General features: G+C 55.8%; 4 protein-coding genes across 4 annotated transcripts in view; 1 reads left to right on the top strand and 3 right to left on the bottom strand.

Moving 5' to 3' along the window:
- The window catches only part of LOC148772998 (ADP/ATP translocase 3), a 4,452-nt gene extending 2,407 nt beyond the window's left edge, over window positions 1-2,045 (top strand). The window contains exons 3-4 of the mRNA XM_088834426.1: window positions 883-1,023; window positions 1,498-2,045. Of these exons, the coding sequence (XP_088690552.1) occupies window positions 883-1,023; window positions 1,498-1,655 (299 nt within the window). The 3' untranslated portion in view covers window positions 1,656-2,045. The remainder of the gene's footprint in view (window positions 1-882; window positions 1,024-1,497) is intronic.
- A 2,195-nt stretch (window positions 2,046-4,240) lies between these two features.
- LOC148772997 (interleukin-3 receptor subunit alpha-like) lies at window positions 4,241-13,496 on the bottom strand. Its single transcript, XM_088834371.1, has 9 exons — window positions 13,474-13,496; window positions 12,106-12,234; window positions 11,309-11,487; window positions 10,389-10,507; window positions 8,216-8,242; window positions 7,509-7,629; window positions 5,985-6,075; window positions 4,728-4,809; window positions 4,241-4,440 (listed from the first exon to the last, which is right to left on the bottom strand). Exons 1-9 carry the CDS (start codon window positions 13,494-13,496, stop codon window positions 4,366-4,368), a joined length of 846 nt encoding a protein of 281 aa, XP_088690497.1. The 3' UTR covers window positions 4,241-4,365.
- A 15,910-nt stretch (window positions 13,497-29,406) lies between these two features.
- On the bottom strand, window positions 29,407-55,938 carry LOC148772996 (granulocyte-macrophage colony-stimulating factor receptor subunit alpha-like). The gene is made up of 12 exons (XM_088834366.1): window positions 54,616-55,938; window positions 51,080-51,173; window positions 46,638-46,780; window positions 44,227-44,353; window positions 43,981-44,110; window positions 40,971-41,155; window positions 38,737-38,870; window positions 37,386-37,409; window positions 35,214-35,349; window positions 34,251-34,344; window positions 32,405-32,486; window positions 29,407-29,686 (listed from the first exon to the last, which is right to left on the bottom strand). The coding sequence occupies exons 2-12, from the start codon at window positions 51,144-51,146 to the stop codon at window positions 29,504-29,506; spliced, it is 1,305 nt and encodes a 434-aa protein (XP_088690492.1). The 5' UTR covers window positions 51,147-51,173; window positions 54,616-55,938; the 3' UTR covers window positions 29,407-29,503.
- A 6,903-nt stretch (window positions 55,939-62,841) lies between these two features.
- Window positions 62,842-68,860, bottom strand: part of LOC148772995 (granulocyte-macrophage colony-stimulating factor receptor subunit alpha-like) — a 55,683-nt gene continuing 49,664 nt past the window's right edge. The window contains 3 exon segments of the mRNA XM_088834353.1: window positions 62,842-63,586; window positions 64,644-64,725; window positions 68,420-68,516. Coding sequence (XP_088690479.1) covers window positions 63,491-63,586; window positions 64,644-64,725; window positions 68,420-68,516 — 275 coding nt within the window. The 3' untranslated portion in view covers window positions 62,842-63,490.

The following is a 68,860-nucleotide window of genomic DNA, read 5'->3' as shown; positions in this document are numbered from 1 at the left end:
TGAGCTCCCTGCTGGAGGCGGGGGTGGGGGCGGCCCCGGGAGGGCCGGGGCCCTGTGCTCCCTGGGGGCACTTCAGCTGCAGTTGGCTGTGGGCTCCGGGCCCTGGCGCTGGCAGGCTGAGACCCAGGTGTGGGCGGGGACTCCCTGAGTCCTCCCGAGCTCCTCCCTCTGTCTCAGCGCTGTGGGCTGAGGACCCGCCCGGTTTTCTCATCTCACCTACATTCTCTCTTCAAAGACCTTCATCTGCAAAGACTGTGTTCTAGGCTCCTGAGGGTTAGGAGTACAACATGTAAATTCATCAACGCTGATAGCCTGGGGAGATAGCACAGGGAGGGCAGCTTAAGCAGCACTGCTTTATTGCTCCCAGTCCTGGAGGCTGGAGTCACACCCAGGTGTGGGCAGGGTTGGTTCCTCCTGAGACTTCTCCTCACGTGCCCGTCCCTGTGTGTCTGTCTGCCCTGACCTGTTCTTAAAAGGACCCCCATTGTAGTGAGTTAGAAGTTTTCTCTACGATCTTGGTTTTGTCTATGAAATGTTTGATTTGATTTCTCGTGCATGCCTACAGTTACACAGGGTAGCGCTCCTGTACGTGCAGTTCCGTCCTCTGGTCCTGGGGTTTGGGGCTCCACCACCATCTGCGGGGTGGCACAGCTCAGTCCCTGTAGGTGAGCCTCCCCAGAGGCGGGGCCGTGCCGGCTGGCACCCTCTGCCGAGGAGCGGGTGTCAGAGCATCCCCTCCTTGCCAGCTGGGCCCATCCCACCGGCTGGCAGGGCGTGTGCTAACCCTAGTCCGACCCGGCTAGTGTCCCTCGTGGAGCTGGGAACTCCATGGGGAGGTGTGGGCGGCCCTGGGGCCTCACCCGTGTCCCCCCGCCCCCGCAGGCATGCTCCCTGACCCCAAGAACACGCACATCGTGGTGAGCTGGATGATCGCTCAGACCGTGACGGCCGTGGCGGGCGTGGTCTCCTACCCCTTCGACACCGTGCGGCGGCGGATGATGATGCAGTCTGGGCGCAAAGGAGGTACCAGCTCCGCTCGGCTTGGAGTGGGGGGTGGCGCACGAAGGACGTGCCGGCCCTGCTCAGGGTCGCACTGGCGGGCTTGGGGAGGTGCTGGGGCCCCGTGAGCGGCCGTGTGTCTTCCAGCAGAGGCGGGGGCCAGCGTCTGGTCCCAGAGAGAAGCAGCCGGGCCTCATGGGGGCGGATGGGGCAGGGCAGGCACAGGGCCCTTCCGGTACCCTGTGATCTGAAATGGGGGTTCCCCATGGGCGCTCGTCCATGCCCGCGGCTCCCTCGGTCTTGGCCCTAGCGTCCCTGGGCCTCCTGGGGGCTGGCGTCCTGGGCTTGATCCCCTCCCGAGAGCGCGTGCCCAGGACCGCCTCCTCTCCGCTCGGAGCTCCTCCTGGCGCGCCGTCAGTGGCCCGGGGCCCAGTAGCTCTGTCGGGCCCCCCGGGGGGCCTCGTCCGAGCGCGCCATGACTCCAGCGTCTCCCCACAGCCGACATCATGTACAAGGGAACCGTGGACTGCTGGCGGAAGATCCTCAAGGACGAGGGCGGCAAGGCCTTCTTCAAGGGCGCCTGGTCCAACGTGCTGCGTGGCATGGGTGGCGCCTTCGTGCTGGTTCTCTACGACGAGCTCAAGAAGGTCATCTAGGCGCCCGGCTGCCCGCCGCGACCACCTAGCACCATCCCTCACTGTGATGGACCACCGACTTCGAGAAATTCCAGTGTCCCCGCCGGGGCCGGGCCGCCCCGCGCCGGGGGCTCCTCGCCGGCGGACCATCGGCCCTGGGTCCACGCGTTGATTGGGGTGGGGGGAGAGGGCAATCGGGGGGTCTCCGTGGGTCCACAGTCGAGGCAGCTCCGCACACCAGACCTAGACTCCAGGTGCTTGTAGGACCGACCCGTGTTTAAGTATTTATTTAAGAAAATCATGTCTCCATTTGTACTTAAGCACTAGCCTCTCTTTGCACAGCCGAATACTCGCGATTATGTTTCTCCGTCGGGCATTTCCGCTGCGGAACAATAAAATCAGGACACAGAGGTTCTGGTCTCCTTTCTCAGCAGAGGCCTTGAGGGGCAGTCAGCCAGCGGACCATGGGGTCTCCAGGTGGAGACCAGGCCCCCCTGTCTGTCACCAACTCCGGGAGTTTGGTCAAACTCAGGTCCATCACGTTGGTGATGCCACCCAACCATCTCATCCTCTGTCATCCCCTTCTCCTCCCGCCTTCAATCTTCCCCAGCATCAGGGGCTTTTCCAGTGAGTCAGCTCTTCACATCAGGTGGCCAAAGGATTGGAGCTTCAGCTTTAGCACCAGTTCTTACAATGAACACCCAGGACTGATTTCCTTTAGGGATGGACTGGTTGGATCTCCTTGGAGTCCAAAGGACTCTTCAAGAGGCTTCTCCAGCACCACAGTTCAGAAGCATCAGTCCTTGGGCGCTCAGCCTTCTCAACTGAAGCTAGGGTTTAATCACACAGGATCCCCAAGGTGGTGGCAGCAATGTGGCCCACCTGAGCCCAGGGCTCACTCGGGAGTCTCCTCTAAGGTGGGCACCCTGGGGCTTCCCTGGTGGTGGTGGTGTAGTTGCTAAGTCGTGTGACCACATGGGTTGAAGCCCAACAAGCTCCTCTGTGCATGAGATTCTCCAGGCAAGAACACGAGTGGGTTGCCAATTCCTTCTCCGAGGGATCTCCCCAACACAGGTTTGAGGCTTTTAGGCTCTCAGCTGTCGCCCTTGCAATGTCAGAGAACCGGGTCCCAACCCTGGGTCAGGAAGATCCTCTGGAGATGGAAATGGCAACGCACTCCAGTATTCCTGCCTGGAGAGTCCCATGGGACAGAGGAGCATGGTGGGCCACAGTCCACCGGGTGTCAGACAGGACTGATGCTCTTAACACCCCACTCACGTAAGCATTTCTGCAGAAACCTGAGCCCTAATACTGTGGGGAAAAAACTTGCTGTGAGAGTCCAGCAGGCCAATGTCAGGGTCGTGGGGGACACGGGATGGAATCTGGGGCCTCCTTGGAGTGTCTTTAAGGTCAGGGAGAGTGTGGGGTCATCACCCGCCTGAGCCCTCAGGAGGGTGCACACACAGGTGTCCCCTGGCTCCACTTGCAGCTGCTCGCACCCAGTGACGTTGGAGAGGTTGGGTGGGGGTGGTCTGCAGGTCACAGCTGAACCACACCTCCCCACCCCCAGGCCGGCTTACTTCTGACAGGGCTTTGATAATCTGCAGATGAAGGTGAGGTCACTCGGATCAGGAAGTTGGAGTCAGCTGTCCCCAAGGTCACCCGGCCCACGCTGGCTGACCGGGAACCGGGACCAGAATGAGACCAGCCTGCACTCACCGAGGGGGGTTGAGCCTGGCACCCGCGGGACAGAGGTGTCCTGACTTCCTTACCCAGCTGCTGTGAGGAACCTGTTAGCCCAGACCTCCACTGACGGCGGGGGTCAGGCCAGGACGTGCAGCTCCTCCACTGGAATAAGCACGGGTGCACGTTCAGCTGGCTTACCTCCCTCAGGCTTGGCAACCCTGCCTCTGCTGTTTGGGGTCAATTCTTTGTTGAAGCGTGTAGACAAGAAGTTTGAGGTCCCCCCTGAGAAGCCCTGAGTTCCTGTGGGGGATGGGCTGAGTCCTTTCCCCTGGGTTTTCGGGGTGGTGGGGGTGGGGTGGGGGGTGTGTGTGTGTGTGTGTCACTTCAGTCATGTCTCTGCGACCCCATGGACTGTAGCCCCACCAGCTTCTCTGTCCATGGGATTCTCCAGGCAAGAACACGAGTGGGTTGCCATGGCCTCCTCCAGGGGACCTTCCGGACCCTGCGATCAAACGTGGTCTCCCGCTTTGCAGGCGGAGTCTTTACCTTCTCAGCCCACCAGGGCTTTCAAGGGGGTGGGCGTTTTCCCACGGGGCCACCACCCGCCGTCTGGAGGCAGGTCTGCACCCCTAGTCTACCTGCCCCCTGTCCTACAGATTCCACCTTGTCGCTGGGGGTGGGGGGAGGTGTGTGTACACATCTCAAGTGATTTAAGGGGCTTGAAAGGGGAAATGAACGACTAACACACACACACAGACAATGGGAAATGCAACCATTTAAACATAGAAACCGGGCCAGCCAACACTGGACATTTGGGGGTGCGCAGGGGACTGTGCGGCATTGCGGGGTGACCCCCCCCACCTCCAGGGGTCCGTCACAGGTCAGAAAGTACTAGATTTGAGAAATAAGCACAACAAAGGCAAACCCCAGTTAGGTGCACCATGCTTTCCTGTTCTCAACCGTGCAGCGAACGTCCGCGTGCAACCACGCCCGGCTCTGCGCGCTCCTCCCGGGCGGAGAAACGAGGCCCCCGGTTGCCTCAGATTCATGTTTCCCCCAACACCTGCACCTGGACCACCGGACATTCTTCCTGGCTCTCCTGCTCGGGGTCCCAGGCCATCTGCAGGGCGCAGGGGGTGGGGGTGAGTGGGGGCGCAGGGGGCGGGGGAGCGGCAAGTGCGCCCCGGAAAGCCTCGGATAGCGCAGGGGCCCGGAAAGGGCACCCCCGCCTCTGGAGGGGGCTCCCTGGGGCTCCCAGACCCGCGCCTCGGGGGCGAGCTCCGCTGCCCGTCACGCTGCTCGGCCACCGCCGGCGGCCAGCGGGAAGTGCGCCTCCCCCCACCGTCCCCGGGCGGGACGCGCGGCCCCAGACCCCGCCACGCGCGGCAGCCCCCGAGCGGCGCGTACCATCCTCTCGTTCTGAAAGCTGTCGCCGACGGGGTCTTTCACGTGAGGGACACGCGGGAACAGCTTCTGCATCACCAGCCACCTCGGAGGAGAAGAGCAACGCGGCGGGTGTGAAACGCGCGCGGCATGTCCGTGCCCCCCAGAGGCCTCCAGCGAGGCCTGCAAGCACTCGGGCTCCGCCCTTCGTTGGGAGGCCGTCTTCGTTCCCAACCCCCCTCCACCCACCATCCGGAGACAGAAGTCAGAGCCTTAGCAGAGCAGCGGCGGCGGCGCAGTCAGCTCCCCCTGGGCACCGCCCCCGAGATCCTGTAAGGATGGAGGCGCGCCGCATCCCATCACCATGGCAACCTCCCCGCTCCCAGTGGCGTCTACGGAGAGCGGGTGGTCCCCTTCCTTTGGGGCTGCGGCCTATCCACTCCCAGCTCTAGCCTGGGCGCTGTGTGTGTGCGTGCGCGTCTGTCTGTCTGTCTGTCTATATATGGGGTCATGTGTGTCTGTGTGTCTGTTTCTGGGTATGCCTGTGTGTATGTCTGTCTGTGTGTGTCTATGTTTGTGTGTGCGCGCACCCAGAAGCTTCACGAGGCAGGAGCCGCACCCGAGCCCCAGGGGTGGGCCGAGGGCGGCGCACGGATGAGGCTGAGGGCACAGGCGTTCCGAAGGTGCCGCGGGGACGCGGTCAGGGGTTTGAAAGGGCAGCACGCCGCCGCGGCCCCGTGCTGCCTGTCTGCTGCTCTCGGGAGGTTTCCCTGAGGCCAGTGCGGAGGTTGCTGGGGGCGGTGGGGTGGGGGCCAACAGCGAGGGGGTGCGTGCGGGGACCAGCCGCAGAGCCTGGCCGCAGACAGCGCGCCCCACGCGCACTGGGGGCCCGCGGGGGCAGGGACCCCGCGCCCCCGGGATGGTGTACTGTGGACTTCCGGCTCCTTGGCTTCTGCAAGAGGCAGAGAACAGACGCGGGAAACCAGGGTCCTGTTGATAAAAGACCGCTGGGGAGACTGGAAGCGTCGGCCGGAGACCACGGGGGCGCGCGTCCGGCGGCCAAGACGCAGGGCGCGCGGGTCCCGGCGGGAGCGCCCGCCGCCTGTCCTGCGGGTCGCGCTCCACAAAGTGTCAGCCGCTCAGGGGGGCTCCTCTGTCCGTGGGGCTCCTCTGTCCGTGGGGATTCTCCAGACAGCGGAGACTGGAGTGGGTTGCCCGTGCTCCCCTCCAGGAAAAAACCTCCGGAGCGCAAACCGGGGAGGGCGGGCGCGCGGGGCTCACCTGCGACAGAGCCCCACCAGCAGCAGCGCCCCGAGCGGGGCCAGCAGGTACACCAGCCAGAACGGGAAGGACGCGTCCTCGCGGCCACAGTCTAGGGAAGAAGGGGCGGGCCGGAAACGTCGGGCGGGGCCCAGGACGCCACCTCCCTGCGGATCGGGGGACTCAGGGACTCACCCAGGAGCGCGATGCTCCCCACGGACATCAGCCACGTGTGCCCGCTGCCCCGGGCCGCGCGGGAATCCTTCCCAAGTCGCCAGAATACCGCTACCCGCCCCCTGCCCCCGCCACTGACCACTAGATGGAGTCTGGCGCACAGAATGTGCCTGCCATGCGGGAGACCCGGGTTGGGTCCCTGGGTTTGGAAGATTCCCCTGGAGAAAGGAATGGCAACCCACTCTAGTATTCTGGCCTGGAGAATCCCATAGACAGAGGAGCCTGGCGGGCTACGGCCCACAGGGTCACAGAGAGTCGGACACGACTGAGGGACTAACGCTTTCACAGCACACGCCAGTGGGATCCCTTGGGCTGGTCTGTTTCCCAGGTGAAACATCACCATCTCCTTCCCTGTGGCATCCTGGGTGCGCCCCTGCGTCAGCCTTGGAATTTAATATATGGTCATCACGGATTTTTTTCACATCCCTTTGGATTTTTTTTTAATGTATTAAAAAGTTTATCTTCTGAGAGTTTCAGCTATGGCCATCTCCACGCGCACCTTGCGTAGGATGGGAGGGAGGCGGCCGCCAGCCCAGGGATGGACGCCCGGAGCCCCCAGAAGCTGGAAGAGGCGGGAAGGACCCTCCCCTGGAGCCTCTGGACGGAGCTCAGCCCTGGGACCCCTTGACCTCAGACATAGGGTCTCCAGGGTTCGGGGAGGTGGCTGTCTGTGGCTTAAGCACCGGTCTGTGGTCATTTGTTACAGCTGCCCACCCACCTCCCGGACACTCAGCCCCATGGACTCAGCCTGGTGCCCCAAGTTTCCTGTTGGGTCAAGTCAGGAATAAGATGTGGCCTGGGGCCTGAGACGAAGTGCGGTTTTGCAGCAGAGCTCAGGGACACCCAGCAGCTCTTACCTGGGGAACGCCTTCTAACGGGAGGAAAACCCGTCCCCAGCGCGACTTTGGGTGGGAAACACAGACCCCATCACCAGCCCATCCCCAGGGGGACATTGGGTGGGAGACACAGACCCCTATACCAGCCCACACCTCCCGTATGATGGGCTGGGCTGGGGTACGGGGCTGAGTGGTATGGTGGGGGTAGGGGTGCTTCCCCGGGACCATCTGCTGTGTCCCACCCTCCGTGGTTCGGCCTTGGTCCCCGGAGCCCTCTCTGGGAGACCGGGTCGAGGCGGGTGTATAGTCCCCTCTCCCTGGAGCAGGCGCATGAAGGAAGGGGCAGCGATGGTCAGCGTGTCCGGCAGGCTGCTGCCCGCCAGGGATCCGTGCCTCCATGAACCCCGCCCCCAACACACACTGACCCCCAGCTCCCGCCCACCCCCCCGAGAGACGTGAGGGGCCTCCCCCTCACCAAGGCGCTGCGGGGCGCTCCACTGGCCTGGCGGTCTGCTCCTGAAGAACAGGGAGTCCATGGCCTTGACCTTCACCGTGTAGGGTCCCGGGTTCCTCAGCCTCAAGACCTTGAGCTCCGTCTGCAGTTGAAAATCAAGCTGACGGAGGGTAGAGACCCCTGCAGGTCTGGGGCTGCAGAACGGGGGCTTGGCAAGGGGCGTAGTGGGGCCTCTCCAGATTCACATGTTGGGGGTCCTAACGCTCGGAGTCTCACAAGACGCCTTTATTACGGAACAGGGTCTCTGCAGAGCTGATGGGGTGGAGGGTCTGAGATTAGGTCCTCCTGGATGGGGGTGGCCCTAAGCTCCACGACAGGACCCTTATAAGACACACAAGAGGAGAGACACGGACTCAGAGGAGAGGCCACGTGGAGACGGAGGCGGAGACGGGAGGGAGGCTCAGAGAGACAAGGGGGATGGGTTCTCGTCTGTCAATCATGACTGCCGGTGGGAACAGCCGCCTCTGTGGGTTAGATGCGGTTAGTTGGGCGTGACGATGCTGTCACCGAGTCCCGAGGGATGTAGTCGCGAAGCGGGGGTACGTAGGTGGTTAACGCCCGGACCATGCACCGGGGAGCTTCGCCTCAGAGGGTCTGGACACTGACTGAAATGCGCAGCCTGTGCTTGGGACGGCAGATTGCGGGGGTCATGCGGAGTGGATACCCACCTCCTCTTTGTAGGCGAGGTCCGTGCCCTGTAACAGAACAGGAGGGCATGGGAGCCCGATCCACACCCAAGAAAGGCTCTCATTGGTCCGAGCGGTTTCACGGTCACAGAGACATTGACACTAATCACTCACTGAACAGAAATCACAGATGTCACGCGTATGGGACGCTCCAGGCAACAACACTGGAGGGGGCTGCCAGGCCCTCCTCCAGGGCATCTTCCCGACCCAGGGATCAAACCTGGGTCTCCTGCATTGCCAGGTGGGTGCTTTACCGTCTGAGCCACCAGGGAAGCCCACGAACATAATAAATAGAGGTAACTGCGTATAATGGATCAATGAATGAAAAAGTCTCTGGGGGAAGGACAAATCAGGAGTTTGGGATTTACAGACACGCACTGCGCCTATGTGTGTGTGCTCGGTCATGTCCGAGTCTCTGCGACCGCCTGGACTGTAGCCCACCAGGCTCCTCTGTCCGTGGGATTCTGCAGGCAAGGATACTGGAGTGGGTTGCCATTTCCTCCTCCACGAGATCTTCCCCACCCAGGGATCCAACCCAGGTCTCCTGCATTGCAGGCTGATTCTGTACCATCTGAGACAAACTCCTCCCCTATACAGGCGTCAATATACGATATTTGCTGTTCTCTTTCTGACTGACTTTGCTCTATATGAGAGGCTCTAGGTTCGCACACCTCATTAGAACTGACTCAGATGAATTCCTTTTCATGACTGAGTAATATTCCGTTGTCTGATGTGTATGCATTCGTCTGTCAGTGGACATCTAGGTGGCTTCCGTGTCCAGGCTATTGTAAAATAGGAGCCTCCAGTTCTTGGTCAATAGGATTTCACTCTGTGGCCATATTTTAGTCATCCCGTCCCTCAAGCAGTGTCGAACTTGGGGACCATTATACACGTAGGTTCTACGAACACCCGCATACCATCTTTGGTGGGGAGGAAGGATTTCATTTCTCACATGGAAATTGCAGGCTCTGTGACACACGACCAGGTGGGTAAAGAAGCTGCCTGCCAGTGCAGGGGACATAAGACACTCGGGTTCGATTCCTGGGTCAGAAAGATCCCCTACAGGAGGACAAGGCAACCCACTCCAGTATTCTTGCCTGGAGCATCCCATGGACAGAGGAGCCTGGCGGGCTGCAGTCCGTGGGGTCACAGAGTGTCGACAGGACTGAAGGGAGTTAGCACAGTGCCATGCGATCAGATGGCTTCCCCAGTGTTGCAGCCTTGTCTTTTTCTATCACGTCATTTGTCTCCTGTACAGCGACAGCTGAACATGTCTCCTCCACCCCAAACATGACAGAAAACTTTCTTGCACGTTCTGACTTCTTTTCCAAGGTCAGTGTTGTCTTTCAAACACCCAAATGCTTTTTTTTTGTTGTTGCTGTCTCAATTTTTTTTTTTTCTGCACCATTCTTAAAGTCTTGATTGAATCTGTTTCAATATTGCTTCTCTCTTTCAGTTCAGTTCAGTAGCTCAGTCGTGTCCGACTCTTTGCGACCCCATGAATCACAGCATGCCAGGCCTCCCTGTCCATCACCAACTCCCGGAGTTCACGCAAACTCATGTCCACAGAGTCGGTGATGCCATCCAGCCATCTCGTTCTCAGTCGTCCCCTTCTCCTCCTGCCCCCAATCCCTCCCAGCATCAGACTCTTTTCCAGTGAGTCAACTCGTCGCATGAGGTGGCCAAAGCATTGGAGTTTCAGCTTTAGCGTCAGTCCTTCCAATGAACACCCAGGACTGATCTCCTTTAGAATGGACTGGTTGGATCTCCTTGCAGTCCAAGGGACTCTCAAGAGTCTTCTCCAACACCACAGTTCAAAAGCATCAATTCTTCAGCGATCAGCTTTCTTCACAGTCCAACTCTCACATCCATACATGACCAGTGGAAAAACCATAGCCTTGACTAGACGGACGTGGCCACATGGGATCTTAGGTTCCCCCAACAAGGCATTGAACTCACACCCCTTGCACTGGAAGGGGATGTCTTAACCGACAGACGGCCAGAGGAGTCCCAAACAACCAATCGCTTCGGGTTGCACCGCCGCTCGGTTATCTTATGGTTCCTCTTTTCTTCAGACGCTTTGACTTCCCCCAAAACTCCAGAGTCCGGGGCATCACACCACAAGAGATGCCCACCCGGGAGGCGGCATGCTTACCTTCTGTATCTCAAGTTCATACTTGATGTCTTCAGTAAAGAGACTCCTCACTTCCCATTCCATGAACGGGTAGCTTTGGTTACACCCCTTTTTTGTGATGTTTGGGGCAGCTAATATTTCTAGGGGAGGAAAAAAAATAAAAACAACACACGTCTATGAGTAAAGCACAGGAAAAGTAAATGAACAAAAAAAAATTGTTTCCCAAATATACTTTTAAAACAGGCCTCCTTCTTTCCGTGAGGATCCATCCAGTGGATACGAATCCATCTGCCAGTGCAGAGGACAGGAGTTCAATCCCTGGTCTGGGAAGATCCCACATGCCCTGGAGCAGCTACGCCCATGGGCCACAACTGTTGACACTGTGCTCTGCAGCCCGCAAGCCACAGCCAGCGAGCCCATGAGCTGCAACAACTGAAATCCGAGCGCCCTAGAGCCCGTGGAAATCAGTCTTGAGTATTCATCGGAGGGACCGATGCAGAAGCTGAAACTCCAATCCTCTGGCCACCTGATGTGAAGAGCTGACTCATTGGAAAAGACCCTGATGCTGGGAAAGATTGAAGGCGGGAGAAGGGGACGACAGAGGATGAGATGGTTGGAGGGCATCACCGACTCAATGGAGATGAGTTTGGGTAAACTCTGGGAGTTGGTGATGGACAGGGAGGCCTGCCGTGCTGCAGTCCATGGGGTGGCAGAGTCGGACACGGCTAAGCAAGTAACACACAGACCGCAGCTTGCGGCACTTGGTTACAAGGGTCTTGTAACCAAAGACCCTTGGTGTTACCCTTAGGTTACCCTTTGGTTCCAAGGGTGGGGTACCCTGCTCCACTCTCTGCCACAAGATGCCAGCATCGCAAAGCCAAGGAAGTGCGGGCTGGGGTTGGGGGGGTGGGCACGTGAAGGAGGTTTCCACGTTTTCTCACCAATTTCTTGTAATCTACGGATCATTTCACGGCAGGGGATTTTGGAGCCATCGCTGGTACCATTCACCAGGAAACGGAAGTAAGGTTGGCGTTGAGGTTGAAGGGAGATGCTGTCAAAATGGCACTGGACGTTGACGCCCTGCTGGTTCTGCATGTACTTGGGACAAGGCCACGTGCTCCTAGAGGGGCAGCGGGCGCGTGGGGCCGGGTGAGGGAGAGACCCTGAAGCCCCGCCCCGCCCATGAGGCCCCGCCCCTAAAACCCCGCCCTGCCCCGGAAGCTCCGCCCAGAAACCCACCCCTGCAGGCCCGCCCCAGAAGCCCCCACCCTTAAAGCCTCGCCCTGTCCTGAAGCCCCGCCCAGAAACGCACCCCTGAAGCCACATCCCTAAAGCTCCGCCCTGAAGCCCCGCCCTGCCCCTGAGGCCCCACCCCAGAAGCCCCGCCCAGAAACCCACCCCTAAAGACCTGCCCATGAAGACCCGCCCCTAAAACCTGTCCCTGAAGCCCCGCCCCGCCCCTGAGGCCCCACCCCCCGAAGCCCCGCCCCGCCCCGCCCATAAACCCACCCTGAAGCCACGCCCCTGAAGCCACGCCCCTAAAACCTGTCCCTGAAGCCCCGCCCCGCCCTGAGGTCCCACCCCCGAAGCCCCGCCCCGCCCCACCCCTGAAGCCCCGCCCAGAAACCCACCCCTGAAGCCCTCCTGAAGCCCCGCCCCGCCCCTGAAGCCCCGCCCCTGGGGCTTGGCGGGGCGGGGTTTGGGGCCGGAGCCCCGCGGAGCGCCAGGTCACACCTACGGGGCCTGCTTCAGGTAGAAGTGGTACTGCACGTTTGCGGGGGCCTCCTCGCCCACCGCCCAGCTGCAGCTGAGCCGATCCACGTCGTGCACCCGGCAGGTCAGGTTGTCCGCGGCCGCCGGGGGTTGCCTTGGGGTTCGCAAACAAGAGGGAAAGTGAGCTCCTCGATAAACACCAGGGTCCGGCTCTGTAGACCGCGGGGCACTATACCCTCCCTTCCGGGAAAAACCGTCATGCAAAAGAACAGGAGAAAGAATACACGTATATACCACGGAGTCACTGTGCTGTCCTGCGGACATTACCTTGGCCGGCAAGGAGAGCTAACCAGTCAGTCCTCAAGGACTCAGTGGACACGAATGTGAATGTCAGTTCAGTGCAGTTCAGTCACTCAGTCCTGTCTCTTTGCGACCCCATGGACTGCAGCACGCCAGGCCTCCCTGTCCATCACTGGCTCCCTGTCCATCACAAACTCACGTCTGTCGAGTCGGTGGTGCCATCCAGCCATCTCATCCTCTGCCGTCCCCTTCTCCTCCCGCCTTCAATCTTTCCCAGCATCAGGGTCTTTTCCAATGAGTCAGCTCTTCGCATCAGGTGGTCAAAGTAGTGGAGTTTCAGCTTCAGCATCAGTCCTTCCAATGAACCCCCAGGACTGATCCCCTTTAGGACGGACTGGTTGGATCTCCTTGCTGTCCAAGGGACTCTCAAGAAATGGCCTTTTTCCCACAAAGCTACGTCACTGCAGACCCATCCGTCCAAGTTAAAAGTCATTATCTCGGTATTCAGAACGCTAACGGGTGATCAAAAGGAAACGAAACCCCAAGAGAGCTTCTGCTCCTCACCTTGCTTTGGATACTGAATCCAAGCAGAGAACGGTTGACCTTTCATCACCTTCACGGTGTAGTTTCTCACTTCACAGGACAAGTCGCTGAGACTGCAATAGAGCCTCCCTCTGGCCTTAGAGAGATGAAGCAATTTATTCACAATAAAATCAAGTCCCCTGGAGATCCAACGAGTCCATCCTAAAGGAAACCAACCCTGGACTTTCACTGGAAGGACTGAGGCTGAAGCTGAAACTCCAATCCTTTGGCCACCTGATGTGAAGAGGCGACTCATTGGAGAAGACCCTGATGCTGGGAAACATTGAGGGTAGAGGAGAAGGGGACGACAGAGGATGAGATGGCTGGATGGCATCACCGACTCAATAGACATGAGTTTGTGATGAACAGGGAGCTGGTGATGGACAGGGAGGCCTGGCGTGCTGCGGTCCCTGGGGTTGCATAGACTCAGACATGACTGAGCGACTGAACGACAACGCACTTTCAACTGGGCTTGGCTGTCCAGCTGCAATATCTCAGTCCCTTTTCACACCCATCCTGTCCAGTAGGTACCATTGTGGATGTCTTGAGCCGTGGTGCCCATAAATGACCCTGAGCCCAAGAGTAGAACCCATATTTCTGTGATGCTAAGTACAGGGAAGACGGCTTACCTTTGCAAAAAGTTTTGAATTGATGTAACACCCGATTTCGGAAACGTTTCCGTGTTGGTCCCAGACCAGTCTTTTTCTTTCTGGATCTATCCTTAAGTTCTTAATCGGTGGGTCTGGATCGGAGATGGCTGCAGAGTAGGAGAGAGACACACAATGCTTAAACTCGGGTCTGCGGAGTCAGCCTTTGGGAAGCTGAGTTCTAGGCGGAGACGCGGTTGCCAGGAGCAACCACGAATTTGTACAAATGCAAAGTCAGGAATTTTGTAGCATCTTAGTGATCCCACCTTCTCACCAATGCCGGCGGGGGTGGGAGGGGGGTGTTGCAAAGCGTCAGGACAGCAGGTCACCTCTCCCATCCTTGTTGTTAGGAAATGTACCTTTCTCAGCCACACATGTCAAAGAAAGCTGTGTTCGTACAGCTGATTCACTTTGCTCTGCGGCCAAAAGTAATGGCGTGTGTGCGTGCTAAGTCGCTTCGGTCGCGTCCGACTCTTTGCGACCCCGTGCCTGCAGCCCCCAGGCCCCTCTGTCCATGGGATTCTCCAGGCCAGAGTACTAGAGTGGGTTGCCACGCCCTCCGCCAGGGCATCTTCCCGACCCAGGGATGGGACCCACATCTCTTACATCTCCAGCTTTGGCAGGAAGATTCTTTACTGCTGCGCCTCCTGGGGAGCCCAACTGTCTTTAAAGAAGGCAAGCAAAGCTGACCTCCACCAGTCCATCCTTTACAGGATGGGTTTACGGGATGGCACCGGATAAAATGTTACTAGACGCACAGAGAAGCAGGAATGTGTTGACTCTGACCAGAACAATCAGGGTTTAGAAATCTATTGTTGGGACCGCCCTGGTGGTCCAGTGGTTAAGAATCCACCTTTTGGTGCAGTGGACGTGAGTTCTATTCCTGGTCACGGAACTAAGATCCCACATGCTTCGGGGCAACTAAGCCCACACGGCACAGCTATGGAGAAACCCGAGTGCCACAGCGAAGACCCAAATAAATAAGAAGAAAGAAGTCGCGCCATAGATGGCAGACGATGAAAGTAATAGAGAAGTCTGTTAAAACAGCCGTTCAGTTCAGTTCAGTCACTCAGTCGTGTCCGACTCTTTGTGACCCCACGGACTGTAGCCCACCAGTTTCCTCTGTCCATGGGATACTCCAGGCAAGGATACTGGAGTGGGTTGCCATTCCCTTTTCCAGGGAATCTTACTGACCCAGGGATTGAACCCAGGTCTTCTGTATTGCAGGCAGATTCTTTACTGTCTGAGCCACCAGGGAAGCCCAAAACAACTAATAATAAAAGAATAATAATACTAATAAAAGTAAACTAGATACCCTCTAGTCAAAGCTATAGTTTTTCCAGTGGTCATGTATGGATGTGAGAGTTGGACTGTGAAGAAAGCTGATTGCCAAATGATTGATGCTTTTGAACTGTGGTGCTGGAGAAGACTCTTGAGAGTCCCTTGGACTGCAAGGAGATCCAACCAGTCCATTCTAAAGGAGATCAATCCTGGGGGTTCATTGGAAGGACTGATGCTAAAACTGAAACTCCAATACTTTGGCCGCCTCATGCGACGAGTTGACTCACTGGAAAGGACTCTGATGCTGGGAAAGGTTGGGGGCGGGAGGAGAAGGGGATGACAGAGGATGAGATGGTTGGATGGCATCACCAACTGAATGATCATGAGTTTGAGCAAGCTCCGGGACTTGGTGATGGACAGGGAGGCCTGGCGTGCTGCAGTCCATGGGGTTGCAAAGAGTCAGACACGACTGAGCAACTGAACTGAACTCAAACTAGAGACCAATATGCCTTATCACATAGATACAAAATTCCTCTACAAAATGCGAGTACATAAAATAGGGCAACATATAAACCTGGTAATCCCTCTTGACCCAAGACACTCACTCTAAGAATGCAAGGTTATTTTAACCATCACTATAATTCAGCCTTTTTAACAGAAAACTGATGATCTCCTCAACAGAAGCAGGAAATACTTTGACACTTTTCTCATTTATTTTTTCTCTTCTGGCCATACTACATGGCGTGTGCGATGTTCGGACCCAGAGCAGGGAGCAAACCCGTGTCTCCTACACTGAAAACAGGGAGTCTTAACCAGTGGATCCCCAGGGAAGTCCCAACTTTTTTTTTTTTCTGAATGTTTTGACAGCATTTTAAAACCCCTGAAGATTAAAAGCTCTCAGCTAACTAGAAATGGAAGAACACACTGTTCCCGCGTTAAAGCTATGAAAAATCCCTGCGCTAATTAAGACTCAGTGGTGAAAGCCTAACCACTTCTCCATATGACTCAACAAGAACATGTGTGTGGTCTCGGCCGTTCCTTCCCTTCCATTGTCTCCTGTACCCACCAGCCCCTCTAATGCAATTCCACCAAGGTTGTATTTTTAGGAGGGCTTGAAGGGTGAGTCATGTTACAATGTTGCAGCCTGCAGCTGGCTTCCTCCACTGTCTCCTGGAGGGGAGGTCACTTCCTGCCTGTGGTCAGTGACCCCTCCTTACCCACGGGCCTGCTGTGATCCCAGGGGTGGCGGCAGCCTCGGGCCCCAGGACAGTGGGGGCAGACGAGAGGCAGGACGTGGCGGGGCGGCATCCCGAGACGTGAAGGAAGCCCTGGCCCCCTCTAGAGCGCCTGCGTCTCCCAGCCCCTCTGGTGACCAGCTGCGGCCACGGGACTGATTCAGACATGAAGAGATGGACAGAAGCAACCTGTGGTCCTTGCAGCTGCGGCCCCTGAAAAACCGCCCTGGGAAGCCTCCACACGCTCCTCCGAGGAGACGATGGAGCCAGCTGGGGGTGGAGTGAACGCTGGTCCCTCTCCACCCTCCTCCACAAACCATCACAGGACCTGACATCGGACCTTCTCTGCAAACAGGGTTCTTTGCAGATGTGATGGAGTGAAGGGTCTGAGACGAGGTCCTCCTGGATGGGGGTGGCCCTAAACCCAGGGACAGGGTCCTTATAAGACACAGAAGAGGAGAAGCCACGTGGAGACAGAGGCGGAGACGGGAGGGAGGCGGCCTCCAGCCCAGGGATGGACGCCTGGAGCCCCCAGAAGCTGGAAGAGGCGGGGAGGACTCTCCCCTAGAGACTCTGCAGGGAACTCAGCCCTGGGACACTCTGACCTCAGACGTCCGGTTCTCAGGGCTATAATAAATCTGTCACTTAATTCCCCAGACTATGGTATTTTATTAAGGCAACGCAAAGCTGCGTAAACCAGTAGCCCCCAGGGAGACGTACATCCCCGACAGACATATACACACATGCAGACACACACACAGACACATACACACATCCATACATACACACATGTCCACACATGTATGCACACTACACACACATGTCGGGTGGGTGTATACACACATATGTATACACACATACGCACACATGCAGAGACACGTACACACAGATACACACAGAGGCACACACACACACATACACGGCCGCACACACCACCTCCGCTCCACGGCCATCTGCGGAAGGAACAAACCTCTCAGTTATGCAACCTTGAGGCTGTCACCGCAGGCAGGTCACCCTGTCTGACGCAATCACACAGCGTCTGTGGTGAGCAGCTGGCCCGGCTCCGCTCCCGTCTGTCACCCAAAGCCTGGCCCCCGTCCGCATGCAGGGGGAGGCGGACAGGAACCTGACGAGGACATTGCCCCCTCGGCCCCCGTGCGGGGTCTGCTGGTCAGCCGGAGAAGTCCGCACGGGATGGGCTTCCAGTGCAGACTCTCACCAGAGCACACGCCTGCTTGGTGGGTACCATGTGTCCTTGAATCCTACCAGGACCCCCAGGTTTGCAGCCGGAGCCGGGTGTGCTTACTGCTGGGTGCCGAGGCAACATATGATCTCTGTACCTGGGGTGACTGAGGGTGGGGGCGGCCCCTGGGGGTACCTCTCCTGCAGCAGCTGCTTGGTCCCCCCCACCCCCACTCTGAACGTTCTCCGTCAGCCACAGCCGCCACCCAAAATCAGCCAGACTGTCAGAGATGGGCACGCCGCGTGACAATCTCCATCCCCCGTTGTCATGTCTTGATTGCCTGGTACCCCCGAGGAGTCTCACGATGGTTTCGTGAACCGTTCACTAGCCCTCATCGGCAGTGACGATCCTGGGAACCTGAGACCCTGGTCTGCCCCCCACCGCCCTTAAATCTCCAGGAGGAAACGTCAGAAGCACAGGATGGAGTTGCCCCCAAAACATCATTTTTTTTTTTCATTTTCTTTTTTCGTGTGGCCCAGTTTTTAAGTCTTTATTGAATTTGTTGCAATAAATATTGCTTCCATTTTATGTTTTGGATTTTTGGCCACAAAAGTCAAAAATCTTACCTCCCGGACCAGGGATCGAACCTGCGTCCTCTGCATCGGAAGGCAAAGTCTTAACCACTGGACGGCCAGGGAAGTCCCAAACTCTGTGCTTTAAGCCATGCCCTAGAGCCCGTGATCCACAAGAAGAGAAGCCACGGCAATGGGAAGCCTGCACATTGCAACTAGAGAGAAGACAGCCCAGTCGCCGAAATTAGAGAGAAGCCCGCATGGTGAAACGAAGACCCCAAACAGCCAAAACTATATATATTACATTGAAAAAGGAGCATGTGTAAAGACTCGATTTCCAAACACCTCCTATTCTGGGGCTCTGTTGGTTACGACTTGAGCACATCAACTTACTGAGGACAGACTTCAGCCCGTCACCTTCACTTTCCCACGGACGTCTCCCGACCCAGGAAAAGGATGACAGGAAATCAGAGATAAGAGACGGATCCTGGCACCCCACCTACACCATCAGCTCTGGCTGTAGCCTCGTGGCCGTATCAGTATGAACATCCTGGCTCTGAGGTCCGAGTCTTGCAAGACGTACCCGCCAAGGCGGCTGAGAACAGGGCTGGGCTACACGGGAAGCGGCTGATTATCTCGCACAGCGGCCAAGCGGCGTGGCCGGGACCCTAGCGACGGCCGTTTAACTGAAAAGCAGCACAGCCCCAGGGACCCCGGCCCCCCGCACGGGGCCGTTTTCCCACCGGCTTTTCCTACCTTGGTCCGCGGTCATCGAGCAGCAGATGAGTGTCAGGAGCACAGCCAGCCAGCTGGGGGCCATGGCCTAAGCAGTCCCCACGGGATGGCGGGTGTCAGCTGGAGGAGAAGATAGAGTGACTGGTGCGGCGGCTGCAGGGATGGCTGGGAGATGGGGGCAGGAGGGGACCGAGCCCCCCAGGGGTGTCCTGCTGGAAGGGCAGGGAGCCGCTTCGGGAGGGGAGCCTCCTGTGTGTGCATGTATGCACATGTGTGTCTATGCATGTGTGAGCACTGAGTGTGCATGTGTGTACGTGTGTACCCGTGTATACCGCACAGCTATGTGTGCGCACATGTTTATATGTTCACTGAGAGCATGTATGTGCACGTGTGTTTGTATGTATCTGTGTACATGTGTGTATATGCACACGTGTGTACACGCGTCTTGTATATGCATCTGTGTACACTGTGTGCCTGTGTATGGCTGTGTGCACATATTACTTGTGTGTATTTGCCTGTGCACGCACACATGTGCATGTGTGTATCTCTGGGACTACGTCCGTGTGCACAGGTGTGTATATGCATGAGTGCACGTGTGCATGTGTTTGCACAGTGTGTGTCTATATATGTCACAGGTGTGTATCTCTGTGTGTCTCTATGCATGTGTGTATGTGCATGAGTGCACGTGTGCATGTGTTTGCACAGTGTGTGTCTATATATGTCACAGGTGTGTATCTCTGTGTGTCTGTGTGCATGTGTGTATATGCATGAGTGCACACGTGTGCCTGTCTCATACATGTGCCTGTGTACACTGTCCGTGTGCGCCTGTGTGTGCGTGTGTGCACACACTGCTTGTCTTTCTGTATCTGTTGGGACACCATGTATGCATGCATGTGTAGATGTGTATCTGTGCATGTGTCCTGTGTGCATCTGTGCAAACTACATGTCTCTGTATATGTGTACGCACACATGTGAGTACACATTGCCTGTGTTTATGTGTGTGTGGCATGTATGTGTATCTCTATCTGTGTGCATCAGTGTGCATGCATACATGCAGGTCTGCGTGTGTGCACACACGTGTCTCTGTGGGCCTTGCATGCATCTGTGGGTATCTGTGTGAACACCTTACTCCTGTGTCTGGGTATCTGTGTGTGCAAATGTGCATGCATGTCTGCATGTGTGTACACATGTCTGTGTGTGCTGTGCATGGATGTGTATCTGTGTGCACACATGTGTCTGTGTCTGTGTGCATGTGTTTGCATGTGTGTGCTGTGTGTGGATATGTATCTGCATGTCTGTGTGCACACATGTGTTTGTGTGTCTGTGTGCATGTGTGTGTTGTGTGTGGATATGTATCTGCTTATCTGTGTGCAAATGTGTTTCTGTGTGTCTGTGTGCATGTGTTTGCATGTGTGTGCGGTGTGTGGATATGTATCTGCGTGTCTGTGTGCACACATGTGTTTGTGTGTCTGTGTGCATGTGTTTGCATGTGTGTGCTGTGTGTGGATATGTATCTGCGTGTCTGTGTGCACATGTGTGTTTCTGTGTGTCTGTGTGCATGTGTTTGCATGTGTGTGCTGTGTGTGGATATGTATCTGCGTGTCTGTGTGCACATGTGTGTTTCTGTGTGTCTCTGTGCATGTGTTTGCATGTGTGTGCTGTGTCTGGATATGTATCTGCGTGTCTGTGTGCACATGTGTGTTTCTGTGTGTCTGTGTGCATGTGTCTGTATGTGCTGTGCATGCATATGTATCTGCGTGTCTGTGTGCACATGTGTGTTTCTGTGTGTCTGTGTGCATGTGTTTGCATGTGTGTGCAGTGTGTGCATATGTATCTGTGTGTCTGTGTGCACACATTACATGTGTGTGTGTCTGTGTGCATGTCTGCATCCGTGTCCGCATGCGTGCCCCTGTATGTCTGCATGCCTACGTGTGTATCAGCCCGTCTCTACAGCGCTCCCACCCTGGGTTATAAGTCGCCCTTGGCACCGCCCCATGCAGGAGCCCAGAAAGCACCCTCCAGGCGGCACCGGGAAATTCTTGGGCTCACAAACAGTGGAAGGAAGTGCAATTAAACGCATGAAATCAACACGACTCAGTTTCCTGCTCAGACCGAGTGACGGTAACGCAGCCCGTGCTGTCTCACTGCCCCCACCAGAGTTCTTCCCCGCGGTTCCCATGAAGCGCCCCCTTCTCAGCAGGCCGGCTCTCCTGCACCTTCCCCGGCGGGGTCCACCTTCCACACCCCCCGGCCCCCAGTCATGGGGTCTCCTGGTGGAGCCCACCCACCCCTCCCCACCTGCCTGCGTCACTCACGCAAACGCCATCGGCGCCTGCGGGCCAGTGGGGGGCCGCCACACAGATGGAGCCGCGGACGCTCCCCTAACTGGGGGCCGCCCCTCACCAGGGCCTCAGGATTGCTCCCCCAGTGTGCGCCCTCCCAGGGCACCTCACCTCAAGATGATCTAGCCTGGGAACTGATGAGGAGGGGCAAGGACTCTCCGCCCACCCCGTCCTTCAGGGCCTCCGCAGCTGCTCCATCACCACACCCAGCCCAGGCTCCAGCCATCCAGGGCCTCGCCTGCTCCCCCAGCCCGCTCCGGGGCTCCCACGAGACTCCCCAGGACTGATCTGTGCCCCCGCCAAAAGCGCCAGCTTTCACACACATTTGATCCCAGAGGCTGACTCCTGTTGTAGTTCTCGCTGAACTCAGCGGGGGGAAGCCTGGAGAGACTCCCTCTCAGGACAGGTCAACGGGGAAGACCCAAGACTTGGTGTCACTGTGGGGGGTGGGGGTGGTGTATACAGCGATGGACGCCTGGCTATCCGTTTGAAGGATCAGGGCGTGGAGACGGAGGCATTAGGCACCGAGTTTGAGGGGAGGCTGCCTCCAAGCCCAGCGTCTCAATCCAAGACGGCTCAACGCCCTGCCCACCAGAGTTCTGGCTTTGCGGGTGGCTCAGTGATTAAGAGTCCGCCTGCGCATGGAGGAGAGGCAGGTTCGATCCCTGGGTCGGGCAGATTCCCCTGGAGGACGAAATGGCAACCCACTTCAGTCTTCTTGCCTGGGAGAATCCCCATGGACAGAGGAGCCTGGCGGGGCTACCGTCCACGGGACCCCAAAAAACTGGACACGACTGAACGACAACAGATGGTCCAGGTAGCAAGCTCATGGGGAGAAAAAAAGAAAAATTCTGAACAGTGAACAAGTATGAGATGTGAGGGCTTCCCTGGTGGCTCAGCTTGTAAAGAATCCGCCTGCAGTGCCGGAATCCTGCGTTCGATCCCTGGATCAGGAACATTCCCCTGGAGAAGGGAACGGCTATCTACCCCAGTATTGTGGCCTGGAGAATCCCATGGGCTGTATAGTCCACGGGGTCGCAAAGAGTCGGACAGGACTGGGCGACTCTCACTCATCACGATCCGAAGAGGAAGGCGTGGGGCTTGTCTTCATCCAGGCAGACAGCCCTCGGGGACGTCCCTGGTGGGCTCCTAGCTTCTGCTCAGGTGAGCCGAGCTCCCCCCACCCCGCCCCGCCGCAGCGTATACAGGGCTCCAGTCCCATGACATTTGTATCCACACACAGGCTTCCACCCTCGCTTGGAGGCGCTCACATCTTTAAAGACCCAAATGGCATGAACGTGGTCATCATATGCTGCTGACCCCAAAGGACGAAGGGACGGGGCCTGTCTGCACAGACCTGGGTCCCCAGAGGCTGGGGCTGGGGTCCGCAGAGTTGGAAGGGGGGACGGAGGAGCTCTCGACATCAGCAGCCCGCCTTGCTTGGGCTGGAGGTGGCAGGAATTTGAGCCAGAAAGAGTTGGTGGGCGCTGTGGTTACCGGGAGCCTCTCGTCCTGGGAAGGCCACTCCGACCAGCTCATTCATTCAACGAGACCCAGCACAAAACGTAGAACCGGTGAAGATGCACACCACAGCCAGGCTCGTACAAGGGTGAAACCAGAGTCCTGTCCTGTTCTCGTGTCCGACTCTCTGCGACGCCCTGGACGGTAGCCCCGCCAGGCTCCTCTGTCCGTGGGATTTCTCCGGGTGAGACTCCTGGAGTGGGTTGCCATTCCCTCCACCAGGGGATGGAACCCGCATCTCCTGCCGTGGCAGGTGGATTCTTTACCACTGAAGCCACTTGTGAATCCGTACATGTGAGATGTCTCTCTGAAACGTGTGTGTGCTCAGCTGCGACTTGGGCGTGCTCAGACACGACTGTGTCTGACACTTTGTGACCCCGTGAACTGTAGCCCACCAAGCTCCTCTGTCCGTGGGATTCTCCAGGCAAGGATACTGGAGTGGGTTGCCATGCCCTCCTCCAGGGGATCTTCCCCGACTCAGGGATCAAATCTGCATCACTGCATTGGTTAGTTAGACCGTCCATAATTGCTTCTCGGGCGTAAAGCTTTTGGATCCAGCCTGCCATGGACCCCGGACGACACATCTCAGCGGCCACAGGATGCGTTCCGAATCCCAGTGCCCCCCAGGAGGTGCTGCTCAGGACTCAGTCTCCAGCGGCAGCTGGCTGCCTTCCCCACCTCCTGGGTGAGGGGTGTGTGCGGGGTCTTACCTGGGATGCAGAGCAGAGTCTGACGTCAGTGGCAGACAGGCGGCCCCTGCTTGGTGAGGTCCTGCTGGCCTTGGGGGTGGACCCTGGGCTTGATTTCCCGGCTGTGTGCTGCAGTCCGCTTCCTGTACGAGAAACAAAACTTGTGAGTGTGTGTGTGCGCGTGTGTGTTTTCTCCCCCATTCAACGTTTTTATAACCTCCGGGGGGGCGTCTCCACTCCATCAGGAAAATAAGATAAGAATCATCAACCCCATGAGGGTGTGACCTTCCCCGCCCTCGAGTCAGAAATAGAATCTGGGGGTCAGGACCCTGGCAACAGCCCTGGGTTTTTCCTGGAAGAAACACTTTCTCTTTAAAGTATTTCTTTTCCTGTTCTCACTTCTCGTTTGCAGCTTCTGCTTTGTCAGGACCCCAGTGGCCGCCCACCCCTCCACCGCGGTCTTGGGCAATTTCCTGGAGCCGGCCAGAACCCATGTCTGGGGGGTACTGGATGCCTCCGCTTTGTCGAGGTCCCCGTGGGAGTGACCGCTCTTGCCCACGGGGACAGGCAGGTGACCCCGGGTGCCCCCACGCACTGGCTGCTTGAGTCTCAGCCCGCCACGTCCACCTTTCAGCCTGGAACGCCCACCAGGATGCTCCCAGGCGCAGTCTCTGACTTCCCGTTGCACTGGGCCTCCCCTTGCCCTCACTCAGCACGGGTCACCCGTCCGTGTGTCTGTCACAGCTCCTGGGTTCCAGCCGTGCTCACCGGTCCCTCCTCCTGACGGACCCCGGGCGACACAGCTCAGCGGCCACGAGATGCGTGCCAAATCCCGGTGTCCCCCAGGAGGTGGTGTTCAGTACTAAGTCTCCGGGAGCAACCGTCTGCCTTCCCCCCATCTTGGGTGGGGCTGTGTGTGGGGGTCTTACCCTGGGTCAGACCCGGTCTGATGTCGTGGGCCGGGAAGTCCTGTCTGCTTTGCCCCCACCTAAGCCTTGCACATCCACCTGGAATCTCAGAGCCTGAGCTCTTGTGGAAGGGGGGCTCTCTTGCAGGGGTAAGGATGCAGGGAACACAGAGTCCAGCTCGGACAGGTCAGTGCCCGCGACCCACGGGCAGTTGGACAGGATACGGCCGCTTGTGGATGCAGGCAGAGACAGGAGGGGGGTGGCCACCCGCCCAGGGACGGATGCCTGGAGCCCCCAGGAGCTGGAAGAGGTGGGGAGGACTCTCTCCTGGAGACTTCTTGGAGGGAGATCAGTCCTGGGACTCCAGGACCTGAAACGTGTGGTCCCCAGGACTGCAGGAGGGGATGGTTTCCTGTAGATTGCAGCCGTCCAGCGTGGAGTCCTCTGTGACGGCCGCCCGCCTGCCACAGAGCAGGAGTCTTGGTTCCCAGGTACCCGCTCCGGGAGACGAAATGCACTGTCCTCCATCCCCAGGGAAAGGGTCGGATCCCTGCTCCCTTCGGGATGATGATGGTCTTGATAAGCACCAGGGGGATTCCAGAATGCCCGACGGACACTGACCGCCTGGGGTGGACGCCTCGTCCGCGGCCCCTCTTGGTCTAGGAGGGAAGCAGGATGATGGGCAGCTGGGGAGGGGGGCTTCCAGGGAGTCGGAGGAGGGGGACAGATGCTCCAAGGGAGGGGTGGCAGTCAGTCCAGCGCGGACGTCGCCCACATGGCGCTGAGCCGCGGGCGGACCCCTTTGCGGGCAGCGTGTCCGCTGCGCCTGGACACGGGGCTGGGGGCGGGGAGGGACCTGTTTGCGACCCCATGGACTGTAGCCCAGCAGGGTCCTCTGTCCGTGGGGATTCTCCAGGCAAGAGTACTGGAGTGGGCTGCCATGCCCTCCTCCAGGGGATCTTCCCTACGCAGGGATCGACCCCGGGTCTCCGGCATGGCAGGTAGACTCTTAACCGTCTGAGCCACCAGGGAAGCCTGGACGTGCTGAGGGGAGCTGCCAGTGCCGGGCCTGTTTCAGGAACCGTATACCCCGAGTTCTGCTCACAGCCCCGCCAGCGTCCCCACAGAGTGGGAGGTGCTGAGGTTCAGCATCTGGGTCAGAGGCATAGAGGCCTGTGGACACGTGCGTGCTGAGCCCTGACCCCGACCCTGGCATCGCAGACCTGTTGGTCCCCGCGCCAGGGATCCTGGCTCCATCCCCACCTGCCTCCCCCCCGCCCCCACTAGCTCCGCCATCGCCTGTCTGCTCCCTCGTGCTCCAGTGCCCTGCGACCACCGCTGACCAGCTTCAGGAACAAGCCGGGACAGAACCAGGAGTGCCGGAGAAGGACGCGCTTGTCCACCGTGCGGCCTGGATCCGGCCCTCCAGGCAGGGTGGGGTCTGCGGGGAACAGAAACGGGGAACCGGGAGCGGGACTGGGCGAGCCCGGGGCTCCGGCCAGCTGGGCCGGGAGGGAGACCAGAATCGCGGCTCCTCAAGCCCCTGCCTTCCCCTCAGCCCCTGCCTCCCGAGGGCGCAGCCAGCAGGGCGGAGCTGCCACAGTGCAGGAAGACGGGGGACGCCTTCCCCGGGGCGCCAGGGCGGGCTCTCCTCTGACGCTCAGAAAGGAACTGTCCAAGGAGACAGGCGTGCTGAGAAAGCAAGAGGTTTCACTGGGAATGATGGGCTCCCCCGGGCGGGGAAGGGCACCCAGGACGACTGTTCCGCGCCGTGGCTCACGGTCCCGGCTTTGATGCCGATGAGCTTTGTGGTTCTCATCGTTCTCTGTGCCGACTCTCTGCTGCCCGGTGGACCGCGCAGCACGCCGGGCCTCCCCGTCCATCCCCGACGCCCAGAGCCTGGTCAGACTCGCGTCTGACACATCGGGGAGGGCAGCCGCGTTTCCAGGGGACCTCCGGCCAAGCGCTCTGGACCGGGGTCCTTCCCGTTGGCGCGCGTTTTGTGCAGCCCAGAAGGGTGCCCGCGAGGAGTATACCGAAAGGCAGGCGGAGGCCTTTCTTGAACTCTCCCAGCGGGTGGTGGCCCCGTCAGTTCCGTGTCCCTTCTCAGGATCTCCTGTCGTATAAAAAGTACTCAGGCACAGGGTCACCAGGGTGCCCGGGTCAGGGCCAGGCGGTTTCGCTCGAGTGTTTCCTCTAATGGGCGGGTCCTGGGAAGCCCGTGACCCCACGGGTGACGGACATCAGCGCAAGGCCACGTGGCCATCGGGGACTGGACGGCAGCTCTCTCTGGGGTCCCACGCAGATGCTGGACCGGTGGGTCAGTTCCCAGAGCAGGAGGTGGGGAGGGCTTCCCACCGTGTTCCCAGCACCTAAGCCCCCTCCCACTCAGCCTCCTGTGGGGACCGCGTGCCCAGAACGCAGGCCAGAGGACACACCACTGGCCTTGCCCTTGGGAGTCAGGCCAGCCTGCTCTCTGTCAACTAAAAAAATACACTCACGACCTGGAAGCAGACAGTACTTTCTTTTCGGGCATGTTTAGGACTCGGAGCCGCGGGAGACAGCATCTTAGGAGCTCTGAGAAAACTGCCCCAAGGAGGCGGGAGAGGGAGCAATACACAAGTTTGGGGAGCAGGCAGTGTGAACATTAACGATCAGATAGCGAGTTGACAAATCGATGGTTCTGCGAACGGGAAGGTGCAAGCCTCTGGGCTCACCGAGGTCATTCCTTTCTCCTGCATCTCAGCTGTCTGGGGCCAACCCCGTTCCTTTGCTCACCTTCAGGAGCGACAGAGATCTACTTCTTGCATTCCCCGCCCCACAGCCCCCGGAGCCATCGCCACAGGGAGCAGCGGATTAAAGTTTCGGGAGCCCGCCTTCAAGTCTGGAGCCCAGAACTTGCTGCTGGCCGAGACGTTTCTTGTTTACTGAGACGGCAGGAGATGCTCTCGTTTTGTATCTTCCCAACCATTGTCCGTGGGATTCCCCCTAGATGAGGGGCTTCCCTGATTACCCAGCAAAAAACACTTCCAGCCACAGTAGCCAAGCCATCTTCCTCGTGTGTGTGTGTGTGTTGGGGGGTCACGAGTGGCAGGGAGCGCTCCTTGCTCTAAGATCCCCCAGGTTTGCCCTCTGTGACCTCCAGGAACTTGCACACCTATCCCCCCGCCCCCGACCCCCAGAGTGGCTCCAAGCCTGGCTTCTGGGCACGAGGCACTTATGATTCCCCAGCTCCCTGTCTGAGGAGGTAGATCTTTGCTGCAATTTTCCCCCCAACCCTATTGTGAAATTATTTTCATTTACAAATAGAAAACATCTTGGAAGACAAAAAAAAAAAAAAAGAAACAGAAAACACAGAAACCAATTTTTGCTCCCTGAGCTTCTCAAATGCTCACTTGTTCACCAGTCTGCAAGATGAAAGGTAACTTTTCTAAAAAGGTACCCGGCCACCAACAATGATGGTATCCTTAGGGATATAGGTCAGTTTCACCGAGAAAAAAAAAAAGCCAATGAATCCCATTATAGCAAATCCTGCTGCTGCTGCTGCATTGGAAGGACAGATGCTGAAGCTGAAGCTCCAATCCTCTGGCCACCTGGTGCGAAGAACCGACTCTTTGGAAAAGCCCCTGACGCTGGGAAAGATTGCAGGCCGGAGGAGAAGGGGACGACAGAGGATGAGATGGGTGGATGGCATCCCCAACTCGATAAATGTGACTTTGAGCAAGTTCCAGGAGACAGTGAGCAACAGGGAAGTCTGGCATGCTGCAGTCAATAGGGTCGCAAAGAACCGGACACGACTGAGAGACTCAACAATAACACCGATTTTTAAAGCCTGTATTCCGTTTGTTAACAATATTGCTCTGTTTTATGTTCTGGTTTATTGGCGTCGAAGCACGTGGGATCTTAGGTTCCCGACCAGAAATCAAACCCACACGCCCCCTGCACTGGAACGTGAAGTCTTCACCATCGGACAGCCAAGAAAGTCCCTGGGTTCAGATGTTTAACTTACTCATCAACTCATCCCTGTCAATCAGCGTGTTCCGGGGTCCATGCCCATCTTCGGCCGGAAGAAAAGTCGGTGTTTCCGAGCACAGGCCACTCTGGGCCGGAGCTGGGGTGTCTGCAGTCACCCCCGCCCAGTGATCACAGGTGGCACCTCGCCCCGGAGACCCACTGGGGTGACCGCATGGCATATCTCGGGGCCGCAGGCTCCGTGGCCACAGCGATAGCAGGCGCTTTCTCTGATTCCACGACCTCATCGTTCTCTATTTTCTCGAAACACCGCAAGCGTTTCACAAGACGCTCTTCCTGCGCGCTGCGCCAACCCCAAACGCAGAAGTTTCGCAATGCAACGTATCCAGCAGCCGCCGTCTCTTGCGAAACGCCTGTTCCTCTGTCACGTGGACTTGGGACCGGCTCACGGTGTTCCCGGGAAATCGGAGCCGGGGGCTCCCGCTGTCAGAGCTGGGTGTCTCTGCTTCTAGCATCGCCGGCCGGCAGCCCCGAGCGTGACACAGCTGTGCCCGGGAGACGGGTCCCTCCTGCACGTGGTTGGAACCCAGAGAGACGCTTCACGTGTGGTTGTCCAGAGACACCAGGGGAAGAGAATCCCTTCGCCCCCAAAACGCACAGAGGCCGTTGATTCATTGGGAGAACCTTGCTCACTTTCTCCTAAAGCCTCCGTCCTTTCCCAGCATCAGGGTCTTTTCCAGTGAGTCAGCTCTTCGCATCAGGTGGCCAGAGTATTGGAGCTTCAGCTTCAGCATCAGCTTCCCATGAACACCCAGGACTGATCTCCTTTAGGGTGGACTGGTTGGATCTCCTTGCAGTCCAAGGGACTCTCAAGAGTCTTCTCCAACACCACAGCTCAAAAGCACCAGTTTAGTGGCACCCTTCAGGAGTGTCTAATGGGAAACCTGTCCGCAGGAGGGAAACCACGCTGACGCTGTCCTGGGTTTCTCGATATGGGACGGCTCCACCATGTGAATCTTGTTCCTTTGGCTGTTGCTGAGTTGCTTCAGTCGTGTCCATTTCTTTGCGACTCCACGCACTGCAGCCCGCCAGGCTCCTCTCTGTCCATGGGATTCTCCAGCCAAGAATCCTGGAGTGGGTTGCCGTGCCCTCCTCCAGGGGATCTCCCTGAACCCGTGGAGACCGGACACCCCGTTATTTCTTCGTCCCCAAGTCTGCGCTGTGACGGGCAAGTTCGGTGCCCATCTTCACAGGGACAACCTGGACCAGAGTGTGAGCCGGACTCTGCCAATATCCTCACCCACCTACAGGGCACATCTGGGCGACGGGCTGGCGGCCAGGCCCCCCCGCAGCTGGGAAAGGTGTGTGCAGCGGTGGCCAGTGGGCGGGGAAGCAGGGGACGACGTAGCAGAGGCTGAGGCAGTCGGATCGGGTGGCGGGCGGCGGACGAGTCGAATCAGAGTTCTCTGTGTTTGAGCAGACGGCACCCGGAAGGGATGTTTTCGTAAGGGTTGCGGGCTGGGGCTGGACCTACCATCTTTGCTGGTCCGCTCGCCAGCGACCGGGCTTCCTCCACGGTGAAGATGTCCTCGGGGTCCTGGGAGGCTGATGGCAGGTGGCCTCCCCACGAGGCGGTCTCCTAGAAGCGAGGACACAGCACACAGGTGAGGCCATGCTCTGCAGTCCCTGGTCCTCCCAATCAGTGGTACTCATGACGGCCAGATGGTGGAAAGGGCCCATGTATCCACGGTTGGATGATGGATGGACAGATGATGGACGGATGGATGATGGAAATATGTATGTATGGATAGATGGATGGATGATGGACGGATGATGGGTGGATGGGTGATGGATGGATGGATGATGGATGGATGATGGATGGGTGGATGACGGATGGACGGGTGATGGATAGATGGGTGAATGGATGGATGGATGATGGATGGATGGATGATGGATGGATGGATGGATGGATGATGGATGGATGGATAGATGGATGGATGGGTGAATGGATGGATGGATGATGGATGGATGGATGGGTTGATAAACAGCATGGAGTCCATCCACACAGTGGAATATTACACAGCCCTGAAAAGGAGTGGTCTGACACAGGCTGCAACAGGATGGACCTCACACACACGCTGCTCAGTGAGAGAAGCAGACACAGGAGGACACACGCTGTGTGACTCCATTGATGGGAATCGTCCAGAACAGGCAAGTCCACAGAGACAGCAAGTGGGTTTGTGGTTGCAAGGGACTGGGTCAGGCAGTCAGGCAGGGGAGAAGTGACCGGTGATGTAGGCAGGGTGTCCTTGGCGGCAATGACAATGTTCCGGATCTAGACAGAGCTGATGGCTGCACAATGTTGGGAACTTGCTAAATGCCCCAAACTGTTACTTTAATGGGTGGATTCTACGCCATGTGAGTGAAATCTCAATAATGCTGTTTTTTTTTTTTAATAAAGAATGAACACATGATAGGTACAATCATCTCTGAGATGCCTGCAATCCAGGTGGAGGGATGGGTCTTTGCCATCTCCCGGGGAATCACAGAGAAGTCGTTCCCGAGTTTGAACACACCCTCCCCTGTCTTGGCGTTACCTCTGGTGGACGCCACACCCCCCACCTAGCTGGTGTGCCCAGACCCCAAGTACGCAGGTGACCAGAGGGATCAATGGCCTGGGGAGCCAGGTGGGTGGCTGACTGAAAACGCGGGGAGCCCCACTCCCCAGTTTAGGTAGTGGGTGATCCTGGCTGGCCTGAGGCTGAGAGTCAGGGCTGGGGGTGGAAAGTTCACAACTCCACCCTCCAGGAAATAAGGACCCTTGATGCCAAGCCACCGAGTCCCACATATAGGACCACACATTTGAAGCACTTGGGGGTCGCCTGTGCAGGGCAGCAGGCTTCCCAGGTGGCGCTAGTGGTAAAGAACCTGGCTTTCAATGCAGGAGACCTGGGTTCGATCCCTGGGTGGGGAAGATCCCCTGGAGGAGGGCATGGCAACCCACTCCAGTATCCTTGCCTGGAGAATCCCATGGACAGGGGAGCCTGGTGGGCTACAGTCCATGGGGTCGCACAGAGTTGGACACGACTGAAGTAATTTAACACGCATGCATGCATGTGCAGGGCAGGGGGGTAAGGCCAAAATGGGACCCCTGCAAGGTTCAGATGGTTGACAATCTGTGGCTTCATCATTTCATCTCAACAGCGCTAAGCACAGTAAACCATGGTCACACACAGGTTTTATCCAGAAACCCCAAACTCTTGCTTTGGAGCCAACGGGCTCCACCGAAGAAGCCCAGGGGCACTCAAAGAAGGGGAGGGGGCTTCTTGGGGAAATGGCTTCGGGCTCAGAACACAGGCCGTGCTTTAGGGGCACCTCCGCTTTCTCAGGGGGACGGAGGCACGTGTGGGGGAAGGGGAGATGAAGCCAGGGGCACAGAGCTGCCCCCGGAGGGTCCCCGCGTCCCGCCAGCACGGGGTGGGGAGTGGGTGGGGGGTCGGGAAGGTCGTGAGTCACACGGGCGCCCTCCCGCCGAAATTCAGCACCCACAGGCTCGCATACGGGGCGCCTGGATCGGAAATGCGGTCTTTGCAGATGCCACTCCTGCAAGATCCCAAGGTGATCGCGTCGTGGTTTCCACGGCGACCCCAGAAAGGGATGAAAACCAAGCTCTGCAGTTTCCCACGTGGACATACGTTCGCCTTGTGGCGCCTTCTCTACTTCGCTGCAGAAGCAGCTGACGGTGCAGGCAGCTGGACGCCCGTGTGCCCTCCACTGCACGAGCCCTCAGCCCTGCCCTGCACGCCCGTCCCTGCCTGCCCCGCACGCCCCTCCCCTCCCCTCTCCTCTCCCTATGCCTGCCCTAGGTCCCTCCCCTGCCCTAGGCCCCTCCCCTCCCCCCTCCCCTCCCCTCCCTGCCCGCCCCTCCCCTGCCTTAAGCCCCTCCCCTGCCCTAAGCCCCTCCCCTCCCTCAATGCTCCTCCCCTGCCCTAGGCCCCGCCCCTCCCTCCACGCCCCTCCCCTGCCCTAGGCCCCTCCCCTCCTTTCACTCCCCTCCCCTGCCCTAGGCCCCTCCCCCTCCCTCTCCACGCCCCTCCCCTGCGCTAGGCCACGCCCCCTCCCTCCACTCCCCTCCCCTGCCCTAAGCCCCGCCCCTTCCCTAAGCCCCTCCCCTCCCTCCACGCCCCTCCCCTGCCCCTGCCCCTGCTCTCCGCCTCCACACTCCCGTCCCCTCGCCTGCCCTGCCCTCCTGCGGGCACTGACCGCCCCTGAGCCAGCCTTCAACACCGAGCATGCTTGCACCTCCCCCCGCGTGTCCGAGCGCTAGTCTCCGAGCCCAGGCGGCGGCCTCGCTCACCTCCAGGCTGGCCAGGAACGAGCCGGCGAGTTCCTGCTTCACCTGCGGGATGGGCGGAAACAGCTTCTTCTTCAGGGACAGCCTGGCGGGAAAAGACGACAGACGCTGGCCCTGGCCCCCGTCCCGAGCCGGCGGGTCGGTGCTGGGGGCGCCCCCAGGGCTCTGGGCAGGGAGGCCGGGTGCCCCGGGGGCCGCTCACCGCCCGACGGAGATGCCCGCCTCAGCGCCGTCTGCGGGGCGGGCCCGCGAGGACAGACGGCTGAGGCAGGAGACCCTGTCCCCCACCCCCGAGCGAGGAGCCCTGGACCCCAGACCCCACGCTGTGGCCAGAGCGGAAACCCAGAGGCAGGCGGCCCCGGGACCCGGGCGCGGCCGGCTGCAGCCTCCCCACCAGCCGGTCTGCGCAAACTCGGCGAGCGAGTGACCGCAAGAGCCTCCAGGGACCCGAGCCCCTCTGGGCGTCAAGTGTGCCCCCACACCAGGCCCCAGAGTCTCCTGGACGCCATGCAAGCACCGCCAGGACACCCCGTCCTCGTGTGCACGCGCGTGTGCGCGCGCGCGCGCTCTAAGTCGCTCAGTCACATCCGAGTCTTTGCAGCCCCGTGGACTGTAGCGGCCAGGCTCCTCCGTCCCTGGCACTCTCCATCCAGGCAGGAAGGCTGCAGTGGGGTGCCATGCCCTTCTCCAGGGGAGCTTCCCCACCCGGGGATCGACCCTGCAACTCTTAGGTCTCCTACCGTGGCAGGTGGGTTCTTTACCGCTAGGGCCACCTGGGAAGCCCCCGTGTGTCCTCACAGAATTGCCTTCTATATGAGAGCCCCTCGACACCCCATCACTGATTCCGGTCCTGGTGAATGAAACGTTCCAGACACATCCAGCGTGGATACGAAAACACCCACAACTGCTCTCCGCACGCCGGCCGAGCCGCCTGCCGTGGGTCTCCTATGGGTGGCCTTTCTCCGATCACTGCAGGGCGGTCCCCTGGCTTTCAACACAGCTGCACGGGCGTGAGGAGGCAGCCAGGAATGGGCGCGGAGCCTGCGTCTGCAGCTGCAGTGGGACGCCACACAGCCCGGGTCTCCCCTCGGGCCAGAGTCCAGCCCTGCGTTCCTCAGTTCAGTTCAGTCGCTCTGTCGTGTCCGACTCTCTGCGACCCCGTGGACCGCAGCGCGCCAGGCCTCCCTGTCCATCACCAGCTCCCGGAGCTTGCTCAAACTCAGGTCCGTGGAGTCGGAGATGCCATCCAACCCTCTGATCCTCTGTCCTTCTCCTCCCGTCCTTTGAGAAACGGGGGCTTGGAAATGGGCGAGCAGCTCGCTGCCACCCCCGTGTGGCGGCTGTGGCTGTGGCCGGCTTCCACCACAGGCTCGGTTGAGCCTGCAGGGGCCCCTGGGAGGCATTTCTGGATTGTGACGCCAGGGACTGCCCTCTAACTGGGGCACTCGCTTTGCCCAGCCACGTGCTCGGCACCCATCTTCTGCACAGGCTTATGCTCTCTGCAGAGACACCTGGCCTCACCTCTCTCTTGGAAGCCTCTTTTTAAAGTTCACTCCTTCAGGCACAAAATCAAGAGTGCATTTGGCACTAACCACACAACCCCTAGGAACACAGGAAAATGAAATTGTGCCGTGACTCGGCCCCACGACAGACCAATGTTGAAACACGGGGCCCTTAATAACAGCCACTCCGTGCTCCCAACCCCTCCACCCTGAGCAACCTCCACGGTGCATCCAGAGTCTGGGATTCTGGTCACTCCGTGGGGCTGCAGTGACAGGCGTGGGCTCTTCTGTGTGTGTGTTCTGACCTGCCGTTTTCGAGTTTATTTGGGGGTGTGTGTGTGTCTTACCTTTTACAGAGGAACATCAGGGCCATGCCAAACAGAACCGCGGCCCCCACCGCCAGCCCGATGGAGACCACCAGGAAATTCTTCTCTGGGACACCTGGTGGGCAGAAACACAGAGGGTCAGGAGTGACTGGATGGTCCGGTTTGCACACACGGGCCCTGCCTGCCCATCCCTGGTATCGGACGACAGGGCGGGGGACGTGGTGGCGGAAGCAGGGCTGGAGAGGAGCAGGGGGGACCTTCCAGACAGAGGGACCCCAGGGATCTGAGAAGGACGGTACCAAAGCATCTATTCTTCTGGGATCCTGCGCCCACCACACCCCACTGTATGTCACTGTCCCCAACCAGTCCATCCTAGAGGAAATCTATCTGAATGTTCACTGGAAGGACGGATGCTGACGCTGAAGCTCCAATGCTTTGGCCACGTGATGGGAAGAACTGACTCACTGGAAAAGACCCTGATGCTGGGAAAGACTGAAGGCAGGAGGAGGGGGCGACAGAGGATGAGACGGCTGGATGGCATCACCGACTCGATGGACGTGGGTTTGAGCAAACTCTGGGAGACACTGAAGGACAGGGAGGCCTGGCGTGCTGCAGTGCACGGGGTTGCAAAGAGTCGGGCACAACCGAGGAACTAAACAACAAATCTCCCCACCTCCCGCCTTGACACGAAGGCACGATCAACACTGCACAATGCCTTCCTTGTCAGTGGGTATTAACTTTCAGTTCTGCACTGCATAGCCAAAGGCATGAATGTGTAATTGTGAAATGTCAAGGGTGACAGAAAGAGGTGTGTGTGAGCAACTGAACCACAAAAATGAAGGTGAATCGGTTTGAAATAAAAGAGAAACGGAAAAAAAAAGAGTAGGCTTGGACAGCAAGATGCAAAGGGAAGGTCATTCCTATCCCCGCCCCAGCCCCCCGCAGGTACATGTCAGCATCTGCAGGTGTTTCTGGGAGACTCACCGAAACGGTGCGTGGAGCTCCAGTCACTCCAGATTTGAAACTGCACGTGTTGAACCCTCATGCGGACGGTGTGCTCTCCTCTCACGTCAGAGCTGGGCAGTCTGTACTCATTTTTATATTGTCTGCTTAGAAAAACCTTTGAAAGAGAAGAGGACCTTGTGACGGCCACAAATACCAGACTGGAAACGCAGAGAAGGCAGAGGGTGTGCCCCCTGACAGCTGGGGGCACAGCGGACCTGCCGCCTCTGGTCCATCCCTCCCAGCCCACGGTGGGGGCCCGACGGGGCTGTGCCGTCTCACAGCCGGGGCTCCCATCACTTCGTGGCAAACAGGTGCGTAGAAAATGGAAACAGTGGCAGACTTTATTTTCTTGGGCTCCAAAATCACCGCAGATGGTGACTGCAGCCATGAAATTAAAAGACGCTTGCTCCTTGGAAGAAAAGCTCTGACAAACCTAAACAGCGAATTAAACAGCGGAGATATCACATTGCCAACAAAAGGTACATGTAGTGAAAGCTATGGTTTTTCAGGTCATCATGTATGTATGGTTTTTCAGTGGTCATGTATGGATGTGAGAGTTGGAGCATAAAGAAACCTCAGCGCCAAACAACTGATGCTTTTGAACTGTGTTGGAGAAGACTCTTGAGAGTCCCTTGGACTGCAAGGAGATCCAACCAGTCCATCCTAAAGGAGACCAGTCCTGGGTGTTCATTGGAAGGACGGATGCTGAAGCTGAAACTCCAATCCTTTGGCCACCTGATGTGAAGAGCTGACTCACTGGAAAAGACCCTGATGCTGGAAAGATTGAAGGCAGGAGAAGGGGACGACAGAGGATGAGATGGTTGGAGGGCATCACCGACTCGATGGACATGAATCTGAGCCACCTCTGGGAGATAATAGAGGACAGAGGTGCCTGGCGTGTGCAGTCCATGGGGTCTCAAAGAGTTGGACACGACTCAGACACTGAACAATAGCGATGAGGACTCTCAGCTGTCCGCCTGCGTCCGTGCCTCCTGCAGAGTCCCCATGCCCTTGGGACGTGGGCTTGCGGTTATTCTGGGTCTACACAGACGGGCGACTTCCCTGGTGGTCCAGTCGTTAAGACTCTGCACTTCCACTGCTGGGGATGCATGTTCAATCCCTGGCCCAGGAACTAAGATCCCGCGTGCCTCGCGGTACAGCCAAGATAAATAAAATAAAAATGCTTTAAAGAGACTGTTGAAAGAAAAAATAAAAAGCAAAAGGATTCTACACACAGGACTCAGGGTGGGGCAGGAACAGGCAGGGCACAGTCAGACTCAGATGCCCATGGATGTCTCACCCACACTCACACACTGGACAGTCCTTTTCCTACCGCTGGGGATCAGAGCATGGCAGTCCCTGGACGCCCCCTGGGGCTCTCCTGGCACCTGCAAGTCTGGAGAGGCTGGGTGGTCAGGGAGGAAAGGGGGGTGTGGCCTGGGGGTGCCCGGTGGCTCCAAGGATCTGGGGCTGAGCTACGTCCAGAGTCTCCAGGGGAGAGTCTTTCCCGCCTCTTCCAGCTTCGGGGGGCTCCGGGCGTCCGTCCCTGGGCTGGAGGCCGCCTCCGTCCCGTGTCTGCCTCTGTCTCCACATGGCTTCTCCTCTGCGTCCATGTCTCTGCCCTTCTGTGTCTTATAAGGACCCTGTCACGGGGTTTAGGGCCACCCCCATCTAGGAGGACCTCATCCCAGACCCTTCACTCCATCACCTCTGCAGACCCAGACCCTTCACTCCATCACCTCTGCAGACCCAGACCCTTCACTCCATCACCTCTGCAGACCCAGACCCTTCACTCCGTTACCTCTGCAGAGACCCCACTTCCGAATAAAGTCCTGCTGTGTGCTTCTAGGTGGACCTGACTTCTAAGGGACCCTTTCAGCTCACTGCAATGTGGGCTCCGCAGGAGCAAGGAGGCCCATTCGGTACCACGATGTTATTCCGGCCGCGAGGAGGGTGACACCAGGCTGCCTGAGCTGAGTCAGAGGCGTCTGGGGGACCGCAAATTCTCCATCGGTCCCCAGAGCCTGGTGAGCCCTAAACGGGGGTGCAGAGGGACTCGGAGCTGAGCTGAGCACCCTGCCCGCCGAGTGAGCACCTATGAGCATCTGTGACCCAACCACAGAGGCGGCAGAGAAAGCAAGGCATACTTACGGGTTGTCTCTTCGAAAAGCTGCCCTGTAAGGAGAGAGCACAGGAGAGATGCTAAGTGCCTGGCCTTTCGGCTTTGTCTGCAAATGCAAGAACCCTGTGGGAATCCCAGGAGCGCTGTGACGATTATTTTAAGCTGGCGATAATCGTGTTTCCGCAGATGCAGGGATTTAAAAGAGGCTTCTCGGAGTTTCTCTCATCAAGCTGAAAGCAAAGAGCTCCTGGGAGCGAGTGCTAAGTTTCTGAGTTGCCTGTGACTCTTTGTGACCGCATGGACCGTAGCCCCGCCAGGCTCCTCTGTCCGAGGGATTCCCCAGGCAGGAATACCGGAGTGGGTTGCCGTTTCCTTCGCCAGGGGATCTTCCCCAACCCAGGGATCGAACCCACGTCTCCTGTATCCCCTGCCTTGGCAGGTGGATTCTTTACCCAAGTTAGTGTTGTGCGCGTCGCTCTGCCGTGTCTGACTCCTTGTGACCCTGGCGTCCTGGTGGTTAGGACTCTGAGGACAAGGGTTCTATCCCTGGTCGGGAACAAAGACCACGAAAGATGTGTAGCCAAAAAGGAAAAGAAGGAACACATTTTTTTTTCCCCAGAGAAGGTTTCCTCTCGTCTGCTGGTCTTTCGTTTATCCATCTGGGAAGGAAAGATGCTACCTTTCAGTATGTGACCTCCATGCGGGAATGAACCAACTTTCATTTATTTATTTTTTTTGTTGGGGCCCCTGCTCTGAGGGAACTTGCCTTCCACGGGGTGGACAGGGGCAGACAGCAGACGTGGATGAAAGCCCTAAACGGAACCGCTAGAACCACGGAACCCTGAGACTCCAAACACGAGCACCCTCTTTGTGGCCTCGGGCGACGCAAGCCGCTTTCCTAGGTAGGAAAACCCAGAGCATCGATGACAGGGAAAAAAAAAAAAGTTCCTAAGTGACCGTCAGCAGAAATGAAATGCGCAGGGACTTGCCTGCGCTGTGGGGGTGGGCGTCCGTGGTTAATGCCCTGCCCGCCGATGCAGGAGACATGGGTTCGACCCCCTGGTCCAGGAAGACGCCGCGAGTCGTGCAGCCACTAAGCCCATGCATTGAAAGTACTGACCCTAGAGAGCAGCCTCCGCTGTCTGCGGCTGGAGAGAAAGCCCACGTGCAGCAACAAGGGCTCAGCGCAGCCAAGAATAAGAGAAAAGAACAATTCTGAGGTGGGCTGAGCGGCCCTTTGAGGACAAAGAGGCAGGAAAGGAGAAGCTAGAAGAGACTCGTGAGGCAGAGCGGGGCGTCCGAGTGTGTGAGGGGGGTGGGTGGACCCCAAAGCGAGCGGAGAGGCAGTCCGCGTCTCTGCAGGAAGGGCCAGGTCCTCACCGCCTTCTGGATGTCCAGCGCGTAGCGCAGGACGCTGTTGGACAGGCTGTATCTGATGGCGGGGGCGTCCCAGCGAATCAAGTAATGCGACACGTTCTCCTTGACGGTGAGGTTCGCCGGCGGGTTATACTTTTCTGAGAAGAGACCCAAGCAGGAAACAGGGTTACAAACCTGCAACCCACAGGTGTCCAGTGGGCCACAGGCAGCAGAAGGACATCCCCCGGGTAAGCTGGTCCCATTTCCGTGTTCTTGCGTAAAACCGGACAAAGCCTGAATCTTAAAGAAGCAAACCTCAGGTCAGCTGAGCGTGCATCCTGGGCTTGTCCGCTCCTGGCCGGGTTCCCCCGCCCTCTGCCTCTACCTTGCAGACTCGCCGGAGCCCCAGGCAGAGAGGCTGGCATGCGAGCTAAGTCGCTTCAGTGGGGTCCCACCCTTTGTGACCCCGTGGACAGTAGCCCCCGCCAGGCTCCTCTGCCCATGGGGATTCTCCAGGCAAGAACACCGGAGTGGGTTGCCATTAGGAGAATGTTCTCTGGGCACATCCCTGGCCTTTTCCGGGACACCCTACAAGCGGCAAGTAGACTCAGCCAGTATCTACATGGACCACCCAAGCAGCCAGACTTGGTGTCAAGTCTTGGAGTCACGAGGGCTTCCCTGGCGGCTCAGATGGTAAAGAATCTGCCTGCCAATGCAGGAGACTTGGGTTCGATCCCTGGGTCGGGAAGATCCCCTGGAGAAGGGAAACAGCTACCCATTCCAGTATTGTTGCCTGGAGAATCCCACAGACAGAGGAGCCTGGCGGGCTACAGTCCCTGGGGTCGCAAAAAGCTGGACACGACTCAGTGACTAAACACCAGCACTATACATCTTTGCTGCTACGTCACTTCAGTCGTGTCCGACTCTGTGTGACCCCATAGACGGAAGCCCACCAGGCTCCCCCGTCCCTGGGATTCTCCAGGCAAGAACACTGGAGTGGGTTGCCATTGCCTTCTCCATACATCTTTACGTGTCTGAATTATTTCAGTTCTCATGATACCCCCCCAAGCCCATCCATGTTGCTGCAAATGGCAGAATTTAAATCTTTTTTTTTAATGGCTGAGCAGTAGTTCATTGTGGGATTCCCAGGTGGCGCTAGTGGTAAAGAACCCGCCTGCCAATGCAGGAGACGTTAAGAGACGTAGGTTTAATCCCTGGGTTGGAAAGATTCCGCTGGAGGAAGGCACAGTGACCCACTCCGGCATTCATGCCTGGACAATCCGACGGGCAGAGGAGACCGGCAGGCCATAGTCCACGGGCTCGCTGACAGTCGGACGTGACTGAGGCGAGTTAGCACAGCATTTCACTGTACATATCTTCTTTATCCATTCAGATATGAATCCTTCGATGGCTTCCTTACCTTAGCGATCGTCAAGCACGCTGCTATGAACACTGGGGTTCGTGTTATCTTTGTGAACTAGTCTGTTCAGTTTTGTGTTTTTGGTGTTTTATTTTTTTTAAGATATATAATAACCAGGAGTGGAATGGCTGGGGCATACGTTACTTCTGTGTTTAGTTTTTTTGAGACACTTCCACACCGTTTTCCACACCTCCATGCAGTTTGGAAACCACAAAGAATTGCACACGACTGAGGGACTAAACACACACACGCCTGAAGTCACCCACGGGCCCAACTCAAGGAAAACACACCGGCCAGCCCAGCGGATGGTCTGTCTGGAACCGGACCCTGTGACATTAGAGAGTCCCCCAGAAGGACACTAGGTGCCCTACACAGAGAGGAATTCCTTTGCAAGACTGCGTCCGCCAGTCCAATTCGTTCACGTGGGACGCAAGCATACACATCCCACCCCAAGGGAGAGTGACGACCGTCTGTCTGCCTCCCTGCATCTCTGCTTGTTGTTTAGTGGCTCAGCCGTGTGCGACTCTTTGCGACCACATGGACTGCAGCACGCCAGGCCTCCCTGTCCATCACCAACTCCCGGAGCTTGCTCAGACTCATGTCCATGGAGTCGGTGATGCCATCCAACCATCTCGTCCTCTGTCATCCCCTTCTCCTCCCACCCCCAATCTTTCCCAGCATCAGGGTCTTTCACCCCTAATCTAGATGGTGCTGAGGCCAGTCTGGAACGCAACGCGCAGCCTCCAGAGCCCTGGGACAAATGCAAACGCCATGAAGCAGACGGCTGGCAGAGGAGCAGAGGAATACTGGGGTGCGGTGGGGGAGGTGACCGTCTTACCCAGCCTAGGGCCGTTCACGCTAGGATAGTCCAAAAACTGGATGTCCGTCTCAGTGCTGGTTCCGTTCACCAGGAAGAAGTAATCGTCCGTGGTGTGGCCTTCGCCGAGCTCGTCGAAATGGCAGCCCACGCGCGTCCCGGCCGAGTCAAGGAAGTAGTGGTCGCACTCGGACACGTTTCCATGCCTGTGACGTCCAGCAAAGATGTCAAGGAGAAGCTAAGCAGTGCATATCCTCCTAGGGTTGTTCTTGTTCAGTGGCTCAGTCATGTGTGACTCTCTGAGACCCCCTGGACTGCAGCCCGCCAGGCTGCTCTGTCCGTGGGATTCTCCAGGCAAGAACACTGGAGTGGGTTGCCATGCCCTCCTCCAGGGGGATCTGCCCAACCCAGAGATTGAACACGCATCTCTTACATCTCCCGCATTGGCTGAGGGTTCTTTGCCATTGGCCTCACCTGGGAAGCTCACATATATAATGCACACGCCGTGTCTGTGTGTGTGCACGCTGCGTACCTGAAGCTACTGTCCTTCAGTTCAAACTGTACTCCAATTGTTGAAAATAATACAAAATGGCTAATTTCCTGTCAGTCTCAGAGCCACGGGGGGATTCACAACTTAGAGCCACGTGAAGGAGAAAGGGAGATGGGAGTTTTTGTCCCTGGATGTTTGGAAACTGTAGATCGACGTCCTCCAGTCTCAGAAGAAACATTTCTGGACTACCGGACAGGCTCAGCATTTAGATCCGATCCCGGGAAGGAGGGCATGGTGACCCACTCCAGGATTCTGGCATGGAGAATCCCCTGGACAGAGGAGCCTGGGCGGGCCACAGACCGAGGGGTCGAAAAGAAGGATAGCAAAGCTCCCTGAGGCCTCGGACCGGGACAACGGCGCTCCAGCATTGACCATCAGGACCCCGTGAGTCCCTGCTCCATGGGGGCCACGGCTCTCCCAGCATCAGCCTCAGGGCCCTGTGAGTCCCTGCTCCATGGGGCCCACGGCTCTCCCAGCATCACCATCAGGACCCTGTGAGTCCCTGCTCCATGGGGCCCACGGCTCTCCCACCATTGAGCATCAGACCCTGTGGGTCCCTTCTCCATGGGGGCCCACGGCTCTCCCAGCATCAGCATCAGACCCTGTGAGTCCCTGCTCCATGGGGCCCTCTGCTCTCCCAGCATCAGCATCAGACCCTGTGAGTCCCTGCTCCAGGGGGGCCCACGGCTCTCCCAGCATCAGCATCAGACCCTGTGAGTCCCTGCTCCAGGGGGGCCCACGGCTCTCCCAGCATCAGCATCAGACCCTGTGAGTCCCTGCTCCAGGGGGGCCCACGGCTCTCCCAGCATCAGCATCAGACCCTGTGAGTCCCTGCTCCATGGGGGCCCACTGCTCTCCCACCATTGAGCATCAGGACCCTGTGAGTCCCTGCTCCATGGGGGCCCACGGCTCTCCCAGCATCTGCATCAGACCCCGTGAGTCCCTGCTCCATGGGGGCCCACTGCTCTCCCACCATTGAGCATCAGGACCCTGTGAGTCCCTGCTCCTTGTGGCCCACGGCTCTCCCAGCATCAGCATCAGACCCTGTGAGTCCCTGCTCCATGGGGCCCTCTGCTCTCCCAGCATCAGCATCAGACCCTGTGAGTCCCTGCTCCATGGGGCCCACGGCTCTCCCAGCATCAGCATCAGACCCTGTGAGTCCCTGCTCCAGGGGGGCCCACGGCTCTCCCAGCATCAGCATCAGACCCTGTGAGTCCCTGCTCCATGGGGCCCTCTGCTCTCCCAGCATCAGCATCAGACCCTGTGAGTCCCTGCTCCAGGGGGGCCCACGGCTCTCCCAGCTCAGCATCAGACCCTGTGAGTCCCTGCTCCATGGGGCCCTCGGCTCTCCCAGCATCAGCATCAGACCCTGTGAGTCCCTGCTCCATGGGGCCCACGACTCTCCCAGCTCAGCATCAGACCCTGTGAGTCCCTGCTCCATGGGGCCCTCGGCTCTCCCAGCATCAGCATCAGACCCTGTGAGTCCCTGCTCCTTGTGGCCCACGGCTCTCCCAGCATCAGCATCAGGATCCTGTGAGTCCCTGCTCCATGGGGGCCCATGGCTCTCCCTGCATTGAACATCAGACCCTGTGAGTCACTGCTCCATGGGGACACACGGCTCTCCCAGCATCAGCATCAGACCCTGTGAGTCCCTGCTCCATGGGGCCCACGGCTCTCCCTGCATCACCATCAGGATCCTGTGAGTCCCTGCTCCATGGGGCCCACGGCTCTCCCTGCATTGAGCATCAGACCCTGTGGGTCCCTTCTCCATGGGGGCCCTTGGCTCTCCCAGCATCAGCATCAGACCCTGTGACTCCGTGCTCCATGGGGCCCACGGCTCTCCCAGCATCAGCATCAGACCCTGTGACTCCGTGCTCCATGGGGCCCACGGCTCTCCCAGCATCAGCGTCAGATCCTGTGAGTCCCTGCTCCTTGTGGCCCTCGGCTCCCCCAGCATCAGCATCAGACCCTGTGAGTCCCTGCTCCATGGGGCCCTCGGCTCTCCCAGCATCAGCATCAGACCCTGTGAGTCCCTGCTCCATGGGGCCCATGGCTCTCCCAGCATCAGCATCAGACCCTGTGAGTCCCTGCTCCATGGGGCCCTCGGCTCTCCCAGCATCAGCATCAGACCCTGTGAGTCCCTGCTCCATGGGGCCCACGACTCCCCCAGCATCAGCATCAGGATCCTGTGAGTCCCTGCTCCATGGGGCCCACGACTCCCCCAGCATCAGCATCAGACCCTGTGAGTCCCTGCTCCATGGGGCCCTCGGCTCTCCCAGCATCAGCATCAGACCCTGTGAGTCCCTGCTCCATGGGGCCCACGGCTCTCCCAGCATCAGCATTAGGATCCTGTGAGTCCCTGCACCATGTTGGGGGCATGGGTCACCCAGCATTCATATCAGGACCCCTGTGAGTCCCTGGCCCTTGGGACAAGCCTGTGCCTGTCCCAGCATTCATCATGAGGTCCCGAGCCAGGCTTACAGAGCGGTCCACATGTACAGCTTATACCGCACGTCTGCAGGGGCAGCCGGGCCCCGCGTCCAGCTGCAGTTCATGAGTCGGATGTTGTAGATGACGCACGATAGGTTCTGGGCTCCGGAGCCCTCCTTTCCTGGGAAGACAAGACAGCCAGATCGTCACCGACAGCCGTGTCCTCACCAGCGCCCCGCCGGCCATGCGGACGCCGGGCACCGTAGGAAACGTGCTCAGTGGCCTCGGAGACCTTACCTAGGTTTTCAAAGTTCAGCTGGTATGAGAAGTCCTGGCCCTCAGAGGTGGCGTTGATGGTCAGTGTGGCCCCCCTGTGCAGGACGGCGCTGGAAAAGGTGCAGAAGTAGGTGTCGTTGTTTCTGACCTGCAAGCCGCAGAAGCGAGAATAAATGTTCCACCTGTGTGTGGGCTCCCTGCGATCGGATTCGATGCTGCGACAGTTGCAGCGACTTGGAGCGGGTGGGGGACCCTGACAAGGACCCCGTCCTTTTTGATTGCCGAACAGGCAATGTGAGATGAGTTTCAGCTGTACAACAGCGTGGTTCACCATTTGTAAAGGTTATAAAATAACATTTCGGGGCTTCCCAGGTGGCGCTATGTGGTACAGAACCCTCCTGCCAACGCAGGAGAAGCAAGAGACCCGAGTTCGATCCCTGGGTCGGGAAGATCCCCTGGAGGAGGACGTGGCAGCCCACTGCAGGATTCTTGCCTGGAGAATCCCATGGACAGAGGAGCCTGGCGGGGCTACGGTCCATGGGGTCGCAAAGAGTTGACGATCACTGCAGAGAGTTAGCCTGCATGCACACGCTCCGTTTTTAGTTACAACATAAGGAGCTCCAACCAGTCCATCCTAAAGGAGATCAGTCCTGGGTGTTCATTGGAAGGACTGATGCTGAAGCTGAAACTCCAATACTCATGCCACCTCATGCGACGAGTTGACTCACTGGAAAAGAGTCTGATGCTGGGAGGGATTGGGGGTGGGAGGAGACGGGGACGACCGAGAATGAGATGGCTGGATGGCATCACTGACTCGATGGAGGTGAGTTTGAGTGAACTCCAGGAGTTGGTGATGGACAGGGAGGCCTGGCGTGCTGTGATTCATGGGGTCGCAGAGAGTCGGACACGACTGAGCGACTGAAATGAACTGAACTGAACTGAATATTGGTTCAGTTCCCTGTGTTGTGTCATATGTCCTGGTAGCTTATTAACTCATGGTAGTTTGTTCCTCTCACTCCTTTTCTGTTAGCTTCCCCTTCCCACTTCCCTATCCCCGCTGGTCACCACTAGTTTGGTCTGCGCATCTGTGAGTCTCCTTCTGTTTTGCTATATTCCCTAGCCTGTGGCATGTTTTAGATTTCACGCACAAATGATATCATCCGATATTTGTCTTTCTCTGCCTGATGTGTTTTGCTCTGCCAATACCCTCCAGGTCCATCCACGCAGCTGCAAATGGCAGCTGTTTGTTCTTTTTCATGGCTGAGTAATATTCCTTTGCATATACGTACCGTACCACACCTTCTTTATCGCTTCATCCGTCATTGGACACCTAGGTTGCTTCCATGTCCTTGCTATCGTGAACAGGGCTGCTGTGAGCATTGGGGTGCTTGGATCTTTTCAAATTAGGGTTTTGAGGATCCTGAAACATGCCCACTTTGGCCTGAAGATTTTTCAGCGCTAAAGGCAGTTAAGAATCAATAAATGCAGAGCCAGTTGTGATCTGCATAAAAGCAGGCATAGATTTCCCTTCGTGAAAGGTGGCATACGCATCCTATCTTATCCATATCAGATCCGGGAGGTTGATCTTTACCACTTAGATGGGGAAGTAGCTTCAAGGCGACCTCGTAAAATAACTTTTTTTTCTTTCTTACACTGCACCGTGGAGCTTGTGAGATTTCAGTTCCTTCACCAGGGATTGAACACAGCAATGCAAGCCGAGAGTCCTAACCGCGAGGAACTTAAGGAAGTTAAACGAACTGTAACTTAAGAAACTTAAAACACTCTTCATCTTCCATTTGTTTCCCTCAGTTCAGTTCAGTTCAGTCGCTCAGTCGTGTCCGACTCTCCGCGACCCCATGAATCACAGCACGCCAGGCCTCCCTGTCCATCACCAACTCCCGGACTTCACTCAAACTCATACATAACTTCTCAATCATTTCCCCACAGTTTTTCAGCCCCAGAAACCCAGATCCCATTTTCTTTGTCTTCTCACATTTTTGTAACTTACTACCTTTTGTTAAAAACCCACACAAACTCCCTAGTCCGATCACTTCATTTCTTTTCTGCAAAGCCTCGTTTATGTGAAAATTAGAAATGTCGGGACTTCCCTGGTGATCCGTGGTTAAGACTCTGCACTTGCAGTGCAGGGGGGCTGTGGATTCGATTCCTGCCAGGAGAACTAAGGTGCCATATGTCATGTGGCCAAGAAAAGAAAAAGAAGAAGTGAATAAACTGGGATGCCTTTTCTCCTGGAAATCTGGCTTTCGTCCACTTCTTCTGCAGACCCCCGTCACTGAACCTAAGAAGACGGAGGAAGTACGTTTTCCAGCCAAGAACGTTAAACAGTGAGAAGCTCAAGAGGCATTTCACAGGGAAATTCAAGACTGACAAGGAGCAGACAGGCCCACAGGACGTGAGCCACCAACACCCACCTGCGGCTCTTGGCTGGTGTCGGGGTCAAGGGGCGTCGCTATCCCGCATGTCTGCTGAGTCACGATCCTCCGGGAATTCCAGCTTAATATTTTTTTCCTTGAATCTAGCGTCACGTTTACAATAGGAGATTCCTTCTCTCCTGCTGAAAGTAAAAACAGGACGAAAAGGACAGTTAGGGAGAATCAGGGCTTCCCTGGTAGTTCAGACGGTAAAGAATCCGCCTGCAGTGCAGGAGACGCAGGGTCTGTCCCTGGGTCAGGAAGAGCCCCTGGAGGAGGGCATGGCGACCCACTCCAGGATTCTTGCCTCTGTCTCGGGGACAGAGGAGCCTGGCCGGCTACAAGAGTCACACACAAATGACTAAACTGGGGGACTAAACCACCACCAACATACAAGTGTAGTATGTGAATATATTATAATGTATTAATACATGTATAGTACATGCACACATTATCATATATAAACATATATCTTTATATTTATGTATTATGTATTATTAATTCTGTTAATTCCTATATTATATAACATACATTTTATATTATTATGTTAAATATATTATACAATAAATATAACACAGATATATAATACATATATTTATATATAAGTAAATATATAAAATTCCTGGTGGCTCAGAGGTTAAAGCGTCTGCCTCCAATGCGGGAGACCCGGGTTCGATCCCTGGGTCGGAAAGATCCCCTGGAGAAGGAAACGGTAACCCACTCAAGTATTCTTGCCTGGAGAATCCCATGGATGGAGAAGCCTGGTAGGCTACAGTCCACGGGGTCGCAAACAGTCGGACACGACTGAACGACGGAACGGAACGGAAAATATAACTGTAAATATGACACAATATATTACAGTACAATATAGAGCACATATGTCTATAATATTGAGAGGGTAACGGGCAGGAAGGCCAGGGCTTTCTGAACGGAGGAAATAGGGTGCAAGTGTCAGATATTTTTTATCTCTCTCTTAAGCCGCAGGAAGAAATAAACTAGTGATGTATTTTTTTTCCCTCTCTATGCAAATTCAGAAAGAGGTTTCTCCTAAAATACTGTGTTGCCAGAATGACGCCTGGTTCCACCTGAACTTAACTTTTCTCAGAGCTTGAGCTAACCGATGCATTTTTCTTACAGAAGTGTTTGTCTTAAGCTATGCTAATGTACTACGCGTTTACCCCAGACCCTTGTCTTCAGGTCAGTTCCGCCTAATGGCTCAGAACTGACTTGACAAACCAGTATCTTATACTTGTAAATTGTTCTCTTAATCTCTGTTAATGAAACTATCTACTTGTATGGGAATCTGCTTTTCTTCAAGATGCATGTCAGTCGTTTTATGGCCTGGGATGACTCACCTGCTGCCAAGATTATCTCAAAATGCATCTTGTGAGTGAAGGGCCCGATCCACTCTCTGCGTTTTGAAACATTTCCTTCCTTTAATTAGCAGACTGCTAGTGACTACATAACATCCAGCTGAAGACCAGCAGCGGGGCACTCTTTCTGCCCCCTTCTGACGCCTATGTCAGAAGCTTTCACTGTCTCTTTCACACTTTAATAAAACTTTATGACACAGAAGCTCTTGAGCGATCAAGCCTCGTCTCTGGCCTCGGATGGAATTCTTCCCCAGAGGCCAAGAATCCCGGCGTGTTTGTGTGGTTCAGCAACTCCCTTTCAATATGTGACTATGTTCAGGACGACGTAGGGATTCACCAGTTTTAAAGGTGGTCATTCCCTGACAGTTATTATAAAACATGGGACATATTCCCCGCGTTTTACACTCCATCCTCATGTCTTATCTATTTTGTAGTTTGATCTCCTTCCTCTTATAAATCCCTGCCCCTGTCTTGCCCACCCCGCAACTTCCGTCTCCACACCGGGAACCGTTAAACTGTCTGCTACCCCTGGGAGTGGGCTTCTTTTCTGTTATATTCAGTAGTTACCTGTATGTTTTAGATGCCACATATGAATGACACCACACAGTATTTGCCTTTCTCTGCAATTAGCTATTGTATTCTGATGTGGACCATTTTTTTCTTGTCTTTTACCGAATCTGTTACAACACTGCTTGTGATTTATGTTTGGCTTTTTGGCCACGGGGCACGCTGGGCGGGGCTCTTAGCTCCCCAACCAGGGGTTTGAATCCACACCCCTCTACATTGGAAGGGGGAGACCTAAACCACTGGAGCACCAGGGAAGGACCTAAGCGAGCTCTTTAACATGAATAATGCAGGGACACTCAGGAGCGCGTGAAAGATGGTGGGCACCACCAATCATCAGAGGGACGCAAATCCAAGCTTTGGTGAAACGCCGCGTTGTCCCCATGAGATCAGCTGTGTGCTGTGCTCAGTCAATCAATCGTGTCCGACTCTCTGTGAACCCATGGACTGAAGCCTGCGAGGCTGCTCTGTCCAGGGGATTCTCCAGGCAAGAATACCGGAGTGGGTCGCATGCCCTCCTCCAGGGGAATCTTCCCCACCCAGGGATGGAACCCACACGTCTAACGTCTCCTGTATTGACAGGCGGGTTCTTTTAGTGCGACCTGAAAAGCGGTGCCACAGAGATGTCTACCCATAGTAATAATTTGAAGAACCAGAAGATAATCGTTGGAGATAATGCGTAGGAGCCGGAACCCTCCGTGTGGGTGCTGGTGTAACTGAGCGGCTTCCCCTTTCTGGGCGTTCAGGAAGGAGGAGGGGACGGGTGAGCTGTGCGTGTGTGTGTCTGGGGGTGGTGGTGTGCGGTCCCGGGGAGCCCCCTTTGAGCTGGGCATTGGCGTGAAGGAGCTGGTGCTGGAGAGGTACCACCTGCCGGGACAAGCCTGCCCTGAACGAAGACATGCTCACCAGCCGCCTCAACTTCTCGAGTCTTTTCTCTGCTTGGCCTTTTCAGATGCATATAAATCTTTTACCTGGCTAAATACAACCTCTGGCCAGAGCTGACCCTGGAAGAAAGGTGCGCCCGCCTCCCCAGTTTCCTAGGAGGAGAGAACCCAGCTGCAGCTGGAACCTAGCTCCAAACGGCAAACCCACCGGAGGTAATGGGTAGTGGTCATTCAGTCTCTCAGTCGTGCCCGACTCTTTGCGACGCCATGGACTGCAGCACGCCAGGCCTCCCTGTCCATCACCAACCCCCAGAGCTTGCTCAAATTCATGTCCATTGACTTGGTGATGCCATCCAACCATCTCAGCCTCTCTCATCCCCTTCTCCTCCTGCCAGGTTCAGAGTTTTTTTTTCCAATGAGTCAGCCCTTTGCATTAGGTGGCCGAAGTATTGGAGCTTCTCACATCAGGTAATGCGTTGGACTTGCTTCTGTCATGGGGTGAGGTATCTTTCCATCTGAGTGACCTCATTAGCGAGCTGCCCACGATGCACAATCTGCTCTGGTTCTGGGCTTATTTCACAAGAAGATTGTTTTCTTTCTCTGCATGCTTCACAGAGAGGCTTCCCGGGAGTTTTCAGGGGATTTCATTTTCAATGATGGAAAGCTGGCTTAAAACTCAACATTCAGAAAGCTAAGATCACGGATTCCGGTCCCATCACTTCATGGCAAATAGATGGGGGAAAAATGGAAACGGTAACAGACTTTATTTTCTTGGGCACCAAAATAACAGCAGATGTTGACTGCAGCTGTGAAATGAAAAGGCGCTTGCTCCTTGGAAGAAAAGCTATGACAAAACTAGACAGCATCTTAAAAAGCAGAGACATCACTTTGCCAACAAAGGTACATATTGTCAAAGCTGTGGTTTTTCCAGTGGCCATGTATGGATGTGAGAGTTGGACCATAAAGAAAGTTGAGCGCCGAAGAATGGATGCTTTTGCGGTGTTGGAGAAGACACTTGAGAGTCCCTTGGACTGCAGGGAGATCCAGCCAGTCCATCCTAAAGGAAATCAACCCTGAATATTCATTGGAAGGACTTATGCTGAACTTGAAGTTTCATTACTTTGGCCACCTGATGGGAAGAGCCGACTCATTGGGAAAGCCCCTGATGCTGGGAAAGATAGAAGGCAGGATGAGAAGGGGACGACAGGGGATGAGACGGTTGGATGGCATCACCGGCTCGATGCACACGAGTTTGAGCAAACTCTGGGAGATACTGAAAGACAGGGAGGCCTGGCGTGCTGCAGTCCATGGGGTTGTAGAGTTGGACACGACCGAGTGATTGAATGACAACAACCCTAATATAGGCAGCAAATCTGACATTCCAGCTGAGTTTGGGATTTGGGGCTGGAGCTGTAGGACTCTCCCTCACCTGTGAGTCCCTGATTCTGCTGAATGGTAAAGGTATCCACCTCTAGAATGATTTGTAAGAAGACCCCATTCGCCTAGCAGCGATGGATGGTACTCCAGGTCATGAGAGACTTTGTTCTTTCAGCGGTTAGGAGGGCGGCAGCCCCCACTACATGTTGGACTCCCCAGCGTTGGAAGACTTGCTGGCACTTACCCAGGACTGTGGAGCGTGCTGAGTTCAGGAGTACCAGGAGGCTTACAAAATCCAACAGGACCACCATGCTGCAGACCTGAAGCTGGACCTAAACCTCCAAAGAGGAGACAGCAGTTCAGAAAACAGATTCCAATCAAGGCAGGAGGACTTCCTTCTTAGCACAACCTTCAGGCAGTCATTGGGAATCAGAACCTAGCTGCCGGAGCCTTTGTGAGTAGAGACAAATGGTAGGCCCAAGGCACTTGGCTCGGGGCCAGACAATGTTGCCTCATATCCCAAAGTGGCTGCCATGGACCTGCATTCTCATTACATACCCCTTCTTCTGTTCACAGGTGGCCTCACCTCTTCCACCTCTCTAAAGGGTTTTTGGTTTGTTCATATGTCCCTATTTGGTCAGCAATATTCCATCAGAGCACAATGTGAGGTTATCATCCTCCTTGTACACCTCTGGGTTACCTGGCATGATCATAGTCCATTTTTGTAAAATTTTTTTTATTGGGAGATAACTGCTTTGCAAAATTGTGCTAGCTTCATGCACTGGAGAAGGAAATGGCAACCCACTCCAGTGTTCTTGCCTGGAGAATCCCAGGGACGGGGGAGCCTGGTGGGCTTCTGTCTATGGGGTCACACAGAGTCGGACACGACTGAAGTGACTTAGCAGCAGCAGCAGCATGCCATACATCAACGTGAGATTCTCTTGTAAATTCTGTTTGAAACTCTATCCAAAGCATCAGAAAATTTAACACATATTTATGATGACAAGTCTCACAAACTGGGATTAAAGAAACATTTTCTGGGCTCTACCCAACCTGTTTTTCTCCCCTCAGCCCACTACCACTGGTCCACATTACTGCTGCTGAGAGGTATACTTGGGAGTGGCTAATCAATATTATTTTAAGCTGACACTCTCCTAAGTGGTCAGTGAGGGTCTGGGGAGGTGACACCCCCAGTGAAAAGAAGGGATGTATGATGAGGATGCTGGGTCCACAGCATCCACTTTGGGGCATGAGGCAACTGTCTGTCCCTGAGTCAGGCACCCTGTTTCTTCCATTTTCTTCTGTTCGCAAAGGCCCCTGCAGGTAAGAACACTCTGAGCAACAACCTAGCGGATAAACCATGCCTTAAGAAGATCAGCTGACTCCTAAACACTTACCTCCCCTTTGAGAAAACTGCTCCTTTCACCAGGGCAGCAAGAAAATAAAAGTCTGTAAGAAGTCCTAGAATATTCTGATGGAGGTTCTTTTTATGTTTGGTGATTATAGGTTGTGTTTTGTGCATTTGAGTAGATTTTTTTTTTCCTCTGATGTCTTCACGACTCTATGAAGACAAAGAAATGGGCATGCCCTTGCTGCTTGCACAGAAGTGATCAGGAGGGAAGCTGCAGGCAACCTGCCTGACAATGAAACACCTTTGCAGGGGGAGCTGATAGCAGCCAGGAGGCCACCAACCACATGGGGCGCAAGGACGCTCGGCATTTCGGCTTCTTCTGGGGGACCGCTGCCAACCTCTTCTGAAGACGAATTCATCTCCGTATCTAGGGTGGCCTCCTTTCTGCCCTATGTCTCAGCAGTGAGCCAGAAGCCTTCCTATTTAGGACGGACCGAGGCAGGGAAGGACAGGGCTTCAGGAACCCACGGCGTGCGTGCCAACTGGACGCCTCTTCCCTGGCAGGTGGTGAGGAACAGAACGTGATCGGGACGGGGGAGGGCGCGCAAGTGCAGTGCCGCCTCCGTTTTCATAGATTCTGTCCCCAAGGAGTGGGGCTCTTTGCTTCCTGTGGCCGAAACTCGTGCATCACCCCAGCGTTTGGAGAGGTCTCAGCTCTGCCCGTGTGTGCTTTCAGGGGGCGTGTGTGGGAGTCCCCGGAAACGTCTCTGACCATCATCACCTCACCCGCCGCCTGTATCCTGCACGTCTCCATGAAGTCAACTGCCTCCCGGGCCATTTTTGCTGCAAACGCTCATTTCTTCCCTTCCTGATTTGGCTGAGCTGGGGGTGAGCTGCCACATGTGGGGTCTAGTCCCCTGACCAGGGATGGAAGCCACGCCCCTTGCATTGGGAACGCGGAATCTCAGACACTTGGCCACCAGCGAAGTCCCAGACCCTCACCTCTCCTGCTTATGGCTCAGTCGTGTCCGACTCTTTGCAGCTCCACGGACTGCAGCCCCGCCAGGCTCCTCCGTCCTTGGGATTTCCAAGGCAAGGATACTGGACGGGGTGGGGGGGTTGCCATTTCCTGCTCCAGGGGATCTTCCCAACCCATGCCTCCTGTTTCTCCTGTTTTGGCAGGCAGATTCTTCACCCACAAAGCCATCAGGGAAGCCCCTCACTTCTTATCCGTGGACAGACATCTCCATCTGTATTTCTAAGTCGTGACGGGGATGCTTTGAAACGTAGCCCCGGCATCTTGACGTCCCCGAAGATAAGGAAACGTCATGAAATGAGTTCTGAAGATGGACTCGGTCTGGTACCCATCCACATTCTTCCTGAGGTCCCCGTGCGTGTGTGCGTGCTCACTCACTCAGCTGTATCCGACTCTTTGAGACAGCGTGGAGTGTAGCCTGCCAGGCTCCTCCGTCCACGGAATTTTCCAGGTGAGAATACTGGAGTGGCTTGCCATTTGCTTCTCCACCCAAGGAACCTAAACGTCCCCACTGGCTACCGATGGCTCCCAGATGCTTCGCAGCACAAGGCACGGAAAGGCTTCCTGGGGGAATCTGACGGTGGTCCAGCGATGACGACTCTGCACCCTCTGGGTTCAGTCTGAGATCCGACAAGCCGCGCGGTCAGGAGGTTAAAAAAAAAAAAAGCTTCACTTGTTTCTGAGCACAAGCTGACATCCCCCGCCACTTCTGTTAACTTTCATGAGGATGGAGTGAAGGTTATCTCAGTTCTGTGCTTTCTGGGGGAGAGACGCACCCCATACCCTCACTGGCACGTCATCAGGAGCCGGGTCAGAGGGAGCTATGTCCCCACCGAGGGTCTGTGTCCCCAGCGAGACCGAAGGGGATGGGAGTGGAAATCAGTCCCGTGCGTGCTGTCCCAAGAGAACAAAACCGTCAAGGACTTCATAGCTTAAAGACACCCCCAAAGGAAATATTTCACAGGTAGATAGGCTTCCCAGGTGACGCTAGCGGCGAAGAATCCACCTGCCAAGGCAGGAGACCCAGGCTCGATCCCTGGGTCGGGAAGATCCTCTGGAGGAGGGCATGGCGACCCACTGCAGTCTGCTTGCCTGGAGAATCCCATGAACAGAGGAGCCTGGCGGGCTACAGTCCATGAAGCCGCAGAGAGTCAGACACGGCTGAGCGACTAAGCACGCACGCAGATAACACGGCGTACAGAGTCACGCCCCACCAGACAGAGACTCCCCGCCACGTCCGTCGGAAATGCAGAAGAGCCAGTGTCCACCCTTCCCTTCCCGAAGCTCGTCTCTCCCAGACTCCGATCTCCCGTCCCATCACAAACCCACGTGGTCAGAGGATCCTAGTGGCCAGAGCAAGCCCGCCCTAAAGATGGGGGAACCGTCCACTTACCGGTCTGTCAACTTTCTGGGTCTTTCTTGCTCAACTGTCCGAATCCGGGGCTCCTTGAAGCCGCTGTCCTGCCCGCCCAGGATACGTGGCGGGTGGGCAGTGCTGGACACCTTGGTAGCAGGTTTTCTAGGCGGGGAGGCCCCCAATGCCCTTCCGGATGTAGGATTTGGAGGCCGGTACGACAAAGAGCCTGAGTCTGGTCCTCCGCACGAAGACGCTGTCTCTCTCTCCTCTCTTTAAATGGAGCCTCCCCTAGGTCAGTAATTGCAGAAATAATCTCCTATCAGCAGAGCCTTCCTCGTCACGGAGTGACCGGCCCACGGTTATCATCATCTCAAGGAACAGGAAGTGTCATAACACAGTCCGGATTCCCTCTCGAGCAAGTAGCCTGCCCTTCAATTTTTTTGTTTGGTTTAATCAACCTCCCAAGGTTCCTCTTTTAGCAGCAGGGGGGCTGGATGGCCACTTGGCTTTCCTGCATCTCCTGGTCGGGGGTGGCGGCGTGTCAGCTCGGTGTCCCCGTGTTCGGGAAACTGGCTTCTCCTTAGAGCATCTTCTCTGTACACTGGGGAGTTTGTTCCCTTTCAGCTCGGAAGCTCTGCCGGAGGCTGTGACTGGCTCTTGCCTGGGTCTGTGTCCCCCGGGGGCCTGGGGGCGGAGGGAGGGAAGAACTGAGCTGACTTTCAGCCCATGTCTCCCTAAGGAATGACTCACAGCCCTTTGCCATCAAGCGTTACTGAGTCGTGTCTGACTCTGCGACCCCACGGACTGTAGCCTGCCAGGCTGTTTCCAGTTTCCCCATCTATTTGCCATGAAGCGATGGGACTGGATGCCATGATCTTCGTTTTATGGATGCTGAGTTTTAAGCCAACTTTTTCACTCTCCTCTTTCACTGCCATCAAGAGGCTCTTTAGCTCCTCTTCGCTTTCTGCCATAAGGGTGGTGTCATCTGCATATCTGAGGTTATTGATATTTCTCCCGGCAGTCTTGATTCTCTCAGCTTCCCTGGTGGCTCAGAGGTTAAAGCATCTGCCTGCAATGCGGGAGACCTGGGTTTGATCCCTGGGTTGGGAAGATCCCCTGGAGAAGGAAATTGCAACCCACTCCAGTATTCTTGCCTGGAGAATCCCATGGATGGGAGAAGCCTGGAGGGCTACAGTCCATGGGGTTACAAAGCGTCGGACATGACTGAATGACTTAACTTTAACTTTGAACTTTCAATATTGATTCCAGCTTGTGCTTCTTCCAGCCCAGCATTCCTCATGATGTACTCTGCATATAAGTTAAATAAGCAGGGTGACAGTATACAGCCTTGACGCACTCCTTTTCCTATTTGGAACCGTCTGTTATTCTATGTCCAGTTCTGACTGTTGCTTCCTGACCTGCATACAGGTTTCTCAAGAGGCAGGTCAGGAGGTCTGCGATTCCCATCCCTTTAAGGATTCTTCAGTTTGTCGGAAGCCACACCATCAAAGGCGTACTCAGTGAGGCAGAAGTAGGTGAACATGAGATTGGAAAACGTCTGCTCTGGCCCTGAGGCCCCGGGGTGGCAGGAGCTGCAGGCACCCAAGGGTGCGAGCCGCCCTAGCCCTGCGGGATTACGCGTGGGACCTGACTCAGGGAAGGAGATGGAGGATGCGCAGAGGCCGTGAATCTGCGACGCCACGTCCTGTTTCCACCTCTGACGCGGCACACACACCCACGGAAGGACCGGGGATGCCTAGCGTGGCCCCCGGAGCGAGCAGGCACCACCCACTGCAGAGGCCGTCCCCCCGTGTCTCAGACAGAGAGACGGGGCTCCCCGGGACCCTGCGGCCCTAACCAGTCAGCCAGCGCCGCGGGGGGCTCGTCTGAGAGAGAGAGACAGAGACACGCGGCCGGAAGCAGTGCGAGTTGGCAGTGACTCAGTTTCTCCTGCGGTTCCACCCACAAGTGACATTTCCTGAAGTCTCACTTTTCTGTCCTAACTTCTGGGTTTCCTCACATAAAAGACAGAGTCAGCCGGGGCCCGGTTTTGCTGCAGAAGACCCTGATACGCTTTGTCGATAGCGGCTGTTTATTTTCTCCCTCCTGGCTTCGATGATAATTTCATATGATCGCTGTGTGCTCATTTGCTCAGCCGTGTCGGACTCTTAGCCGCCCCGTGGACTGCAGCCCACCAGGCTCCTCTGTCCCTGGGATTCTCTAGGTAAGAACACTGGAGTGGGTTGCCATGCCCTCCTCCAGGTGATCTTCCTGACCCAGGAGTCAAACTCTTCTCTCCTGTGTCTCCTGCATTGGCAGGTGGATTATTACTAGTGGACTTTATTTTTTCACGTTTGGCTTTTCAGATACACCTAGCAGGAGGCACAGAGTGCCCGTGGACCTCCCCTATTTTCCCGTGAGCCCCCTACTATGAACTTTCTGCAGCAGGCAGGTGGTGCATCTGTTACCATGGATACATTGACAGCTGCAGCTGCTGCTAAGTCGCTTCAGTCGTGTCAGACTCTGTGCGACCTCATAGATGGCAGCCCATCAGGCTCCCCCGTCCCTGAGATTCTCCAGGCAAGAACACTGGAGTGGGGTTGCTATTTCCTACTTCAATACATTGACAGTGGTACACTGCTATTAGCTGGGATGTGGTGTACATATTCCTGGGGTGGTCAGTTCATGTGTCCATCTGTCCAGGTGACAACTCCATTCATCCACACACTTCCCCAGGGGGTGGCTGGGAACGGGTTTTGTAGGTATGACTCAAGTTCACAACCAGCTGGCTTGAAGCAAAGAGAAGAGGCTCCAGTGGTGGTGGGCCTTGTCTAATCAGGTGAAGTTTTTTTTTTTTAATGTGTGGGGAGGGGGACTTGAAGCAAAGAAAAAAGTGCTGTGTAGTGGTGGGACTTGTCTAATCAGGTGAAGGCTTTTTTTTTTTTTACTGTGGGGGTTAACGAGAAGCTCCAGTGGTGGTGGGCCTTGTCTAAGCAGGTGAAGTGTGTGTGTGTTTTCTTTTTAATGTGTGGGGAGGGGGACTTGAAGCAAAGAAAAAAGTGCTGTGTAGTGGTGGGCCTCGTCTAATCAGGTGAAGGTTTTTTTTTTTTTACTGTGGGGGTTAAAGTAAAGAGAAGCTCCAATGGTGGTGGGCCTTGTCTAATCAGGTGAAGTTTTTTTTTTTTTTTTTTTTTAAAGATGAGGGATTGAAGCAAAGAGAAGAAGCTCCAGTGGTGGTGGGCCTTGTCCAATCAGGTGAAGCATGTGTCTTTTTTTAAAGAAATGTGTGGGGAGGGGGACTTGAAGCAAAGAAAAAAGTGCTGTGTAGTGGTTGGCCTTGTCTAATCAGATGAAGGTTTTTTTTAAATGAGGGGTTGAAGCAAAGAGAAGAAGCTCCAGTGGTGGTTTAGTTCAGTCAGTTCAGTCACTCAATCGTGACCGACTCTTTGTGACCCCATGAATCACAGCATGCCAGGCCTCCCTGTGCATCACCAACTCCCGGAGCTCACTCATACTCATGTCCATCGAGTCGGTCAATCCATCCAGCCATTTCATTCTCTATTGTCCCCTTCTCCTGCCCCCAATCCTTCCCAGGTGGTGGGCCTTGTCTAATCAGGTGAAGAGATGTCTTCTATTTTTTTAATTTGGCCGCACTGCACCGCATGTGGGATGTTAGTTCTCCTGACCAGGGATCGAACCCTTGCCCCTTGCACTGGAAGCACTGAGTCGTAACCACGGGACCGCCAGAGAATTTCAGCTGAAGTCTTAAAAGCAGACACTGAGGTTTCCCAGAGAAGATGGAATTCTGTCTGCAGACCGCAGTTGTCAACTCCTGCCTAGGTGTCCAGCCTGGCCCCCTGCCCTGTGAACGTCAGACTCAGCAGCCCCACACGAGCCCGCACGAGCCAATTGCTTGAAATAAATGTCTCTCCATAGTGACGCATATCTATCAGCATATGTGTCTGCCTTTCTCCAAATAGACATGTGTAGCTGTATCTCTTTCTATCTCTAGAGAGATAGCTGTATGTCTATCTTCGTTTGCACACAGTTGGCCCTCCGCGAGCCTGGGTTCTGCACTCGTCGGTGTGGAGGGCCGGCTGTACACGATTCTGTCTCTCCTATATACATATACACACATACAGAAATCCACACACACACATAGATAAATGTCTCTGTGCATCCACAGACTACATCTCATCTCTCTCATCCGCCAGTCATCCATCTGCCTGTCCGTTTCTCTGTGTCTGCCTATATATGTCTACGGCTGTCAATCTGTCATCTGCGTACTTACCCACTGTCTACTTGTCTACCATCTCTATCTACCCATCCATCCAACCATTTACCTATCTGCCTGTCTGTCTATCATCTCTACCTGCCTATATCTTGAACTACCTATTTGTCTATCTATCATCTGTATCTCGGAGAAGGAAATGCCAACCCAATCCAGTACTGTCGCCTGGAAAACCCCATGGATGGGGGAGCTTGGTAGGCTGCCGTCTATGGGGGTCGCGCAGAGTCGGACACCACTGAAGCGACTTAGCAGCAGCAGCAGCAGCGTCTGTATCTACCTATCATCTGTGTCTGCCTACCGATGATCTGTCTGTGTACCTATTTGTCCATCTGTCCACCCACCACCTGTACCTGTCATCTATATCTGCCTATCGTCTCTATTTGCCCATCTGTCTGTCTATTTTGGGATCTTCCCTGGTGGCTCAGATGGTAATGCGTCTGCCTACAGTGTGGGAGACCCGGGTTTGATCCCTGAGTCAGGAAGGTCCTCTGGAGAAGGCAATGGCAACCCCACTCCAGTCCTCTCACCTGGAGAATCCCAGGGACGGGGGAGCCTGGTAGGCTGCAGTCCGTGGGGTCGCGAAGAGTCGGACACGACTGAGCGACTTCACCTTTCACTACCTATTGGCCTGTCTATCATCTCTGCCTACCTATCCGTCTGTTACATCTATCATCTCTCTCGACCCGTCTCTCTACCGATCTGTCTATCATATCTATCTGACCATCTATCATCTGCCTATACACCCACCCATCTATCACAAATCTCCGTCCTGTTGGTCTTATTTCTCTGGCGAACGCTGACTGCTACAGTTTCCCCCGGTCGCTTTGAGCAGAGCTGACCCACCAGCAGGGCTGTGGCTGAGCCTTCAGTGGTCTGAAGGCAGGAGATCAGTCCTGGGAGTTCATTGGAAGGACTGCTCCTGCGGCTGAAGCTCCAATCCTTTGACCACCTGATGTGAAGAGCCGACTCACTGGAAAAGACCCTGATGCTAGGAAAGATTGAAGGCGGGAGGAGAAGGGGACGACAGAGGATGAGATGGTTGGATGGCGTCACCGACTCGATGGACGTGAGTTTGAATGAACTCCGGGAGCTGGTGGTGGACAGGGAGGCCTGGCGTGCTGTGATTCATGGGGTCGCAAAGAGTTGGACACCTCTGAGTGACCAACAGACACATACACACACCCCTCCCAGCGCCTCCCCCCGGGGGATCCCATGATGCTGAAACGGACCCTGCTCCATGCATCCATGCTCAATAACTCTGTCCTAAATGAGCGCATCAGCTGTCTATTTAAGGACAAAACTCAGCCAGCTGCAGAGCTGCCCCGAGAGGGGCCCCCAGGAAGCACATGCTCGCCCTGCACCCTCCCGCACGGAGAGGACCCAGGAGGCAGCTGATGTCGCCAGGACCGACCCCACCAGCCCAGCTGTGCCAGCTTCCTCATCCTCCCGGGTGGCAGTTCCCGACACTCTCGACTCCACGGTCGCTGGTTCCTGCAAGGGCATCGTGGTGCGGACCACAGGTCTGGGTCTGCATCGCGGTGCAAACCCAGGAGGGTACACAGCTGCCTCCTGGGCGGCAGAGACGGAACAGCTGGGCTGGCAGCCTCAGCGCCAAGCGGGGGCCAGGAGGGGACCCTTCTGGTGGGACAGGATGGGGAGGGGAGCTGGGGGCATCAGATCCTCCATGCTGGGGGCGTCCGGTTGAAGAACTGCTTTCTTTTTCTCCTTAGAATAACCTTCTTGCTCTTGTTCAGTCCCTCACTCGTGTCCGACTCTCTGCGACCCCATGGACTGTAGCTCCCCAGGCTCCTCTGTCCATGGGATTCTCCAGGCAAGAACACTGGAGTGGGCTGCCATTTCCTCCTCCAGGGAATCTTCCCGACCCAGGGATCGAACCCGGGTCTCCTGCATTGGCAGGTACATTCTTTGCCATGGAGTCACCCAGGAAGCCTCTAGAGTGACTTCACTTAAAAAAAAAAATTTTTTTTTTTAAAATTTTAAAGTATAGTTTTCCAAGTAGCTCAGTGGTAAAGAATCCACCTGCCAATGCAGAAGACAGAGGTTTGATGCTTGGGAAGATCCCCCTGGCGGAGGGCATGGCAGCCCGCTCCCGTATTCTTGCCTGGAGAGTCCCATGGACAGAGGGAGCCTAGCGGTCTGCAGTCCGTGGGGTCTCAGAGAGTCGGACACGACCGAGCGACTGAGAACATGGCTGAGTTACAACACTGTTAGTTTCAGGGGCACAGCAAACTGATTCGCTTATGGAGACATACATTCGACCCCTTTTCATTAGAACGTCTGACATGATCTCGAACACGATTATCTGATTCCCTGAATTCAGTTCAGTTCAATTCAGTCGCCCAGTCGTGCCCGACTCTTTGCGACCCCATGAATCACAGCACGCCAGGCCTCCCTGTCCATCACCAACTCCCGGAGTTCACTCAAACGCATGTCCATCGAGTCGGTGATGCCATCCAGCCATCTCATTCTCTGTCGTCCCCGTCTCCTCCTGCCCCCAACCTTTCCCAGCATCAGAGTCTTTTCCAGTGAGTCAACTCATCGCATGAGGTGGCCCAAGTATTGGAGTTTCAGCTTCAGCATCAGTCCTTCCAATGAACACCCAGGACTGATCTCCTTTAGGATGGACTGGTTGGATCTCCTTGCAGTCCAAGGGGCTCTCAAGAGTCTTCTCCAGCCCCACAGTTCAAAAGCATCAATTCTTCGGCGATCAGCTTTCTTCACAGTCCAACTCTCACATCCATACATGACCATGGGAAAAACCATAGCCTTGACTAGACGGACCTTGGTTGGCAAAGTAATGTCTCTGCTTTTTAATATGCTATCTAGGATGGTCATAACTTTCCTTCCAAGGAGTAAGCGTCTTTTAATTTCATGGCTGCAATCAGCATCTGCCCTGAGGTATACCGTAAATCTCTGTTGCTTATCTATGTTACGTCTGACACTTTATTAATCAATTTACATCTCACACTTTTAACCCCAAACATTTAAATCACCCCCCCCACCACCAACCCTACCTTCCTTTCTCCATTGGCAACCATCCTTTTGGAATCTAAAAATATAAAATACAGGAATTTGTGTACAAACAGAAACAGACCAACAGATGCAAATAGCTCACGTTTCCTGAGCTGTGTAATATCCACGTGTTCAAATGACACAACTGTTGTGTCCAGATCATTTCTAGCCCCGGCGCGTTTTCACCGGGCTGTGTGTCAGCTTCCGGGTCATTTTCCAGCATGAAAAACCGGCTCCCCAAGGCTTCTGATCACAGTCTCTTCAGACCCCTCCTGGGGAGGCGGGGTCCCAGGCAGCCCAGACTTCTGACCGACCGGCTTATAAGTCAGGCTTCCCAAGAGCCTCTCCATGGAGCTAGGTAATTGGCTAAAATGGCTCACAAAGCTCATGAAATGACTGGAGTTAAAAATACCAAAAAAAGGCTTTGTCAGCTTGTGCAAAAAGCATACAGTGCAGCTGGTTTCGGTGGAGGATTCCAGGGGAACGGGAGGAAGGGACACCACATTTATCAGGCGGTGGAAGGGAGAGGGGAAAGAACCTCCACACCCAGAGGGTGGCGTTTGAATCTGCAGGTCTCGGGACGGCTCTGGGCTCACCCATCACGGCCGCTCAGTGAAGCTCCCATTTGGGATCCCATGCGGTGGACAGAAAAATGTCCCCAATGACTTCTGCGTCCCCTCCCCGGGTGGTGAACAGAATAACATCCCCAACGACATCCTAAATCCCGGAACCCACAAACAGGTTGCCTTCCGACACAAGGAAGTTAACAGCTGTGACGAATGTCAGGATCCCAGGATGGGGACTGGATCGTGGACTGCCCGCCCGGGGGTAAGGTCATCACAGAGCCTCTTAAAAGAATTACACAGCAGATGGTACGGACTGTTAACGGGTAGATTCCTGCCAGGTCAAGTCAATCATGGAGGTCCTGTTACAGTAGCCTCTGGAAACTCATTTCTTTCTAAACTGCAGCTGATACAGGGGGGAAAAAAAAAGAAGAAGATATATTCTGTCCGCCAGCAGAAGCAGAGGCAGGGGAGACGGCGTTCCGGCCCCAGCGGCCACCGGCAGCCTGACACCTGCGTGTGACGAAGGGACGGGGTTCCAGGAGGCGCTGAGAGATGCATTAAGTTGTTCAGATTTGAAAGGCATTCAAACGTCCCTCCAGCTACAAAAGCACCTTTGAGAAACATGACATTATCTTTCAGAGTTAAAAAAAAAAAAATTGTTGTTTAGTCGCTCGTTCATGTTCGGCTCTTCATGACCCCATAGAGAATCCCAGGATCCTCTGTCCATGGGATTCTCCAGGCATTATACTGGAGTGAGTTGCCATTTCCTTCTCCAGGAATTCTTGCCGACCCAGGAATAGAACCCGAGTCTCTTAGATTGGCAGACGAGTGCTTTACCAGTGACTCCCTGGGAAGCCTCGTTAAAAGAACAAAAAGATATAATGCTATAAAAACGCTCACAATTTTAAAAAGCTTCATTGGAAAACAGTAAATAAAACATTTAAGAAATGTTAAAAAAATATATTAAAAAAAAAAAAGTCAACAACTTCTAGAAAGTCCTGGGTACGGAGATGCCTGGAATTCACAGTTTCGCTGGGGCTTCCGAAATTTTCTCCACGATTAAGACCTCTTCCTTGTCACCTTTTCCCGTTTCGTGTGTAAACTTCTCCCATAGCATCTGATGGGGGAGAAAGGCAGGGATGTCAACTCCCCAGATTCCTCCCAGGGAGCCATGGATGTGGAGGGTTTAGACAGAAACGGGAGCCGGGTCTCTGAGTGGCAGCTCATCGTCGGCGGATGAGCTGGGGGAGGGACATCTGAGACTTGGGTACCACACTTGCTGGGACCGTACGGAGCTCAGAGCTTGGAAGGAGAGTGTCGTGGGACCCTAGACCTCCCCGGGGAACCCACCAGGGCATGACGGCAGACCATGGAGGAGGCGGGCACAGTGCCCACCTCGGGAAAACGGGCTCGACAGGTGCACCCAAGTGGAGGGGAGGGTTTCCCACGTTTGAAAGTGAAAGTGTCAGTCCCTCAGCTGTGTCCGACTCTTCCCGACCCCATGCATGGAGTATATAAGCCGCCAGGGTCTCATCTTGTCCCCGGGGATTCTCCAGGCAAGAATACCTTCCTGCAGGGGTTATTCTTGCCATTCCCTCCTCCAGGGGATCTTCCCAACCCAGGGATTGAACCCAGATCTCCCACATTACAGGCAGATTTTTTTTTTTTTTTTTTTACTGTCTGAGCCACAGGGGAAGCCCAAGAATACTGGAGTGGGTTGCCATTCCTTCCTCCAGGGGATCTTCCCAAACCAGGGACCAAACCGGGGTCTCCCACACTGCGGGCAGGTTCTTTACCATCTGAGCCACCAGGGAAGCCCTACACATGGAGGTGTGTGTGTCTCTCTTGTTTGTTGTCCTTTTCCATCCTGCGGGCTGCCCCCTAGAGATCTGGGGGGCACAACTCACCCCATTCAGTCTGTCTGTATCTCTCTCTGCCATCCCCATCTGCCACTTCTCTCCTCCTCCTTCTCCATGACCCGGCTACTTTCCCTGGACACAGCTTGCAGACAAAACCCCCAAACCACCCCCTGTCCCCCGGAGAAAGCCAGCGAGCAGGACACGGGATTCCAGCCTCTTCCTGTGGACCGCTCTGGCTGAGCACGGACAAGATTCTGGGCTCAGCGTTCCCTATCTGTCCATCCTGGCTGCCCGCCTCACTCGTCCCATACGTACCTCGTGGTCGATTTGATGGTTATCGTTCAGTTTATCTTTGATCTGTGGAACCGGAGGGAATAACCTGTGGGTCTTGAGGAACCTGGGGAGATAAGAAAGGAGATGAAGAGGAGACGGACAGGCCCACCTTTTCGTCCTGGCTCCCAGAGGAGAGGCACTGTCACGTTAAGTGCAAACATGCCCTCTGGACTCATGTCTTCAGAACAGTTTCCTTTAAGAGTCTCAGAAGGGGAGACTTCCCCTGGAGGCCCAGGAGTTAAGACGTCACCTTCCAAGGCAGGGGGTGTGAGTTCGGGCCCTGGGGTATCAGTTCAATCCCTGGTCAGGAAGCTATGATCCCACATGCCTCGCAGACAGGAAAAAAACATAAAATGGAAACACTACACTAAACAATTCAGTAAAGACTTTAAAAATGGTCTACAGCATGGTACATACACACGGTGGAATATTACGCAGCCGTTAAAAAGAATGAAACAATGCCATCTGCAGTGACACGGGTGGACCTAGAGAGTGTCGTACTCAGCGAAGTACGTCACACAGAGAAGGAGAAATATCGTGTGACTTTCCTGACAAGTGAAATCTAAAAAGCAACGATGCAAGAGAACTTACTTACAAAACAGAAAGAGACTCACAGACTTAGAAAACCAACTCGTCCTTATAAGGGAGTGGGAAGATGGGGAGAAGGGACAGTCAGGGAGTCTGGGATGGACATGGACTCACTGCTGCATTTAACATGGAGAACCAGCAAGGACCTGCTGGACAGCACAAGGCACTCTGCTCAATCCTCTGTAATAACCTTATGGTCACCAGGGGGAAGGGTGGGGGAAGGGACAGTCAGGCAGTCTGGGATGGACAGGTACACACTGCTGTATTTAACATGGAGAACCCACAAGGACCTGCTGGACAGCACAGGGAACTCTGCTCAATGTCATGTGGCAGCCTGGATGGGAGAGGAGTTTTGGGGAGAATGGACACATGTGTATGTACGGCTGAGTCCCTTTGCTGTTTACTTGAAACCATCCCAATGTTGTTCATCAGCTATACTCCAATACAAAATAAAAAAGTTTAAAGTGTGGGAAAAAAAGAGAGACATTAAAAAAAAAATGATGATCCACAAAAAAAAAAAAAATTAAAAAAAAATCACAGAAGGACGGCCTCCAATTTTAGACTGTGGAGAATATAATAGACTGTGCGGATGTACTTAAGAAATGCCCAGGAAAGTCTTTCCAGAATCTTCATTCACTGTCTTTGAAGATAAACCAGAGTATTGAGAAAGGGAGGAGAAGCGGACGGCAGAGGATGAGATGTTGGATGGCATCACCGACTCCATGGACATGAGTTTGAGCAAGCTCCAGGAGTTGGAGATGGACAGGGAGGCCTGGTGTGCTGCAGTCCAGGGGGTCGTAAAGAGTCGGACACGACCGAGTGACTGAACTGAACTGAACATTCCCTGTCTTGGGTGCAGAGATGTCAGTGGTGGTATGTGTCCAGTCTTGAGAAGCTTGGAGGAATCCACGTTCTCTGGTGTGAAAAGGCCAGGAGGTTTATCCAGCCTTGAAGACCATGGTTCCAGACTGACCACTTTTCTGTGCATGGCACATATTTTCACGGCTATTCCACGGTCCCCAAGCGTCTCAGTGGTGCTGAGTGACTGCCGGGGCACTTACTTTTGTTCTCACAAGGAGACAACCCTGTGACATCATAAGACGCTGTGCTGAGCTAAACAGTGGCCCCAGAGATCCACTCGAGTCCTGAAGCCTGGGAAACGGAGCTTGTTTTGAAACAGGGTCTCTGCAGAGGTGATGGAGTGAAGGGTTTGGGATGAGGTCCTCCTGGATGGGGGGTGGCCCTAAACCCAGGGACAGGGTCCTTATAAGACACGGACACAGAGGAGAAGCCACGTGGAGACGGAGGCAGAGACGGGAGGAAGGCGGCCACCAGCCCAGGGGCGGACGCCCAGAGCCACCAGAAGCTGGAAGAGGCGGGGAGGACCTTCCCCCGGAGCCTCTGCGGGGAGCTCAGCCCTGGGACCCCTTGACCTCAGATGTCTGGTCCCCAGGACAGGGGCAGGATGGATGTCTGTGGTTTTAAGCCCCCCGGCTAGTGGTCACTGCTTCCGGCAGCCACAGGAAGTCACACAGCTCTTGTTTAATATCAGTCTTCAGTGTTAAAACATGGCATGTTTTAACAGTTTGTGGTCGGGCTGCCCGAGGTCTTTCTCATGTCCCGAGAACCGCGATGCCTTGCAGCTTCTTGCAGCAGGCACTCAGGGTCTCCCCTTATCTCCAGGGGGAGGCTGAACACAGCATGCCCAACCAGGGCAGGAGTGGGGGGATTGCCTGGTGACAAAGACGCCTCGGGTGGACTCCCACGGGACCCACACGCCCTGCAGGAGCGTCTCCACGTGATCCAAATCTCCCTGTGGCTTTGCTGAGCATGCAAGTTCTATCCTGCACGTGTGGGGCTTCCTTCCGGGGCATCTGAGAGAGCCTGAGTGATTGCTGAACTCACGTGACAGGAAAGACACTGGCAGGGGTCCCTGTGGTGGGGGACGCCACCTACAGCGGCCTGGGAGCTGGGGCTGAGTAACATGTTGTGGGAAAACAGAAGTCGGACTACAAGGGACATTCCGAGAATTCCAGATGCTCCGAAAAACGCGGAAGTCAGGACTTGGAGCACAGCTGAGCTGTAAGGGGGCTTTCCTGCTGACTTAGTTGCTAAAGAATCTGCCTGCAGTGCAGGACAGCTGGGTCGACCCTTGGGTCGGGAATATCTCCTGGAGGAGGGCATGGCAACCCGCTCCAGGATCCCTGCCTGGAGAATCCCATGGACGGAGGAGCCTGGCGGGCTACACTCGCCTGGGTTGCAAGCAGTCAGACACGACTGAGTGACTCACCCTTTGAGAACTTCATCTACCTCTATAGGCACTAAACCAGCTGCTTCTGCAGCTGCTGACCCTCAGTCATCTCCTGAAAGAAGTCCAGGGTGGAGAGCAGACATGAGACATTCTGTGCTCTGGAGGAAAAAAAACAAAACTGGCAGGACAGGTCTTCAGACAGTTAGATATTCTCAGGAGCCCATTTTATGAGCCCAACTCTCGCATCTCCTAATAGCTAGACAAGCACTGAAATGCTTCATGGTGATGTCTGCTCCCCGTGACTAGCAGAGACCTTCTGCAAAAAAATATATACATGCTTGATTGCATGAACTCCCCCTTCAGCAAAATGACATATACGCCAAGCTGCCTTCCCTGCCTCTTGGCAGCAGCTCCTGAGGCTCTGTGTCCCGGGCTGCAATTCTTCATTAATTTCTTTGTTCATTCACTCCCTTGGTCGTGTCCAGCTCTCTGCAACCCCGTGGACTGTAGCCCTCCAGGCTCCCCTGTGCATGGGACTCCCCAGGCAAGAATACCGGAGTGGGGTGCCATGCCCTCTTCCAGGGGATCTTTCCAACCCAGGGATCGAACCCAAGTCTCCCGCATTGCAGACAGATTCTTTACCATCTGAGCCCCCAGCGAAGCCCGTGCTCCTAATTTTACCGAAAATAAAGTATATACTCGCAACATTCACATTGTCTGATTTTTTTTTTTTAAGTCAGCACTGTTTTCCCCAGACAAATTTTCTTCTGGTAAACGTACACGGCGGCTTGGACCGCCTGGGGTGTTTGCAGGCTGCCTTCTCATCTTTGTGAGCTGATCAGGGGGGTGACTTTAGAATAGGCACTGGCCCCTCCACTGACCATGGTGGGTGAGCCGACCTGGGACTCCCCGGGGTTACCTTTTGAAAAGGCAGCTGAGGGTCAGGCCGCAGACGAGAGTCCCCAGGACCACCAGAACGTAGATGTACACCAGGCTGGACTCTGGTTCTTCGGAGCCTGGGGAAGACAGAGGCAGGGGACACGCCAGGGACCCCGAGGGAAGGGGGAGGAGCGCTCATCACTCAGCCAGCTCACGGGCTCACGGACAAGGACACACAGCCAGTGAAGCTGAAAGTGTCAGTCCCTCTGCCACGTCTTACCCTTTGCGACCCCACAGACTGTAGCCCACCAGGCTCCTCTGTCCATGGGATTCTCCAGGCAAGAGTACTGGAGTGGGTTGCAATGCCCTCCTCCAGGTCATCTTCCCGAAGCAGGGATCAAACCCAAGTCTCCCACATTGCAAGCCAATTGTTTACCGTCTGAGCCACCAGAGAAGCCCCATAAGGAGAAGGGATATCTAC

This window comes from Moschus berezovskii, chromosome Y, assembly GCF_049115385.1.
Source record: "Moschus berezovskii isolate FMDL1 chromosome Y, NW_MosBer_1.0, whole genome shotgun sequence".
Lineage (NCBI taxonomy): Eukaryota > Metazoa > Chordata > Mammalia > Artiodactyla > Moschidae > Moschus > Moschus berezovskii.
This window is presented reverse-complemented; position numbering and strand designations above follow the sequence as displayed.

Excerpts from the sequence above, each read along its gene's own strand:
- LOC148772997 (XM_088834371.1), bottom strand. The coding sequence starts at position 13,496 with ATGGTACCTACTGGACAGGATGG. Across the intron at positions 10,508-11,308 it reads CCGTAGATTACAAGAAATTG|AAATATTAGCTGCCCCAAAC; the intron begins GTGAGAAAACGT and ends TTCCTCCCCTAG. Across the intron at positions 4,441-4,727 it reads GCTTTCAGAACGAGAGGATG|ATGGCCTGGGACCCCGAGCA; the intron begins GTACGCGCCGCT and ends TGCGCCCTGCAG.
- LOC148772996 (XM_088834366.1), bottom strand. The coding sequence starts at position 51,146 with ATGGTGGTCCTGTTGGATTTTGTAAGCCTCCTGGTACTCCTGAACTCA. Across the intron at positions 34,345-35,213 it reads GAGCTCCACGCACCGTTTCG|GTGTCCCAGAGAAGAATTTC; the intron begins GTGAGTCTCCCA and ends TCTGCCCACCAG. Across the intron at positions 29,687-32,404 it reads CGTTCCTGGCCAGCCTGGAG|GAGACCGCCTCGTGGGGAGG; the intron begins GTGAGCGAGGCC and ends CCTCGCTTCTAG.